General features: G+C 45.3%; 1 protein-coding gene and 1 long non-coding RNA gene across 3 annotated transcripts; one reads left to right on the top strand and one right to left on the bottom strand.

The window, feature by feature from the left end:
* Window positions 1-23968: 23968 nt before the first annotated feature.
* Window positions 23969-25366, bottom strand: LOC124665938. Of its 2 annotated transcripts, XR_006990755.1 has the most exons (4): window positions 25048-25366; window positions 24799-24848; window positions 24520-24660; window positions 23969-24220 (listed from the first exon to the last, which is right to left on the bottom strand). It is a non-coding gene; the product is annotated as an uncharacterized LOC124665938 (long non-coding RNA). The 2 variants fall into 2 exon arrangements; XR_006990754.1 differs by lacking the exon at window positions 23969-24220 and having other exon boundaries at window positions 24376-24660.
* Window positions 25367-29752: 4386 nt separating this feature from the next.
* LOC124665018 lies at window positions 29753-37942 on the top strand. Its single transcript, XM_047202417.1, has 8 exons — window positions 29753-29914; window positions 29997-30070; window positions 35356-35842; window positions 36497-36552; window positions 36652-36689; window positions 36956-37075; window positions 37425-37461; window positions 37596-37942. The coding sequence occupies exons 1-7, from the start codon at window positions 29753-29755 to the stop codon at window positions 37454-37456; spliced, it is 969 nt and encodes a 322-aa protein (XP_047058373.1). The 3' UTR covers window positions 37457-37461; window positions 37596-37942.
* The last annotated feature ends 34147 nt before the right edge of the window (window positions 37943-72089 follow it).

The raw sequence follows: 72089 nt of genomic DNA on the forward strand, positions 1-72089 counted from the left end.
CGGGACAGAGACTTCGTCCCCCGAATTGGAGTTTCGCGATGGTGGCGGCGCCCGGAGTCTTTCTCGGAGTTTCGTCAAGAGTTACGGTGTTTTTAGGTCGAAAGGGATTTTATAGGCGAAGAGGCGGCGCAGGGGGCACTCGGGGGCGCCACACCACAGGCCGGCGCGGGCCCGTGCCAGGGCCGCGCCGCCCTATGGTGTGGTGGCCCTCCGGCCCCTCTCCGACTCTTCTTCGGTGTTCTGGACGCTTCCGGGAAAAATAGGAGGTTTGGTCTTCGTTTCGTCGAATTCCGAGAATATTGCCCGAACAGCCTTTTCGGAACCAAAAACAGCAGAAACATGAACCGGCACTGTGGCATCTTGTTAATAGGTTAGTTCCGGAAAATGCATGAAATCATCATAAAGTGCAAGCAAAACATGTAAGTATTGCCATAAAACAAGCATGGAACGACAGAAATTATGGATACGTCGGGGACGTACGCATCCCCAAGCTTAGTTCTCGCTCGTCCCGAGCAGGTAAACGATAAAAAGAATAATTTCGTAGTGACATGCTACTTACATAACCTTGATCATACTATTACAAAGCATATGAAATGAATGAAGTGACTCAAGGCAATGATCTATAGTTGCTAACAAATAGATAACATATAGCAAAACTTTTCATGAAGAGTACTTTCAAGACAAGTATCAAAAGTCTTGCACAAGAGTTAACTCATAAAGCAATAAGTTCAAAGTAAAGGCATCGAAGCAACACAAAGGAAGATATAAGTTTCAGCGATTGCTTTCAACTTGTAACATGCATATCTCATGGGTAATTGTCAACACAAAGTAATATGATGAATGCAAATATGCAAGTATGTAAGAATCAATGCACAAGCTTGACACAAGTGTTTGCTTCTAAGATGGAAGGAAGTAGGTAAACCGACTCAACATAAAGTAAAAGAAAGGTCCTTCAAAGAGGAAAGCATCGATTGCTGTATTTGTGCTAGAGCTTTGGTTTTGAAAACATATAGAGAGCATAAAGATAAAGTTTTGAGAGGTGTTTGTTGTTGTCAACGAATGGTAGTGGGCACTCTAACCCCTTGCCAGACAAACCTTCAAGAGCGGCTCCCATGAGTTATTTTTATTTTTGGGTGGCACTCCTTCCAACCTTTCTTTCACAAACCATGGCTAACCGAATCCCCGTGCCCGCCAACAATCTCATACCATGAAGGAGTGCCTTTTTATTTTAGTTTCATCATGATGACACTCCTCCCAACCTTTGCTTACACAAGCCATGGCTAACCGAATCCTCGGTGCCGTCCAACAATCACATACCATGGAGGAGTGTCTATTTTTGTTAATTAATTTGGGACTCGGGAATCCCATTGCCAGCTCTTTTTGCAAAATTATTGGATAAGCGGATGAAGCCACTAGTCCATTGGTGAAAGTTGCCCAACAAGATTGAAAGATAAACACCACATACTTCCTCATGAGCTATAAAACATTGACACAAATCAGAGGTAATAAATTTTGAATTGTTTAAAGGTAGCACTCAAGCAATTTACTTTGGAATGGCAGGAAATACCACATAGTAGGTAGGTATGGTGGACACAAATGGCATAGTGGTTGGCTCAAGTATTTTGGATGCATGAGAAGTATTCCCTCTCGATACAAGGCTTAGGCTAGCAAGGCTATTTGAAGCAAACACAAGTATGAACCGGTACAACAAAACTTACATAAGAACATATTGCAAGCATTATAATACTCTATACTCGTCTTCCTTGTTGCTCAAACACTTTTACCAGTAAAATATCTAGACCTTAAGAGAGATCAATTATGCAAACCAATTTTAACAAGCTCTACCGTAGTTCTCCACTAATAGGTTTAAACTACATGAAAAAAACTTAATCATGATCTACTTGAGAGCTCAAAACAATTGCCAAGTGTCAAATTATCCAAGACATATGAGGCATTTTCTGTTTCCAACCAAATATAAATAAGTGCAATAGCTTCCAACTTTTATCATTGAACATTAAAAGTAAAACGAAGAACACAAGTGTTCATATGAAAAAGCGGAGCGTGTATCTCTCCCACACAAGGATTGCTAGGATCCGATCTTATTCAAACGAAAACAAAAATAAAAGCACACAGACGCTCCAAGTAAAACACATATGATGTGACCGAATAAAAATATAGTTTCAAGGGAGGAACCTCGATAAGTTGATGAAGAAGGGGATGCCTTGGGCATCCCCAAGCTTAGACGCTTGAGTCTTCTTGAAATATGCAGGGATGAACCACGGGGGCATCCCCAAGCTTAGACTTTTCACTCTTCTTGATCATATATCATCCTCCTCTCTTGACCCTTGAAAACTTCCTTCACACCAAACTTCTCATAAACTTCATTAGAGGGGTTAGTACTCAAAAAATTTGAATCCACCTTGGTCCTGTAGTGGCACATTGCAAGAACTCAATAAAACATTAGCTACAGCCCTCTACGTCTAGAAAACCTCGCTTAAAGTCCACAAGAGACAATGCAAAAAACAGAGACAGAATCTGCCAAAACAGAACAGCAAGTAAAGACGAATTTTAATAAAATACTTCCGTTGCTCAAATCAGAAAACTCAAAACTAATGAAAGTTGCGTACATATCTGAGGAACACGCACGTAAATTGGCATATTTTTCTGAGTTACCTACAGGGAAAACAGCCCAGATTCGTGACAGATATAAATCTGTTTCTGCGCAGAAATCCAAATCTAGTATCAACCTTCGATTAGAGGCTTCACTTGGCACAATAAAACACAAAACTAAGATAAGGAGAGGTTGCTACAGTAGTAAACAACTTCCAAGACACAAATATAAAACAAAGTACTGTAGCAAAATAACACATGGGTTATCTCCCAAGAAGTTGCTTTCTTTATAGCCATTAAGATGGGCTCAACAGCTTTAATGATGCACTCGCAAGAAATAGTATTCGAAGCAAAAGAGAGCATCAAGAGGCAAATTCAAAACACATTTAAGTCTAACACGCTTCCTATGCATAGGAATCTTGTACACAAATAAATTCATGAAGAACAAAGTGACAAGCATAAGAAGATAAAACAAGAATAACTTCAAAAATTTCAAGCATATAGAGAGGTGTATTAGTACCATGAAAATTTCTACAACCATATTTTCCTCTCTCATAATAATTTTCAGTAGCTTCATGAACAAACTCAACAATATAACTATCACATGCAGCATACTTTTCATGATTTCCAAACACATAATTTTTATCAAGTTCAAGAATAGTGGAATTAAAACTTTCAAACTTACTTTTATCAATAATATAACAAGGTAGTTGATCAATCTCAAGAGATATGGGACTCATAGAATAAGTCAAGAACTCTCCAATCCCATTTTCATTAGTAGTACAATTAATATTATCAAGTAACATAGGACCATCATCTAGAGCTTTATCATAGACATTTGCCAAACAAAATTCTTTAGTACCATGCATTTCGACATCAGGCACAAACAAAGCATTATCATAAGATTTATCAAAGTAGCATGGATTATCATAAAGAATAGTAGCATAATTATTCTCACAAGTATTACTCATAGGTACTATTTCAAGAGAATCCACAGGAACATAACATTCAACCTCTTCCGGTAAGCATGGAGGACAATCAAATAGTGTAAGAGATAAAGAGTTACTCTCATTAGAAGGTTGGCATGGGTAGCTAATCCATTCTTCCTCCTTTTGCTCGTCGCTCTCCTCTTCTTTTTCATCCAATGAGCATTCATGTTCATCAATTTCCTCCTCTTTTTCATCCAATGAGCTTTCAGGTTCATCAATTCCTTCTTCCACAGGTTCCTGCAAATTGTGAGTGCATTCTTGTGCATTAATGTGTCTCTCTTTATAATCAAGGATATAAGGATTCCTACTGTAGCATTCTATGCAAGAATTAAGGATAGTAGAGACATAATCTTTAAGGCCCTTACAAACAACACAAGTTTCATAATTCTCAACCATGAAGGATTCTATCTCGGAGGCTCCCATAAATAAGACAAATTGTTCTACCTCTTCGAACCCATAATGAATATAGCAATTCCGATTATAGTTCTTAATTAAAAATTCCTCACTAAAGCCACATTGAAATTTAAGATGTTTAGTATCCTGTTGAGAGCAACAGCTTTATATCATGGCATTCAAGCAAGATTTTAGCAATTGTATTCAATTTTTCTATCATAGCACTCATTATTTTACCAGTTCTTGATTCTCTATAACAATTATAACATTCTATAAGCTCCAAGTAGGTTGTTGGTTCTCCCATAACAGCAGTTTTTAATTTTTTGGTTTTTCAAATTTTTATGGATTTTTGGGTATATGAGGCAAATAAAACAAGACAAAAATAAACTAAGCAAAAGTAAACTAAGCAAACTAATACTAGACAGAAATAAACTAAGCACAAATAAACTAGACAAAAGTAAACTAAGCAAAACAAAACAAAATAAAACAGAGAGAGATGTAGAGTCTACACCCCAGGTGAACTTATGAGTAGAGCTATGCCTCCCCGGCAACGGCGCCAGAAAATAGTCTTGATGACCCACAAGTATAGGGGATCGCAACAGTCTTCGAGGGAAGTAAAACCCAAATTTATTGATTCGACACAAGGGGAGGTAAAGAATACTTATAAGCCTTAACAACCGAGTTGTCAATTCAGCTGCACCTGGAAAAGCACTAGCAACAGGGGTGATGTGAAAGTAGCAGTGATATGAGAGCAGTAGTAACAGTAACACAGCAGCAGTAATAGTAACACAAGAGCAATGGCACCAGAAAACAGTTGACATGTAGAACGAGTATATGATGATGAAAGATGGACCGGGGTTCCCAGCTATCTACACTAGTGGCAACTCTCCAATAACAAGTGTTGGGTGAACAAATTACAGTCGGGCAATTGATAGGATTGAAATAGCATTAAGACAGAATATCAAGATCATTAATCATGTAGGCATGTTTTCCAATTATAGTCGTACGTGCTCGCAATGAGAAACTTGCACAACATCTTTTGTCCTACCAGCCGGTGGCAGCCGGGCCTCAAGGGAAACTACTCGGATATTAAGGTACTCCTTTTAATAGAGCACCGGAGCAAAGCATTAACACTCCGTGAAAACATGTGTCCCTCACATCACCGCCATCCCCTCCGGTTGTCCCGATTTCTGTCACTTCGGGGCCTTTGGTTCCGGACAGTGACATGTGCATACAACTTGTAGATACAATCTAAGAAATAATTATAAAGCTCAAATCTAAGATCATGCCACTCGGGCCCTAGTGACAAGCATTAAGCATAACAAGATTGCAGCAACAATAACTTCATAAACTTTGTAGATAGACAATCATAACGTAACAATCCATCGGATCCCGACAAACACAACACCGATTACATCGGATGAATCTCAATCATGTAAGGCAGCTCATGAGATCATTGTATTGAAGTACATGGGGGAGAGAATACCAACTAGCTACAGCTAGAACCCGTAGTCCATGGGGAAACTACTCACGGAGCATGATGGAGGCGATGGCGTTGATGGAGATGGCTTCCGGGGCACTTCCCCGTCCCGGCAGGGTGCCGGGACAGAGACTTCGTCCCCCGAATTGGAGTTTCGCGATGGTGGCGGCGCCCACGGAGTCTTTCTGGAGTTTCGTCAAGAGTTACGGTGTTTTTAGGTCGAAAGGGATTTTATAGGCGAAGAGGCGGCGCAGGGGGGCACCTGGGGGCGCCACGCCACAGGCCGGCGCGGGCCCAGGCCAGGCCGCGCCGCCCTATGGTGTGGTGGCCTGATGGCGTGTATTTCACACGTTCGTTGGGCAACCCCAAGAGGAAGGTATGATGCGCACAGCAGCAAGTTTTCCCTCAGAAAGAAACCAAGGTTTATCGAACCAGGAGGAGCCAAGAAGCACGTTGAAGGTTGATGGCGGCGGGATGTAGTGCGGCGCAACACCGGAGATTCCGGCGCCAACGTGGAACCCGCACAACACAACCAAAGTACTTTGCCCCAACGAAACGAGTGAGGTTGTCAATCTCACCGGCTTGCTGTAACAAAGGATTAACCGTATTGTGTGGAAGATGATTGTTTGCAGAGAAAACAGTAAAAACAAGTATTGCAGTAGATTGTATTTCAAGTAAAGAGAATTGGACCGGGGTCCACAGCTCACTAGAGGTGTCTCTCCCATAAGACGAACAAGCATGTTGGGTGAACAAATTACAGCTTGGGCAATTGACAAATAAAGAGAGCATGACAATGCACATACATATCATGATGAGTATAGTGAGATTTAATTGGGCATTACGACAAAGTACATAGACCGCCATCCAACCGCATCTATGCCTAAAAAGTCCACCTTCGAAGTTATCATCCGAACCCCTCCAAGCATTAAGTTGCAAAGCAACAGACAATTGCATTAAGTATGGTGCGTAATGTAACTAGTGACTACATCCTTGAACATAGCACTAATGTTTTATCCCTAGTGGCAACAAAGACAACACAACCTTAGAACTTTCTCGTCACCGTCCCGTGTGTCAATGCAGCATGAACCCACTATCGAGCATAAGTACTCCCTCTTGGAGTTAAAAGCATCTACTTGGCCGTAGCATCTACTAGTAACGGAGAGCATGCAAGATCATAAATAACACATAAGCATAACTTTGATAATCAACATAACAAGTATTCTCTATTCATCGGATCCCAACAAACGCAACATATAGAATTACATATAGATGATCTTGATCATGATAGGCAGCTCACAAGATCCGACAATGATAGCACAATGGGGAGAAGACAACCATCTAGCTACTGCTATGGACCCATAGTCCAGGGGTAGACTACTCACTCATCACTCCGGAGGCGACCATGGCGGTGTAGAGTCCTCCGGGAGATGATTCCCCTCTCCGGCAGGGTGCCGGAGGCGATCTCCTGGATCCCCCGAGATGGGATCGGCGGCGACGGCGTCTCGCAAGGTTTTCCGTATCGTGGCTCTCGGTACTGGGGGTTTCGTCACGGAGGCTTTAAGTAGGCGGAAGGGCAAGTCGAGAGGCGGCACGGGGGGCCCACACCACAGGCCGGCGCGGCCAGGGGTGGGGCCGCGCCGCCCTAGGGTTTGGCCACCCCGTGGCCCCTCTTCGTCTCGTCTTCGGTCTTCCGGAAGCTTCGTGAGAAAATAGGCCTCCGGGCTTTTATTTCGTCCAATTCCGAGAATATTTCTTTACTAGGATTTCGAAACCAAAAACAGCAGTAAAACAAGAATCGGCACTTCGGCATCTTGTTAATAGGTTAGTTCCGGAAAATGCACGAATATGACATAAAGTGTGCATAAAACATGTAGATAACATCAATAATGTGGCATGGAACACAAGAAATTATCGATACGTTGGAGACGTATCAGCATCCCCAAGCTTAGTTCTCGCTCGTCCCGAGCAGGTAAAACGATAACAAAGATAATTTCCGGAGTGACATGCCATCATAATCTTGATCATACTATTTGTAAAGCATATGTAGTGAATGCAGCGATCAAAACAATGTGTATGACATGAGTAAACAAGTGAATCATAAAGCAAAGACTTTTCATGAATAGCACTTCAAGACAAGCATCAATAAGTCTTGCATAAGAGTTAACTCATAAAGCAATAATTCAAAGTAAAGGTATTGAAGCAACACAAAAGAAGATTAAGTTTCAGCGGTTGCTTTCAACTTGTAACATGTATATCTCATGGATATTGTCAACATAGAGTAATATAATAAGTGCAATAAGCAAGTATGTAGGAATCAATGCACAGTTCACACAAGTGTTTGCTTCTTGAGGTGGAGAGAAATAGGTGAACTGACTCAACATTGAAAGTAAAAGAATGGTCCTCATAGAGGAAAAGCATCGATTGCTATATTTGTGCTAGAGCTTTGATTTTGAAAACATGAAACAATTTTGTCAACGGTAGTAATAAAGCATATGCATCATGTAAATTATATCTTATAAGTTGCAAGCCTCATGCATAGTGTACTAATAGTGCCCGCACCTTGTCCTAATTAGCTTGGACTACCTGGATTATCACCGCAATACATATGCTTTAACCAAGTTTCACAAAGGGGTACCTCTATGCCGCCTCGTACAAAGGTCTAAGGAGAAAGCTCGCATTTGGATTTCTCGCTTTTGATTATTCTCAACTTAGACATCCATACCGGGACAACATAGACAACAGATAATGGACTCCTCTTTTAATGCTTTAAGCATTTGACAACAATTAATTCTTTTCTCATTAGAGATTTGAGGATATTTGTCCAAAACTGAAACTTCCACCATGAATCATGGCTTTAGTTAGCGGCCCAATGTTCTTCTCTCACAATATGCATGCTCAAACCATTCAACTCAGTGTAGATCGCCCTTACTTCATACAAGACGAACATGCATAGCAACTCACATGAAATTCAACAATGAGTTGATGGCGTTCCCCAGTAAACATGGTTATCGCACAACAAGCAACTTAATAAGAGATAAAGTGCATAATTACATATTCAATACCACAATAGTTTTTAAGCTATTTGTCCCATGAGCTATATATTGCAAAGGTGAATGATGGAATTTTAAAGGTAGCACTCAAGCAATTTACTTTGGAATGGCGGGAAAATACCATGTAGTATAGGTAGGTATGGTGGACACAAATGGCATAGTGGTTGGCTCAAGTATTTTGGATGCATGAGAAGTATTCCCTCTCGATACAAGGTTTAGGCTAGCAAGGTTATTTGAAACAAACACAAGGATGAACCGGTGCAGCAAAACTCACATAAAAGACATATTGTAAACATTATAAGACTCTACACCGTCTTCCTTGTTGTTCAAACTCAATACTAGAAATTATCTAGACCTTAGAGAAACCAAATATGCAAACCAAATTTTAGCATGCTCTATGTATTTCTTCATTAATAGGTGCAAAGCATATGATGCAAGAGCTTAAACATGAGCACAACAATTGCCAAGTATCACATTACCCAAGACATTTATAGCAATTACTACATGTATCATTTTCCAATTCCAACCATATAACAATTTAACGAAGGAGAAACTTCGCCATGAATACTATGAGTAGAAACCAAGGACATATTTGTCCATATGCTACAGCGGAGCGTGTATCTCTCCCATAAAGTGAATGCTAGGATCCATTTTATTCAAACAAAACAAAAACAAAAACAAACCGACGCTCCAAGAAAAAGCACATAAGATGTGGCCGAATAAAAATATAGTTTCAGGGGAGGAACCCGATAATTTGTCGATGAAGAAGGGGATGCCTTGGGCATCCCCAAGCTTAGACGCTTGAGTCTTCTTGATATATGCAGGGGTGAACCACCGGGTGCATCCCCAAGCTTAGAGCTTTCACTCTCCTTGATCATGTTGCATCATACTCCTCTCTTGATCCTTGAAAACTTCCTCCACACCAAACTCGAAACAACTCATTAGAGGGTTAGTGCACAATATAAATTGACATATTCAGAGGTGACACAATCATTCTTAACACTTCTGGACATTGCATAATGCTACTGGACATTAGTGGATCAAAGAAATTCATCCAACATAGCGAAAGAGGCAATGCGAAATAAAAGGCAGAATCTGTCAAAACAGAACAGTTCGTATTGACGAATTTTAAAATGGCACCAGACTTGCTCAAACGAAAATGCTCAAATTGAATGAAAGTTGCGTACATATCTGAGGATCATGCTCGTAAATTGGCGTAATTTTCTGAGCTACCTACAGGGAGGTGGACCCAGATTCGTGACAGCAAAGAAATCTGGAACTGCGCAGTAATCCAAATCTAGTACTTACTTTTCTATCAACGGCTTAACTTGGCACAACAAAACTCAAAACTAAGATAAGGAGAGGTTGCTACAGTAGTAAACAACTTCCAAGACACAAAATAAAAACAAAGTACTGTAGGTAAAAACATGGGTTGTCTCCCATAAGCGCTTTCTTTAACGCCTTTCAGCCTAGGCGCGTAAAGTGTGTATCAAGTATTATCGAGAGATGAAGCATCAACATCATAATTTGTTCTAATAATAGAATCATAAGGTACCTTTATTCTCTTTCTAGGGAAGTGTTCCATACCTTTCTTGAGAGGAAATTGATATTTTATATTACCTTCCCTCATATCAATAATAGCACCAACAGTTCGAAGAAAAGGTCTTCCCAATATAATGGGACAAGATGCATTGCATTCAATATCCAAGACAACAAAATCAACGGGAACAAGATTATTGTTAACGGTAATGCGAACATTATCAACTTTACCCAAAGGTTTCTTTGTAGAATGATCAGCAAGATTAACATCCAAATAACAATTTTTCAACGGTGGCAAGTCAAGCATATTATAAATTTTCTTAGGCATAACGTAAATACTTGCACCAAGATCACATAAAGCATTACAATCAAAATCTTTAACCTTCATCTTAATGATGGGCTCCCAACCATCTTCTAGCTTTTTAGGAATAGAGGCTTCGCGCTCTAGTTTCTCTTCTCTAGCTTTTATGAGAGCATTTGTAATATGATGCGTGAAAGCCAAATTTATAGCACTAGCATTAGGACTTTTAGCAAGTTTTTGCAAGAACTTTATAACTTCAGAGATGTGGCAATCATCAAAATTCAAACCATTATAATCTAAAGCAATGGGATCATCATCCCCAATGTTGGAAAAAATTTCAGCAGCTTTATCACAAGCGGCTTCAAGCAGCTTTAGCAGCTTCGAGCAGCTTTTCGCGCTTTGCATTAGAAGTGGAAACATTGCTAACACCAATTCTTTTATTAGTATGAGTAGGAGGTGCAGCAACATGTGTAGCATTAGCATTACTAGTGGTGGTAATAGTCCAAACTTTAGCTATATTCTTCTCTTTAGCTAGTTTTTCATTTTCTTCTCTATCCCACCTAGCACGCAGTTCAGCCATTAATCTTATATTCTCATTAATTCTAACTTGAATGGCATTTTCTGTAGTAACAATTTTATTTTCAATATCCCTATTAGGCATAACTTTTGATTTCAAAAGATCAACATCGAAGCAAGACTATCAACTCTAGAAACAAGAATATCAATTTTATTGAGTTTTTCCTCAACAGATTTGTTAAAGGCAGCTTTGTGTACTAATAAATTCTTTAAGCATGGCTTCAAGTCCAGGGGGTGAATTCCTATTATTGTTGTAAGAATTTCCATAAGAATTACCATAGCCGTTGCCATTATTATAAGGATATGGCCTATAGTTGTTACTAGAATTGTTCCGGTAAGCATTGTTGTTGAAATTATTATTTTTAATGAAGTTTACATCAACATGTTCTTCTTGTGCAACCAATGAAGCTAATGGAACATTATTAGGATCAATATTAGTCCTATCATTCACAAGCATAGACATAATAGCATCAACTTTATCATTCAAGGAAGAGGATTCCTCAACAGAATTTACCTTCTTACCTTGTGGAGCTCTTTCCGTGTGCCATTCAGAGTAGTTGATCATCATATTATCAAGAAGCTTTGTTGCTTCACCAAGAGTGATGGACATAAAGGTACCTCCAGCAGCTGAATCCAATAAATTCCGCGAAGAAAAATTTAGTCCCGCATAGAAGGTTTGGATGATCATCCAAGTAGTCAGTCCATGGGTTGGGCAATTTTTAACCGGAGATTTCATTCTTTCCCAAGCTTGAGCAACATGTTCAGTATCTAATTGTTTAAAATTCATTATGCTACTCCTCAAAGATATAATTTTAGCAGGGGGATAATATCTACCAATAAAAGCATCCTTGCATTTAGTCCATGAATCAATACTATTCTTAGGCAGAGATAGCAACCAATCTTTAGCTCTTCCTCTTAATGAGAAAGGGAACAATTTTAGTTTAATAATATCACCATCTACATCTTTATATTTTTGCATTTCACATAGTTCAACAAAATTATTAAGATGGGCAGCAGCATCATCGAACTAATTCCGTAAAATTGATCTTTCATAACAAGATTCAAGTAAAGCAGGTTTAATTTCAAAGAATTCTGCTGTAGTAGCAGGTGGAGCAATAGGTGTGCATAAGAAATCATTATTATTTGTGGTTGTGAAGTCACACAACTTAGTATTTTCAGCGTTGGCCATTTTAGCAATAGTAAATAAAGCAAACTAGATAAAGTAAATGCAAGTAAACTAATTTTTTTGTGTTTTCAATATAGCAAACAAGACAGCAAATAAAGTAAAACTAGCAACTAATTTTTTTTGTATTTTGATATAAGTGCAGCAAACAAAGTAGTAAATAAAACTAAGCAAGACAAAAACAAAGTAAAGAGATTGAGAAGTGGAGACTCCCCTTGCAGCGTGTCTTGATCTCCCCGGCAACGGCGCCGTAAAAAGATGCTTGATGGCGTGTATTTCACACGTTCGTTGGGCAACCCCAAGAGGAAGGTATGATGCGCACAGCAGCAAGTTTTCCCTCGTAAAGAAACCAAGGTTTATCGAACCAGGAGGAGCCAAGAAGCACGTTGAAGGTTGATGGCGGCGGGATGTAGTGCGGCGCAACACCGGAGATTCCGGCGCCAACGTGGAACCCGCACAACACAACCAAAGTACTTTGCCCCAACGAAACAGTGAGGTTGTCAATCTCACCGGCTTGCCGTAACAAAGGATTAACCGTATTGTGTGGAAGATGATTGTTTGCAGAGAAAACAGTAAAAACAAGTATTGCAAGTAGATTGTATTTCAAGTAAAGAGAATTGGACCGGGGTCCACAGCTCACTAGAGGTGTCTCTCCCATAAGACGAACAGCATGTTGGGTGAACAAATTACAGCTTGGGCAATTGACAAATAAAGAGAGCATGACAATGCACATACATATCATGATGAGTATAGTGAGATTTAATTGGGCATTACGACAAAGTACATAGACCGCCATCCAACCGCATCTATGCCTAAAAAGTCCACCTTCGAGTTATCATCCGAACCCCTCCAGTATTAAGTTGCAAAGCAACATGACAATTGCATTAAGTATGGTGCGTAATGTAACTAGTGACTACATCCTTGAACATAGCACTAATGTTTTATCCCTAGTGGCAACAAGCACAACACAACCTTAGAACTTTCGTCACTCGTCCTGGTGTCAATGCGAGCATGAACCCACTATCGAGCATAAGTACTCCCTCTTGGAGTTAAAAGCATCTACTTGGCCGGAGCATCTACTAGTAACGGAGAGCATGCAAGATCATAAATAACACATAAGCATAACTTCGATAATCAACATAACAAGTATTCTCTATTCATCGGATCCCAACAAACGCAACATATAGAATTACATATAGATGATCTTGATCATGATAGGCAGCTCACAAGATCCGACAATGATAGCACAATGGGGAGAAGACAACCATCTAGCTACTGCTATGGACCCATAGTCCAGGGGTAGACTACTCACTCATCACTCCGGAGGCGACCATGGCGGTGTAGAGTCCTCCGGGAGATGATTCCCCTCTCCGGCAGGGTGCCGGAGGCGATCTCTCGGATCCCCCGAGATGGGATCGGCGGCGACGGCGTCTCGGCAAGGTTTTCCGTATCGTGGCTCTCGGTACCGGGGGTTTCGTCACGGAGGCTTTAAGTAGGCGGAAGGGCAAGTCGAGAGGCGGCACGGGGGGCCCACACCATAGGCCGGCGCGGCCAGGGGTGGGGCCGCGCCGCCCTAGGGTTTGGCCACCCCGTGGCCCCTCTTCGTCTCGTCTTCGGTCTTCTGGAAGCTTCGTGAGAAAATAGGCCTATGGGCCTTTATTTCGTCCAATTCCGAGAATATTTCTTTACTAGGATTTCTGAAACCAAAAACAGCAGAAAACAAGAATCGGCACTTCGGCATCTTGTTAATAGGTTAGTTCCGTAAAATGCACGAATATGACATAAAGTGTGCATAAAACATGTAGATAACATCAATAATGTGGCATGGAACACAAGAAATTATCGATACGTTGGAGACGTATCATGGCCCTCTGGCCCCTCTCCGACTCTTCTTCGGTGTTCTGGACGCTTCCGGGAAAAATAGGAGGTTTGGTCTTCGTTTCGTCGAATTCCGAGAATATTGCCCGAACAGCCTTTCTGGAACCAAAAACAGCAGAAAACAGGAACTGGCACTGTGGCATCTTGTCAATAGGTTAGTTCCGGAAAATGCATGAAATCATCATAAAGTGCAAGCAAAACATGTAATTATTGTCATAAAACAAACATGGAACGACAAAAATTATGGATACGTCGGGGACGTATCAGACGCCAAAATGAAAGCTTGTGTCGCCATATATCCAGCTTCTGGTGTTTTTGGAATGATATTCCCCCTCGTATCTATCGACATAAAAGACATGTCGAGGTTTTGAACTAGGTTCTCCCTCTCAGCCTCAGGTATATGTTGCAGTCGAGACCTTGCTCTATTCCGAGCTGCTATGTGACTGTCCCCTCCCGAAGTACCCGATTGTCGACTCAACTCCGCTCTTCGCCTGCTTGACGCGGAAGCCGCAGCTTGCCTCCTATCCAGCTCAACTTTCTGTTTTTCGAGCTCTCGCCTAGCACGGGCGAGTCTATATTGATATGCTTGCAACTCTTCCGCTGTCGCAGTTACAGTCATTGGTTATGTGCCATCAATAGCTCTTGCAACTCTATCCCAAACTGCCTGCGGAAATTGTACCATCTGTCGTTTCAAGGTCCGACATATTTGGTTCCCAAACCTCGCGTAAGATCAGCGGGATCGACGTATGAATTTCCCGCGTTATCGAAGTCCTCTGATGTCTCCTCCTGTGGTCGGCTTGTATCTCCGATTGCATAGATTTGATTCATATTTTGAATTTTGACCTTTGTCGGAATTGGTGACACCGTCGTATAGATCGGCGAAGACCTCTCCGCGGAAGTGGATTTGTCGATAAAGCTAAAGCTGTCGACGCTGTCTGAGTCACTGCTTATATTGGAGTCCGCAGACGACTCGAAGGACATGTTTCCGAAGATCTTGGCGAGATTTTTGCTTGCCGTAGCTTTGATGAAGCGTGGCGGCGAAATCTCCTCATCGCCTGTCTCGAACGATGACGATGAATCCAAAAAATCGGAACCGACCGCCGACGGTTCCGACGAAATCGGAACCTCGAGATGATACGATCCTTCTTTCTCGACGCGGAAGTGGAACCTTCCGAACGTCATCTCAATAGGCTCCTCCAGATACGCATATGCATCCAAACGGGAGGGCGGGTGAGGAACAAAATCGACTAGATCAGTTTCGATCTGTTTACCTCTATCCATCGCGTTGCTTGCTACCGAAGAAGTCGACGATCTTGAACGTGCCATCGAGATCAGCTCCTTGTCGCCTCTAATTCCCACAGACGGTGCGACAAGGGATTAACTTGTCAATGCCTACGGATTGTAGACTAGGGTTTAGTTGGAAGTAGAGGGCAAGTAGATCTCGAAGGTTCAGCCGGAAAAGTACTCGACTACTAAAAAACTAGGGTTGCGTTGACAATATAATCGATGCTTTCTTTGTCCCTCGACCCCCCTTATGTAGGAGGCGGAGCCGAGGGTTTCGTGATACACACGTTACAGAGTTCGGGAGACTATTTGAGTCCGTCCCGAAATAGTTACAAGTCAATATTCCTAATACAATTCTATCTTTCCAAACTATCTCCTTCCTGGGCTTCCGGGCTTCATAATCTTCGGGTCGTGGGCCTTTAGTAAAACCCCGGGTACCATCTCCGGCAGGCCCATTGGGATGCCTATGTCAGCCGGCCCCCAAAAAGCTATCGAGGCCACTATCGAGAACACCGGTTGAGATGCTCTAAAGCCAAGTAGCCAACGCCTTTCATTTTCCAAACCCTACCTTTTTCTCAATGGAAAATTTGACACGCCCATCCCATGCCATGGAGAGATGAGATTAGCTACTAGTATCAAGTCAATGAGGGTATAGGAAGCTGCTGCTCCCCTTCTCTTATGAGCTAATTACACTTATAGTTCTACAACTTGCACACCATGTGAAGATTTAGTCCTACAACTTGTAACTAGTGAAGTAAGGGTTCAACATCTTGTATCTTAGGAGAAAATTAGTCATCGGTCAATTAGAAGCAGACATATGGAACTATATTTTTTGCAGAATGACCCCTAATATTCTTATCTCGCACATATGAGCTTGGTGTCGTTTCACGCGTGGGTCTGACCTGTCAGCGGCTCATGAAACAAATAATAAAATTCGGAGCGGGTGAAGGATCGAACTCACGACCTGTAGGTACAAAAAAAATAGTGCCACATGTTAGCTTCTAATTGATCGAGGACTAATTTGCTCCTAAGATACAAGATGTTGGTCCGTGACTTCACTAGTTACAAGTTGCAGGACTAAATCTTCACATGGTGTGCAAGTTGTAGGACTACAGTTGTAATTAGCTCTTTTCTTATCTAGTTATCTGCTCCACTTTAGCTTTATGGGCTATATTGTTTTGTGGAGTCCGATCGGCTGGAATCCGATCTTGTAAAAGTGTCATACTAGCTCGAGAAAGTAAAAGTGTCTTTCTATCACTTTGAAGTTTTCTTGGCTCCATGAGTTGCGTGGAGATTCTCATGTGGTGCTTCCGTCGGCGTTGTGCTCTTTTGAGACCATGGAGGTGGCCATGACACCCCCTCCACCGCAGTCGGAGCCATGCCAGTCCCTCGCCTCTTTGGACCGTGGAGCAGTGTTGGTTCATACCTCAGTTGCTCTTTTTGTAAAGGATCTTTGTGGTTTGCTCGCTAGTTTGAAGGTGGCTAGCCCTGGATATGGTAAGGAAATTGCCTGCATCTTGGCAGGTAAAGCTTCAGAGGATATGATCAAGAAGGTGGAGAAATCTCTTAGGAAGATATCTATCAGAAGGATAAGGAGGAGAGCCATAACATGATAAATTTGAGAAGATGTTTAAGTGATGGACTCATTTTGGGTTGTCATGTCCTTTTAGTAGGTCTTTTTTGCGATGTTGTGCTCATGGGTTGTTGGTTTTAGTTGGTTTAGAGGTTGCTTTCTTTTGGTGTTGGTTCTCTTGTGGGTGTGCTCTTGGTGTGGGCTTGGCTCTATCGTTGTAGGTTTTCGCTCGATTTTCTCCTAAAAGCTGAGCACCTTCTTTTTAATTAATAGATGAGGCAAAGTTTTTGCCTCCATTTAAAAAAAAGTTTGAACTAATGCGAAGCTCGAGCTTTTTTTCGAAATGGGGGAAATATCGCCCCAGCTTCTGCATCCAAAGGATGCACACGGCTTTTTTATTAGATTATTCACAAAACTTTACAAGAACAATACAAAAGATCAATCTCGAAGCAACCTTACTATACCTACAGTGGGATGAAGAGGGTGACAATACACTAACTCACAGCATCCAAAAACTAAATGCCTTCCCAAACCGTCCAATAGCAGGTGAGAAGCACATCCAGTCAAGCAGACTCTCAGCGCACACCAACGCACATGCCACAGGAGTTGCTCCCGCCATCTTCCTCGACTCCATCTTCAAGGGAGATCATCGCATTAATCTTGCAAGACCTGCCGTCGATGCCACCATGACGCCAGACGGCTCCACCATCCTGCACGTATACATCATCCCGCATTTGTCGTCGATACCCTGCAGCACCATGCCACTGAGACTCAGCGCCAACAATGTGGTAGATGAACACCACTCCACCGAAATCCGCCAACATCCAGCAGCTGCTCCAAAAACGATGCCCCAAGAGGTAGAACGACGCAGGACGCGCCGCCATCGTCCGATCCAGGAGACCCGGACCTAGGGTTTCTCCCGGAGCAGCACGAGTGAGAGACCGTAGACTGCGACGACGATGCCTTCAAGAAGGTAGCGGCGCGACACGTCTCCATCATCCGCCAACCCAGGTCGGAGCACGGTTTTCACCGACAGTCGCGCATCCCCAACTCGCCGAGTGTAGTGCCAAGATGGGCAAAGATGACGCCTTCGACAAGGTAACGACGTCGACCGACGCCGCCATCATCCGCCAAGACCGAGGTCGAGGCTCAGTTTTCACCGGCCGCCATGACACCCCGGACTAGATCACCATTGCCGGAAACCTGTGTGAGATCCCATGATCCTCCACATAGGACTACCAGCTTGGCCGACCACCTCCGACGAAGAAGATGACCACCACCACCATGCCCGGGGCTGCTGCCCCAGGTTTCCTCATGACGCGAGGGATGCCCACAAACGCCTCCCTGCCGAGGAGGCAGAGCCACGACAGGAAGATCGACGCCCGCCTCGGCACAACGGACCTAGATTGAACCCGATCCTCACCGTCGCCGCTCGCCGCCTGCAGATCAACGCCGTAGCCGTCGCCTCCCTGCGCCGCCGCATCAAGGAGAGGCCTGGCGGACGCCACCGCCGTGCCCTCCGGTCATGCGGGCGAGAGGATAGGCCGCCGCCACGTCGCAGGGCTTTGCCCGGCCGTGCTTCCGGTGACGGCGGCGGGGGAGGAGGGCGCCCTAGGGAGGGAGATGGCGGCAGGGGTGGCTGGGCCCCGGCGTGGCGTGGCGCCGCCGGCGGGGGGGGGGGGGGGAGAGGTTAGGTCGAGGGAGAGAGGTCGGGAGAGGTTAGGTTCCATGCGAAGCTCGAGCTGCAATGCTCTAAAAGGTGAGCACTAAAAAAAGTACAGGCTTGAGCTTAAATGTCAATGCCGTAGCCATGCTCACGCATGTGCCTAGCCTTGCCAAATGCAGCACGCCGTGTCATGCCTGACACACCACGTTTCTTTAACTGTACTAGTAAAGGTGCACGTGCCGATGCACATATTATATAATAAAAAAGATATTATAAATCTTATTTTTAGCGAGATGTTTTTATCAAGCCACTTAAAAGTCATCCAAAATCATCAAATGTTTACCAAACATTTTTGTGAAAGTCATACGGTATAGAAAATTTTCGCACAAAAACAAATAAATTTTACTTTTATGTATTTTTTACCATCTCACAACATGGCTATTTTGTCCCTCATCCCGACGTGAGCGCGCATACACCATTTTCTAGGTCGCATATTACAAAACATATATTACTGGAAACCAAAATGTGGTGTTCGATGGATGCAGATCAGGTGACATGCAAATGGCATGTCACACTGTGCCTCGCAGCCTTCAATCCACGCTCCGAACAGCATCCAACGGATAGCAACACTCCAAGGCAAAAACAACCAGACTTCATAGTTTTCAGCCCAGAAGTTGAACAAAACAAACATTCAACAGTACAAACAAGTGGTTTGAACAAAACACAATACAAAAATCAACATTTTAGTCCGGAAATAGTGCAAGCAACAGTGAAAATACTGTTTGCACTCAGATTCACAAGAAATTAAATTTTGGACAATACAATTCAGACATGCCATTCATCACTATTTGGATTCAATCAACCCACTTTATCACAAGTAATTCAGAAGTACATGATTTGAAGATTCAGTACCACTTTTCAGTGAATTCAGTGAGCTCTTAACAACCATTTAGTGCCATTTAATTTGTACACTTAGGCCCCAAAAGACTAGCAAAATACTATACTTAACTATGTCCAAAATACTTCTAGCCAGCTTGCACGCTAGAACAGATCATCCTCACCACAAGGCGTAGCCGTCAAGAGCAGGGTGAAACTCATGATAGCATTGCACTATTGGGGCTCCATATAAACTCCTTTGGTGTTGTCACATTTCTCCATTAGTACTTGAGGCTGCACACCATCCTTCTTTTTTTTTTGCACACCATCCTTCTTCTTTTTCTGCACACCATCCTTCTTCTTTTTTTGCAGCCAATGAAAAATATAGTAATTAGTTTACAAATGAAGAATACAAACATTTCAGCTCTAATATGCTTCGGCTTCGTGGTCTATTTGATTTTTCCTTCAAATGCCTTCCTTGGAACAAACAAATCTGCATAAAGTGATCGTTCCATCAATTCTGCTTTTGATGGCATTTCTTTTCAAAACCAATGTGACCGCCATATTCTACCCAGAATTCCCAAGGCTCATCCGAATCTCTAAACCACATACCAACTTCGGGTATCATCTTGCCAATCGATCCCATCGCACAACGCACAATTCTGCCAAATTCAAAAACAATGTATAGAAGTTACAGAATTATAGATGTATAACGTTGTGCTATAGTGAGCAGATAAGCGTCGCTCTGTTGGTTAGGTGGGCGAGAGTGCGCCCCGGCCACCCGGGTTCGAGTGCTGAGTTTAACCCGGGGCTCAGGAGTTTTCTTCTATAAAAAAATGCCAACGGGTGCTAGTGCCTGGGTTGGTCTCGTTTTAGAGAACAGAGCGTCGCTCTGTTGGTTAGGTGGGCGAGAGTGCGCCCCGGCCACCCGGGTTCGAGTGCTGAGTTTAACCCGGGGCTCAGGAGTTTTCTTCTATAAAAAAATGCCAACGGGTGCTAGTGCCTGGGTTGGTCTCGTTTTTGAGAACAGAGCGTCGCTCTGTTGGTTAGGTGGGCGAGAGTGCGCCCGGCCACCCGGGTTCGAGTGCTGAGTTTAACCCGGGGCTCAGGAGTTTTCTTCTATAAAAAAATGCCAACGGGTGCTAGTGCACAGGTTGGTCTCGTTTTTGAGAACGGAGCGTCGCTCCGTTGGTTAGGTGGGCGAGAGTGCGCCCGGCCACCCGGGTTCGAGTGCTGAGTTTAACCCGGGGCTCAGGAGTTTTCTTCTATAAAAAAATGCCAACGGGTGCTAGTGCCTGGGTTGGTCTCGTTTTGAGAACAGAGCGTCGCTCTGTTGGTTAGGTGGGCGAGAGTGCGCCCCGGCCACCCGGGTTCGAGTGCTGAGTTTAACCCGGGGCTCAGGAGTTTTCTTCTATAAAAAAATGCCAACGGGTGCTAGTGCCTGGGTTGGTCTCGTTTTTTGAATATGGCACGCAATTTGCGTGCTCTCAAAAAAAAAAAAAAAAAAAAAAAAGAAGTACAATACTCGCTGCAAGTCTCCATATTTATTCAGATATGTAGTGCTGACTCAAAATAGAAGTAGCTCCTATGTTCAAAACCACAAAGCTTAGCAGATATTTTCAGAAAGCTTATCGAGATGCAGTGCTGACTCAAAATAGATGTTGAAACCACAAAGCTTATCGAGATGCACAGAGTGTAGTGCTGATTGATAATTTCGTAGAGAGATTGGACCAGAGAAGAGGCGCTCGTCCCGGCTTGCGGCGGTGCTCGTCCCCGGCTCCCGGCTCGTCGCGGCGCTCGTCCCCGGCTCCAGAGCGTGCCCGTTTTGTCTGTATCTGGATGTTGTTTTTGCCTTGGGAAGCTATGGTGCGTTGGATCCTTGCTGGGCGGTGGATTGAAGGCTGCGAGGCACAGCGTGACATGCCATTTGCATGTCACCTGATCTGCGTCTGTGTTCGATGTGCATGGACCATATGACTACACAACTAAGGTCAACAAATCGGCTTATCATCCTGATCCGGACTTTTGGCTCTCGGGTGCAGACGCACCCTATATACTCCAAAAAATGTAGTAATTTTAAATAAAATCAAAAAAAATCAAATCCTTTTAGGAATCAAAGATAATCAAGTATTGTACTCGTATAAATTTGTTTGGCCAAAAAATGTTTCACATTGACTTCAGGCAAAAAAAAAACAAATCTATGACGAATATAGCGTGAATAGTACTTTAATATAGGACCTTCAAGTCTGTTTTTTTCACCCAGGAAACAAGAGAAGTTATTCCATGGCGAATCTTTCGTATACGAGTACAATAGATGATCATCTTTGATTCCCAAAAAGATTTGAATTTTTTTAACCTTTTTCTGAATTACTATTTTTTTTCCATATAGGGTGCGGTTGCTCCCAGGTTCACCCATGCAATTTTGCTTATCATCCGCCTATCAAGAATAAATTGGCTTATCATCCCCCTCATGTTCTGATGAGTAGTACATTCGGACATGCCGTTTTGGCTCATGGGACTAAATGCATCCATTATGAAAAATATATTTTAATTCATTTCAAATTGTTAGAAAATATGGAACAAATCCAGTATTTCGTACGATTTTTGTGGGAAAAGGACAATTTCTGTTGCATGCATAAAAAGACAAATAAAGTTCCCTGAAAAGCTATATTGGAGCACAAGAATCTGTCTTTTTTACATATGCCACAAAAAATGTCCTTTTCAGGGCAAAACTTTGTGTTGGAACCTAAGATGTCTAGAGGCACACCCAGAAATTTTTGTCAGAATTTTTATAAATATTGAAATATGTTTTTAAGCAATGGGTGTATCTACAGCTATGAGCCAACTTGTATTTCCCAGTATATCTAGTGCTTCATCCTCTCCTTTGAAAAATACAAAGAAATATGACTCATTTCATTCTCTTTGTTTCAAACTATAAGCATGCGGCAGTAAAACACCATCAGTTATATCTTTTCCCTGAAGGCAAGCAAACATTTCCAAAAATAACGTGAAGGAAAAAAATGACCTACTGTATCTTTATTTTCAGGAAAATGCATTTATAATTTAAGGTTTTCAAAAGGTAAACAATTTTAGCAGTAACATTGGTACTGCCAAGCTATTTTTGCATTTTCAGGCCATATAAAATATATCTGCTAATATATAACTGGTAGGCTAGGCTGCGATTCTCACATATCATATTTCGGAATGTATGTTTTTCAAGTTGTCGAAACCCCAAACTACATGTGCCCAGAAATACTTGCGGATATACCTTACGTTTACAAATCAGACAAATTGTCACTTGATGAATTCCAAATCTATTATTTCTTCTTAAGTTAACTCTAGTCTTGTGTGATAGGGAATGAGTGTATCAAACAGCTGCTCAAAACGCTTAATAGTCTTCTGCATTCAAAGCTACAGATGGTGCTTACACAACACAATAGTTTGATACAATGCTTCAGTTTCTCTCTATATAAACTGGCAACTCATGAAAATACTCTTTCTTATTTGTGAAGGACATGGAAACATTAGCCAAAGTAATAAACATATCTTCAGTATCTCCAATGCCTCCAATCCAAAACCTAGCGATTAATATTCAAGCACCTCAAATGGTGCCCTGGTCAACCCCAATGACGTTAGTCAACAAATGTATGGATAATCAGATCTCTCCTTCCTTTGGCCCAGAGGTATTTGGCAAAACAAAAAAAGATAAACCACAAATGTATGTCATTTCCATGAAACTGCAGGTATTTTGTTGTTGGCGCTCTCTCCTAGTTAGCTTTGCTCACTTCTGTTGTGCCTAAGCTAAGATCTGCAATTATTGCCACCAGGACCGAAGCAACATACATAGTTGAAAATATGAAAATATAAGAACGATAATGTTTTATAACCGTGTATAGAATTTTGAATCAACTTGGGTTAGAAGGTTATTTCCTGCATATAAATTTCAGCAGAAAGTTGAGCATGTAAAAAAGAATCAAAATTATTTTTACAAACCCTTAGTTGACATTTGATCTAAAATCTTGTTAATAGCAATGTTAGTAAAAAAAGGTGTGTGGATCATGAACACAAGGATTATTATGATCATAAGAAAATTGATTGATTTCGTACCCTATTGGACCCCCTTATATCTTTTCTGGAGAATACTTGTTTAACATTGCAGCCTTGGCATGACCAATGTGGATATACTCGGATCCACACTTTCTCAATTTTTGCACCTGGTAGATGTATTTTATGACCTGAGGTATTGTCCTTCAAACCAGACATATATTGTGCAGGAGATATGCCAATTCCTTGCTTTCCAACATAAGAAGTTGTAACTTCATCTAGTGCATATGCATAGTCTACAGCTATGTTGTTGAACCAGCAATCAAGTTTTGATTTTTTTACCTCCTTAGACTTTCCCATAGTGACCATTTTGTGAAGAAAAGAATCAGGGCCTACATGGTAAGACACGTAGAGGAAGAACACTAAACTTCACATGGACAAAAGAAGTCGGAAATTACCAGTGATATTTGACTACAACTACAATGTCAGTAAATGACATTCCATTCTATAAACATATCTTCAGTATCTCCAATGCCTCCAATCCAAAACCTAGCGATTAATATTCAAGCACCTCAAATGGTGCCCTGGTCAACCCCAATGACGTTAGTCAACAAATGTATGGATAATCAGATCTCTCCTTCCTTTGGCCCAGAGGTATTCGGCAAAAAAAAAAAGATAAACCACAAATGTATGTCATTTCCATGAAACTGCAGGTATTTTGTTGTTGGCGCTCTCTCCTAGTTAGCTTTGCTCACTTCTGTTGTGCCTAAGCTAAGATCTGCAATTATTGCCACCAGGACCGAAGCAACATACATAGTTGAAAATATGAAAATATAAGAACGATAATGTTTTATAACCGTGTATAGAATTTTGAATCAACTTGGGTTAGAAGGTTATTTCCTGCATATAAATTTCAGCAGAAAGTTGAGCATGTAAAAAAGAATCAAAATTATTTTTACAAACCCTTAGTTGACATTTGATCTAAAATCTTGTTAATAGCAATGTTAGTAAAAAAAGGTGTATGGATCATGAACACAAGGATTATTATGATCATAAGAAAATTGATTGATTTCGTACCCTATTGGACCCCCTTATATCTTTTCTGGAGAATACTTGTTCAACATTGCAGCCTTGGCATGACCAATGTGGATATACTCGTATCCACACTTTCTCAATTTTTGCACCTGGTAGATGTATTTTATGACCTGAGGTATTGTCCTTCAAACCAGACATATATTGTGCAGGAGATATGCCAATTCCTTGCTTTCCAACATAAGAAGTTGTAACTTCATCTAGTGCATATGCATAGTCTACAGCTATGTTCTTGAACCAGCAATCAAGTTTTGATTTTTTTACCTCCTTAGACTTTCCCATAGTGACCATTTTGTGCAGAAAAGAATCAGGGCCTACATGGTAAGACACGTAGAGGAAGAACAATAAACTTCACATGGACAAAAGAAGTCGGAAATTACCAGTGATATTTGACTACAACTACAATGTCAGTAAATGACATTCCATTGGTCAGTATACATGTGGATAACCATGGCAATGTACATCCAAACTATTAAGTATAGCATAATACTACTACACGACAGTGGTTATTACCTATACCGCAGCATCACATGTGTGCTTCCCAGTCAGACAGATGCACTCAGATAATGGATTATCATAAAAGGATTCCTCAGTCGTCAGTCGTGTTCTTCCCTTGCTCCCTGGCATGGAAGCATATCTCTTCCTTGGAGCGCCTTGTCAAGAAACAGAGATGGAAACTTAGTACAATAAAGAAACTGTAGAACAAAAGTAACATGCATGTGATTATGTGAAATTCTCGTATATCTAATCAAATCATATCATATTTATTTATGCATTTCAGTAATAAGACTAACACAAATCATAGTTAAAGATTTAGCTTACTGAGAGAATGTCCATTAGCTTTCCAAGGTCCTCAACTGGATCTGAGAGACGCAAAGCTTTATACAAACATCAACATCTTAGTTTCTAGATATCATTTGGAAAACCATTGTTTGCAAGCTGCAAATCAGGTTTCTGGATGTGAACTACCTGCAGAAGAAAATTTGAAGTTGATTAGGTGAAATAAAAGTAATGAGCTTCCAACTCTAGCTTCAGAGAAAAGTAATAATTCTAAAATTACTGAGACAGTTTTTCTATGTTTGTGTTGCTAAAAAAGAATATGTATCAAATTGAGTATTCCTGATAAAAATCCCATGTCAACGGATAATAAAGTTGGTAAGTGATGAAAAACATAAGAGCGACCTTTATCTATTAGATTCCTTGGAAACACTACGAACATGCATTATATAAAAATAATTTAAATGACTGATAACAGCGTCATAGTGGCATTATCAACTCCAAAGCCTGAAAGGAGTGGCACGTTCTCAGCCTGAATTTGTGGAGACCCTTTCAAACCTATAGTCCGAATTTGTGGAGACCCTTGGCAAGCCTACAGTGTGAATTTATGGAGGTCCTTTGCAAGTCTACAGTCAGCGCATGTCCCTTCCAATTAAACCAGGATTGCAGAACAAAAACATACAAGAAGCGAATGCCTGAAATATCAGAACCTGTGGTATCAGTTATGGAAGGATTTGAAGTATTCCAATTGAAGACAATTATCATTGGAAAAAAACATATGGGCGAGCTCTGCACTGACGGCCGCGTTGGCCGCGTCGTTGATGCGGAGCAACGGCTGCCTGGGATTTTGTCCCACCGCATGGGGCAACGGCGGAGGTGCTTGCATCATCAACGCAGAGAACAGAGGCAGGTGATTTTGAAACCATGGTGCGGGGAACAAAAACAGCGGAGGCGATGTTCCTCGCGTAATGGGCGATTTAGGGCAGTGCGGAGCCGGTGATGGTCAGTCGCGTGGTGGCCTGCAGTGCGGCGGTGTCGGCGATGGTCGCCCATGGGCGGCGTGCAGCACGGTGGCGGCATAGGGCAGGGCTAGGGGAGATTGCGGTTGTGGGATTGATTTTGTTCGAAAAAGAAAAAAATAGGGGGCAGCGTGAGTGGGTTAGTGGGCCAAACCGCGGCTTGTTGTCTGCGCGGACTGATGAGCCGTCAAACACGGACTAATTCTGAACCGCTGGATTTGGTGATTGTACGGTCAAAATGCTCCGGATCAGCCCCTCTCGTTTTTTTTATAGTAGTGGTGATGGTGATGATGATGGTGATGAAGTAGTGGTGATGGGCGAGTGCCTTGATTTTCTTACGTTAATTTAGTCGGAATCTGGGAATGTTTGTCTTAAGCATGTGTCCAGGATGATGCTGTCGTAACAGCCAGCAGGACAGCAAAGCTATGCCGTGGCATGACATTCAGGTGGTCTTGGCCGGTGCCTGGTGTCCCTTGTATGCACAAGAGAACAAGGCTCGCTCAAGTGCAGCGGAAATCTTTCATCATGCATGGGGACACTGACCCAGAAACCTAATCCCGAACCCATCCCTTCTGACTAACTAACCATGAACCCAAGCACATAATCTGAAGAATGCGTCAAGTGTCGTCTGAAGATGATTCTGAATTCAAAGTTGAAACGCAAAAGCGGATCTACCTATTCCACATCGATATAGGTAGCATCCCCATTTTCCAGCACTTCTTCGAGTGCAGTACGTCATTGGAGAATGGTGCCTCAATAGATTTATGTAACATTTTTTTTAAAAAAATGCGAGGATCCGAGGTAGTAAAAAAACTGAACATCTTTTAGCAATCTAAGACATTGTGAATACACATTTTACAAAAATTATACTGTGAGAAATAAAAGAAAAAATACATTTGAGTCATGCCTGTGTGGTTCTCCCGTTGTGTATCTCTTTATGTGATATGCCCCTATTTTTTTCGACAAAGAGTATATATTAATATCGCGGAGATACAAATTACACCCAGTCTCTACAACAACGTATTGCCCTAGCAACCTTACGGATGCACACAACCAAAAAAAAAAAAGAATCAAGCTAAGACATTGTGAATACACATTTTACAAAAATTATAATAAAAAAATACATTTGAGGCATGCATGTGTGATTGTCCCGTTGCGTATCTCTTTATGTGATATGCCCCTATTGCCCGGGTCAATTAGAAGGTCGACCATGGAGAGCTAAACGGAGGCCAAGCTACATTTAGCCGTTTATTTTGAAATATTTAGGAATTATATTTCGAATTTTCTAAAAAATCTGTAAACAATTGTAGACATAGCCAATGATGTGTGCTACAAACATGTAAAATATCAATATGAGCTACTTTATATTCTAGGCTACACAAAAAAATCTGATAAATTATACATTGTTGAAATATGCACTATTTATTATAAAATTTGTCAGATTCTGTTATTTTATCTGATTTAAAAAATACAAATTTGGAATGTTTGAAAATAAAACGATGGATGTCGCTCGGCCTCCATTTCGACTGTCTCGTCGACCATGAGGATAAGACACGAGGTGCTATGTAGGGCATCATGAGATAGTCCATCGGCCACCAAGGAAGGTCGTGGGTTCTATGTAGGGCATCACGAACTACTCAGAATGCTTTTTCCATGGAAGTGAGTGAAGAGAGGCTTTTCAATTGGAAAATAGAGGCATGCACTAGTACAAAACAGGGCATCCGTCCTTTTGTCTCGGCCCAGTCTGGAGCCAGGACAAATAGGTTGGTCACGTCGCCTCTAAATCATCGAGAAGCTACGGGACCTTTTGCCGCGGTTCTTCAGGGCCTTTTGTCCCGGTTGGAGGCTCCGACCGGGACAAAAGAGTCTGAGGTCTTTTAAGTTCTGTTGGCAGCCCTTATGTCCCGGTTGGAGACACGGGTCGAAAAGGGTCTGAGGTTCGACTCTCATAGATCCAAGTTCTACTGGGAAGGTGCGGGACCAAAGAGGAAGTATCACCTGGTCAATTGGCCAACGGTTTGTCGACCCAAAGAATTTGGGGGTATAGGGCTGCTCAATACAAAGAAAATGAACCTAGCACTGCTACTGAAATGGGTCTGGAGACTTTATCAAGAGGAAGACACTATCTGGGCTCGTATTATTCGTGCAAAGTATGCGGACGCCTTAGACCTATTTTTGGGATCAGACCAAGGGGGATCCCCATTTTGGAAAAGTCTGCATAAGATCAAGCATTTGTTTAAATTGGGAGCCAAGCACGAGGTGCGAGATGGAGTTAGAACCAACTTCTGGATGGACTGGTGGATTGGGAGGGGTCCCCTCATGGATTCCTTCCCTTTGTTGTTTTCCATCTGCGACAATAAAGATATTTCGATGGAAGATGCATTACAACAACACTCCCTGCAGGTTCGTTTTCGACGTTCGCTCGACCAGGATGGCATGCGGCAGTAGGGTGAGCTTGACGTGATGATGGCACATGTGCTTCTCAGAACAGGGAAAGACAAGGTGTCTTGGCACCTGGAACAATCTGGAAGTTACTTAGTCAAATCTATGTAAGCCAAACTCTCCCAAAACAGGACGATAGCTCATTGTAAGGATATGTGGGAAGCCAAAGTCCCGCTAAAAATCAAGATTTTCTCTTGGCAGCTCGCTCTCGACAAGTTTTCCTTGGGACAGTAGATCCTGACCAGGCATGGGCCTTCCAATGGCCTTTGTGCCCTTTGTGGTGCCCTGAAGGATGCCAGCCACATTTTATTTTCCTGCTCGTTGGCTTCGTTTACTTGGTCTGTTACGCGCCAGCTGCTAGCGTGCAACTGGTGACCCGCTAACTTTGCACAATTCCATGCTATTCTGTCAAGTTTCTCGGGGTACTCGCGGCGGCTGTTGTGGGTGTTGTTCTTGGCTCAATCCTGGGCCCTGTGGAATACGCACAACAAACTTGTTATTGAAAAGAAAACTATCTCTAACCCAGCTGATAGTATTTACAAAACTATCATATTTTTGCAGCTGTGGAGCCTAAAGTTCAAGTCAAGAGAAAATGAGGGGCTAAGCTGGATAGCACGCGAGCTAAGGGAGCTGTACGTGGTGCTGAAGCCGGCGGCATCGTCAAGAAGTAGGCCGTGCCTTGGTGTTGGGTCTGAGTGCGCGGAGAAGCCGTCATCCAATCTACCTATCTTTGCGTTTGGCTATGTTATTACCTTGCTTTGTTGAACTCTAACTCTCCTCCTAGTGTTTGGTAAATCTTTGTACACGGAAACAGAGAGAAGCAGAAACGATCGCCGGCCGAAATTTGCGTCGCTGCCGGCGCCATGGCCTGCGCCTTTTCACCTCCCTCTCCCATATATATATATTCCTTTGTTCTTCCTCAGATCTCCATAGCCATAAAACTGCACCATTAGCCCCGGCCGGCCCTCATGGAACCCGAAATGGTCAAGCTCGCGCGCGCCCTTGATTTCCCTCGATCTGAAATCTACTACGATGTCATGGAGAAGATGAATTTCAAGATCACGTACACCCTCCTTGCGAAGAGGGTGGAGAGGTGGATCCGCGTCATTAGGAGGGATTTCCTCGACGCCGCGGAAATCAAGGTTAATTTTCCATGGCTTAAAATTTAGAGATATCATGCATAAAGCATCCAAAATTCCAGTGGCATTTTTTCTGTGTTTGAAGGTCGTGGACTTGGACTGCGAGTTCACCAAAATTCCAGTATGCCGCTCTCGATGCTCGCCTCGGCTTCGAGCTGGGTAGGAGACATTTCCGGGCACTTGGTTACAATAGCCATATGGATCGCCTCGGACTTAATATTTATGTGTAGATGCATGGTGGTGTGGTCTGTGGTACCGTGTGTGCCTTCTATGTATGAACATATGAATCGTCGCGATTAATATATATTAAATCTTTCTATTATATTGTTATTTAAAATTATTCGATATTCAAATTCCTCATACTTTTCTAATAGTTATGCATATGTTATTTGTCCACTTGCGGTTTAAAGATTGAAAGATATTAATTATTTGGCAATATTATATGAATAATGCAAATATTATTTGATAATAATATTAATAAAGGAATACAAATAAAATTAATCGATATCCAAATTCCTCACACTTTTCTAATGGTTATGCATATGTTATTTGTCCACTTGCGGTTTAAAGATTGAAAGATATTAATTATTTGGCAATATTATATGAATAATGCAAATATTATTTGATAATAATATTAATAAAGGAATGAATATAAAATTATTCGATATCCAAATTCCTCACACTTTTCTAATAGTTATGCATATGTTATTTGTCCACTTGCGGTTTAAAGATTGAAACATATCAATTATTTGGCAATATTATATGAATAATGCAAATATTATTTATTAATATTATTAATAAATGAATAAAAATAAAATTATTCGATATTCAAATTCCTCACACTTTTCTAATAGTTATGCATATGTTATTTGTCCATTTGCGGTTTAAAGATAGAAAGATATTAATTATTTGACAATATTATATGAATAATGCAAATACTATTTGATAATAATATTAATAAAGGAATAAAAATAAAATTATTCGATATTCAAATTCCTCACACTTTTCTAATAGTTATGCATATGTTATTTGTCCACTTGCGGTTTAAAGATTGAAAGATATTCAAATTTCTCACATTGGAATGCTATATTATTATCGTATGGTAGTATTGACAAGAAGGTACAACCACATTCGCGGGAGTACGGCAGGAAAGAACTGAGAAGTTCAGTGTGCTGAGGGTGAAGTAGTGTGAGGATGGGTGATCGACCGGTAAGTGACCAAGTCTACAATTTGAGTATAGATTATGTGTAATTAGTGTTAACAATGGTCCAAGTGAGAGAGTAAAGAAAAAATAAAAAATAAAAAAATAAAAAGAAAAATGAAAAATGAAAAAGAAAAATGAAAAAGAAAAAAGAAAAAGAAAAATGAAAAAAAAGTAAAAAAATAATAATAATAAACCTTTTGTCCCGGTTTTATTTATGAGCCGGGACATAAGGTCCTCCAGCTCAAACACCTGCATCGCAGCCACGTGGTGAACTTTATGTCCCAGCTGGTAACCGGACCGGGACAAAAGGCTGGGCCTTTTATCCTGCATCCCATGTCTTGGGTGGCCGGCCGGGACAAAAGGCTCTAACGGTCCGCGATAACAGGCCTTTTCTCCAGTAGCGATGACTCGTGATTGTATATGGATTCTAGTCCTACGACTGAAAAACTGACATCAATAATTGGAGACGTTGATGTGCACCTGCGGGAGGCAACACCAACATATGAACATCCGTGATGGCGTTGAATTACCTTGAGGTTTGACGCGTTGTGCTCGTCCATCTTGCTTTTGCAAGCTGCTGAAGCACTTAACCCGTAGTACGTACATGTCCCTGTCTTTCCTTCCCCTTGATGGAGTAACAAAATTCGACAGGCAGCGACCCAATCCATCATCTGCATTCAGACGCCACCATCCTTCCGTGTGTTTGTGAGATGATCACCATAGCATCTCCAGCTGTGGACCGATTGAGGCAGCGTTTTGTTACCACTTCAGACCGAATCCATCTCCACCATTTCTTTGCCGCCATGATTATTCCACTTCAGCAGCTGCAGAAACTTTCATCGAGCAGAGACGACGGCCTTCGCTAGCTAGCTTGTGCCGGAGTAGGACAAGACGGATCACGTGACCGTTAAGGCTGGAGAGATGGCGATACCACATCGGTCGTTTGCTCCTGCATGGTCATTAGGGCATCTTCAGCGGCGCGACGCATTTTGGACGCCCAAAAATGGTCGCGAGCGTCCGTTTGCGTCGCCTCGCGGATATATTTTGTCCGCTCGTCCGTTTGCGTCTGGGTGTGCTCTCACCGGGGTGGCCCATTTTTTTGAATTGCAACATAGTACAAACATTGAAAGTAGTACATAAAAATGCATAAAAACTATACAAAGTAGATATATAGGCCTAGACTACTTGCTTCCTAACGGGTCGGCACCGTCGTTGCGTCGCTCCGTCGCCTGCTTCCCCGCCGCCTCCCGCGCAGCCGCTATGGCTCGGTGCGCCGCCGCGTCCTCTTGCATGCACTGCTCCAGCCTCGCATTGGCGGGCTCGTCCTTAAGCGTCTCGAAAGACTCGACGAGGGCCCGCTGCTCCGCCGCCTTCTCCTCCGGCGTCGGCGCATCAGGGTCATCGGAGGACCAAGATATCTCCGAGTCGGAGTCCTCGGCTGCAGCGGCGGCCGCCGGCCTGCGCTGTTCCGGCTCGGCGTCCAACGCGGCGTGGCCCGCCGGCTCCTCCTCTCGCTTCTGCGCCGCGAGTGCCGGGGCCGCGGCGTCCCCGGCCGGGTGGAGGAGATCGGTGCTATCTTCGGAGTCGAACTCCTTGGAGGAGCTCGACGCGGAGGAGGTGGAGTGGGAGGTGAAGGTGGAGGTGGAGGCGCGGCGGCCGGCCGCGTCCGGCGCCGCTCATGGTGGATGCTGCTGAGAGGAAGCGGCGCTACGGCGGCCGGCGGCTAGGGTTTGTGGGGAGGAGATGAGATGCTCGCGCCCCGTATATATAGCGCGGAGGCGGGCGACGGCCGCGCCACGCGTGGCATCGCCATTACTACGTGCACGGAGGTAGGCGACGGTCGCGCGCCACGCGAGGCATCGCCATTAACGCGGCCGCGGACCGCCGAGCGACGCCCGGTGCTAGTACTGGCGGAGAAGACGCATCGACGCTGCGCACGCTTGCGGAAGCCGAGGCACACCATTAACGCGGCCCTGCAAAGGCTGCAGCGCGCCGCCCGGAAGTAATGCCGCGGAAGATGAAGCAGTTGTGCCGCTGCCAGGCGGGCCCGTGCGAGGACCGAGCGGACATTTTTCACAACCGCCGAGCGTCCGCGGAGACGCAAACCTGGCGCATATTTGGGCCATCTTTGCGTCTCCGCGGACGGCCCGATCACTTTGCGTCGCCCTACTAGAGGTGGTGCCAGACGTATTTCCGATCACGACGGACACAAACAGTCGCTGCCGCTGGAGATGCCCTTATGCCAGCGCTGAAAGAAAAGAGAAACCTTCTTCTGCTTGGCGCCTCTCGCTGGGAGGTTTGAGCCCAACCCATATGGCTCCATGAGGTAAAACAGGCGAGTTGCCCGGATCGATGCGCGCGGTGGTGAAATACAGCACATGCACGGTGATCATGATCTCAGATGCACGCATAATCCGAGGTAAGAGGTCGTACGACAGGGGATGCAACCTACATACGTACTGGGGATGAGCTCCAAGCACGAGGCCTAGATCGCCTGCACGATCGGACGGATCGGGACCATTCCCGCCGGTCACTATCCACTTACGACATCTCCAGCGAGCCACGTATTTCGGACGTTCGAAATGTTCGTTTGCATCGACCCGCAGACGCGATGTGGCCCAGAGTGACCGTTTGCGTCTGGGTACCTCCAGCAGTGCGGACGCATTTTTTAACTGGGGACAGCGTCAAACTCGCTATGGCGTTTTACGTCCCTGTCGAGGACTGCCGCCGGCGATTAATTGTTCCCGAGGACGACGATCGTTCCCGCGCTTGCCCAATACATTGGCAAGTTTCGCCGGCGTTTCGCGCGCGCCAACGCTGTTTCCCGCCCCGCCGTGGCTATATATGGTGGACACCGGCGGGGCCGACGAGCACACCTCAAGCTACCATCCATCCATGGCCGACCACATGAATTGAAAGCACGTTGTTCGCATGTGCCGCCAGCTCCACCCGGAGGAGGAGGAGGAGGTAGCCGCCGCCGGCGTTGAGGCCCAGCAGCTGGACCTGGATGTGGCGACGGCGAAGGCGGAGGCGGAGGTGGAAGGGCGCCTCGCGACGACCAGGGCAGAGATCGCCAACGCCATGGCCGAGCTCGCCGACGCCAGGGCAGAGCTCGCGGAGCCGCGGGCGGCCATCGCGGCCCCTCCGGCCGACGCCATCATCCACGACATCGCGGACGACGACGTCCCCGTGCCCATGCGGTTCGAGTGCGCCGGTGACCAGCGGATTCTGCTCGCGTCCTTCGAGTCCGTGGCCGGGGACGCCCAGCGCCGTCAGGCTTGGGTGGCGGAGGAGGAAGCCCACCGCTATGCGATGGCCATGGCTCGGGGGTTAATGGGCTCCGACCTGCACTCGCTCCAGCGTAGGGGCCCTTCTCCCTCGCGGGTCGAGCAGGAAAACCGCGAGCTGGAGGCCGCCATCGCCGCCAGGGACGAAGCGGTGGCGACGGCGACTAGGGGTAGGGCCTGCTTCGTCGCCGACGTGGCGGCGATCCAGGCGGCGGCCCAGGCGAACGAGGACGCGGCGGCGGCGCTCCAGGCGGCGGCGGAGGAGGAGGAGGCCTAGGCAGCGGTGGAGGCGACGGCTGCCAAGGTGGCGGAGGCCCAGGCGGTGGCCCTGTGGGACAGCACCCTGGCCGAGGCCCTCGAACGGCGCAGGCGGCAGGACGAGATGTCCGTTCGCCGCACGCTCCCGCTTCGACAACGGCGCCGGCCCTTCCGGCGGCCAGTAGTAGGGCACGCGACCGCGAGTAATCGAGGCCGGTGTAGGCCGCGCGACGACGAGTAGGTACGGCCGTTGTAGTTTTAGGTTAACTCGACTAACCATCTCTGTAAAGATAGTCCTTTTGGCCAATCAATAGTAATGAAAAATCTTTTGCTTACCTACTCACTGCCGACCGGGCCCGGATGCACCCAAGGCGGACAGATTCCGCCACCGCCGAGCGTCCGCGGAGACGCAAACCTGGCGCATATTTGGGCCAGGTTTGCGTCCCCGCGGACGTCCCGGTCACTTTGCGTCGCCTCGCTGGAGCAGACCCCAGACGCATTTCCGGTCACGGTGGATGAAAACGATCGCTCAGCGTCCATTTGCGTCGCGCCACTGGAGATACCCTTACCCATCACGTACGGGGCCTTGCCGTATGTCGCCCGCTCACCCCCCATATATTTTTTTTTTGAAATGGGAATAAAACTCCGACTTCTGTATCGTGATAATGCACACAATTTCTACACTACTTAAAAAGAAGGAACTGGTTCCGTATTCTGCCTGCCCGCACTACGTCGAATCTTTTCGTCGTCCTCGTCGTAGTCCCGTTCCGCACGCGCTGGGCCGTGCCAACATGGGCCGCACCTTCGTTCCCCTTCGTCGTCGTGCCTCTCCCATCTGCACGCCTCCCCTCTCCCAGAGCTCGTTGGCCCAGATCGAGGCCCCTCCCAGGTCTGTGCGCCGCCAGCATCCCTCCCGTGTGCGTGCTCTACGCCCTCGCCGACCTCGAGATCTCATCGCTCACGAGACGACTCCAGGACCCCGTGTTCATCAGCGGGCTTGTGTTGAGGCGTCGCCGCTGGCGGGGCCTTCGGTCGTTCCCCTCTCTGGAGCTCCTCCCCTTCGCTAACCCTGTCTTAAACCCATCGGACGACGAAGATTCGTGGCGCGAGACGGCTCTGCCCGCGGCGGATGGCTCCAAGAGAAAGATGCCCCACGCCTCAGGCTCCTGCCTCCTACCGCATGTGAGTTCCTGACTACCTCTCTTCTCTGGATCCGATCGTCTGCTGCAAATTGGTTGTGCGCTTTGCCGTCTTGATCTATGTCTGCTCATGATTATAGCCTTATCATGTTCGATAAAATGCATACCCAATACAAGAAGACACAACTCGTGTTCTGTTTCATTGGTAGGAAATTGGTTGTGCGAGTCTGCCACAAGGAGGTCAAGAAGCTGCCTCCACCTCTCCTAGGTCAAAGTCAATCCTATCTACATAGTAGTACTGGCAGCCCATCAGGATCTTGCTTGCTCCCTCCCAGACGTTAAGAATTTATATCTGCAACTCATTGTCGTGAACCTTCTAGAAAGAAATTACATCTGACTCTTCCTTTCCACTGACCTATGGTGATTGGGTATTGTTTATGTCTCTATTTATGAAGTGAATAAGAGAAAGGCTTGGATTTATATTGGGTATAGGGTAACATGAGGGTCTATTGCTTGTGGGGATTAACCTGCTATATAAATTCAGAGCTTCAATACTAATCCTATTGTAAATTCAGACCTTCAATGAACGACACTGGAGTTTGAATTTGTTCATTACAACTATGCTCATTGAATTTGTATTGTCACTTCATTGGAGAAAATAAAGTTGAATCTCTTATTCTTACGGAACCAAATGAAGACGGTGAAACTAAGTACACAAAATAGGATGTCGAAGAGTTGGATGATGAGCACGAGGTGAGTCACACTCCCTAGATGCTTTGAACGTCTACTTCTTATTTATGGTGAGTAGTATGATTTTAGTAATGGAGTATTTCCTAATTTATACATATGCAGAAGAAGATTCAAAGAGTTACGCTTGGTCCTTCACAGAGGTATAAGAAAATCCTACAAGGATTTAGAAGCCTGTATTTCTAAATATAGATATTATCCTGTACATTTTGTCTCCTTTTTTTCTATGTATATAGTATTCCTTTTTAGTGCATTTGCAATACACCGCTAGCCTATTGTTGCCTTTGCAAAAAAAGCATAGTTAAATACAAGAATTTTCATTCAAAAAAATTATTGTTCTCATGGAAGAATTTAACTAAGTTAAATATGATATCTTTGTTATGTTTAACATATAGATGCCCATTGACAGCTGAGTCCTGTAAGCGGGGGCACTTGCCTGGTATGAGGGCTTCTTGGTCAGCGGCAGACAGGATGATTCCTCCACTATGCCAGCCTCTCTGTGGGTTCATTTGGAATATCATTTATAAAGGTTAGCTATCCCAAACATCCTTTATTTAACTGTTGGCATATGTGCAATTCTGTTGGCAGTGTTGAATTGAAATTTTCTTATTTATGAAATTTGGTGTCCCCTTTATTGCACTTGCATCGCAAGCCACATTGTTAATCCATTGAGAGAAGATAGAACCTAACATGGAGTTTTTATATAGAAGGGAACAAAAGAAACTCATGATCTGTCTCTTCTAATTACACATAGATTACAACAATAGGAGCCGATGGCCTATGGTTTGTGTTATTATTTGGAATGCGGTAGTTAGTTTCTAGAAAAAAAATTGCTTCAATGTTTCAATTTTACATCCATATTTTTTGATGAAATGCAGGTTTCACATGGAAAAACACTAACCAGAACTGATGATATGCGTTAGGAGGTGAATCAGAATGAGAAATACTTAATTATGGCCTTCACCATTAGACAAAAACTAAAGAAACCATAGGTAGAATGTCCTTTACTTGCTGGTAGAAAATATAAAACAATCATTACATTGACTTCTCCAGATATATGCATTTACAAGCTATAGGGCATTGCCCTTCGGCAGCTAGACAAGAAGGTTATGGAAGCTACTCTTAAGGCGTCCAAGTCCAACTCTCTCTGTTTAGCTTTCCAGCACCCTTTCTCAGATGCTTTCACTTCCAGCTTGGTTTAAAGTGTGTAAATTTTCATGCCTGAAAGAAATTTTCAATAAAGAATTTTGTGTGCGTGCAACATTCAATAAAGAATTTTGTGTGTGCGCCTTTAAGATTCACCAACATATATATAAGATAATTTCAATTTTATACCTCGATTTGTGTGCGCGCAACATTTTGTATTTACTTTTTTTGAAACATAGAATCATCCATATGCGATTCTATTTTTGTAACATAATCGTTATTTGGAGACATCGAAGGTTTTCTTTTTAAAGACATATTCTTTTTCTTTGACAGGAGAAGACATTTCATAAATGGATAATAGCAAACTGCAGAAGAAAGGACGGTGATAGACTGGTCAAACTTTTTAATATAAGGTTCGTAACCATATGGCCAGTATGCATTAGGAAGCACAAGGACATAGAGGCACATGTTCTGTTTTCTCCACTGCAAAGACTTCTACGGACATATTTTGTTTTCTTCATTCTTTCCAAATCCAAGGTCATCATGAGGCAATGTCTTTGGAGGTATCAATGAAAAATTTCTTTTGGTTAGATGATTTATTTCCATCAGTTGCTGACATGTAGTTTGGATGTAACTTGTGAGCTTAACACCTCTAGGATGAACTGATCAGAACTATGTAGTTGATAACCAAATAGTGGTGCCAATGATCCCCTTTGTGTTGTTCTTTTTTAGTTTAGACCCAGCATTATCACCAACTTGTGGGGATTCTAACTATGAGAATTAGTGTAACTGCTGGGACTGTTCAAGCAGATGAATTGGTGCAGCAGGAGTCTAGCATTGCTAGAGAAGATCACCATAGGTATAAGAGGGCATGTAGAAAATGATAAAATATTCACTATAATTAGCATACCTTTGGATTTTGACGGAGGCATATCTTCTGTGGAAGGCGGGGATTACAATGGAACTTCATCATTTCCATTTGAGTGAGTTTTCACCGTCTTCAGATCCAACCTGAATTCAAAGTAGACATGTGAAGATAATAGCAATGGTAATTATTGTTAGTAGTAGCACCTGTTATATGTCCTTCTATCATGGGATGCTTAGTTTTGAATAGAGATTATAGCAATTAGTGTGGAAACTATAACAAATTAAATACCTTGCTGGCTGGTGCTGATGGTTGGCTGGAAGTACTACCTTTGATCTAGATATTTTTGTTTAAGCCCGAATAAAAATGGTCGAATTCAAACACATTTATATTTTGATGAACTGTTTGTCATGCCTTTAGCCTGGAAAGATAGGTTATCATAATTTTTACTGAGAGTAGATTGTGTGATAACTAATGTTATTTTTAGCTAGAACATTGTTTGAACTTCGTGCTGCAGTTCCCTTAAGAACTTCAATTTTCTACTATATTGAAATATCAATTGATTTAGTCTCTTGTGCTGTGTTGGTGGTGTTTGTGTTGCTGTTCCGATGATTAAACCACCGTAGCGGGACTTTTCTTTTTTCTGTAATTCTTCTTTTTTTTTGGCTGTGTGCATCCGTAATGCCGTTAGGGCAATGCGTTGTTGCAGAGGCTGGGTGTAATTGGTATCTTCGATATTAATATATGCTTTTTGTTGAAAAAACATAATGGTATCCTACTGCCTATGGGGAGGCTTTTTATAAAGAAATACAAGAAGGGTTACAAAATTCTAATATGATATAAATTCTGATCGCGCAAACATTTGCAAATATTCCTATATGATGTAAATTCTATAGATATTTGAGAACAGTAATACTTTTATAAGTGTTACAAAAATATCAAAATATTTGCAAGCAATATATGTGTGCACATTGTAGATTCATTACAGAATTTGGCTCAAGGGACCTGTTTTGGCTCCACATAATTTGGCAACAAATAACGACAACAATAGGCTTCTTTTGGCTCGACATTATGTCAAAATATTTTGCAAGTTTGATTTCTCACCTAGAATTTGAAACCTATAGCCGTTAAATGTTTGTTTTCCTTTTGCTGGCAAGATGGGATTACTCTAACATCTCAAACATGTGCATCAGCAAATTCCTAACACAATGACTAACCATAATGCTAATTATTAAGTAGCTTATATTCTGCTCGCAATTGGACTGTACCGGATTCAACTTGCAAGAGAAAACACACCTTCGTTCCTTGTACATACAATGTTAGTATAATATAAATTTTCCTTATGTGGACTGCAATTTGTGTCAACTCTATAATTGCCCTCCGATAGAAAGTTATAGCACAATCGGAAACAACCAGAATATATTAGCATATGATTCCACATCATATGATGGCCAGGAATTTATCTCTCATTAGCTTTATGATTCTTTCACTTGTATTTGACTCCTGCACAGCTCATTGATGGAGTAAAAGGGGATGGTTGCCGGGGAGAGGTGAAGGGGACGGACACACGTCACACACGCAGTGATGGTGAAGAGGAGCGCCGCGAGGCTTCCCGTGCGGGACATGAGGAGTGGGAAAAGCTTGTCATTGGCGAGGACACAGCGGCCTGTGGCGGTGAGGGGTGGGGGCGAGGAGATGTTGAGAAGAGGGGAGTGGGAGGAAGGGGAAATTAGGCGGCGGTGGGGGCCATTCGGTGTCGCTGGCAGTAGGAGACGGCGACCCGGAGGCGCTCCATAGGCGTGAGCGTTGAGACAAAGACAAAGAGAGCCAGTGAATCTCGTCGACCCTTTATTTATATCTCTCTGACTTCTTCAACTCATTGAGTACTACAATACAAGATTTTTCTACACCTACCAGCGAGGCAAGATGCATGCGGCATGCCTGTAATCGGTGGGACATGATCAAAAAAATTCTACAGCTGTTCAACACCATATTTTTATTTTATTCCATTCCACATATATTCTAAAGATCATTTTACTATTGCTTTGATAGACCGTGGTATTTCTTTGATCTTCTCAATCAAGTATAATATGTAGTCACCTCTTCTTTGTTGTTACTCGACCGTATGTACAAGATTTAAGTTGGATATTATTGCATCATTTTAGTTGTGTGATAAATAATCTGGAGTTCATTTTTTTATCCACACATTCTAGGGCTTTGCGCACGCATCCCTTGTGCTTCAATCTCATACACCATCTCATGTTTGCTGGATATAAGGACGCTGGGTTATCTAAGCCTCATCAAAGCCGTGGTTCCTCGATACACAATAATGTTGTCTTATTATTGAGTTTAGTATTATCATGTTGTAGTATATTATGATATCTATGATTTTTTTAAAAAAAATTATAGTAAGTTGTGAGTGATATATGTGTATTAAATAAAATTTGAAAACCCGTGGCAACGCACGGGCATTTGTACTAGTTTTATTAATAAGTCTTAAATTTAGTAGTTATTACAACTCAAGTATCACCAAGAATTAGTACAAATATCAACCGGCGAAAGAAACAAAACTCACCCCCATATGTGACCGTCTGAATTCAACTTTGATCATATAGAGTCCAATGCTCCAAGCAAGTCAAACTAGATCCAATTCATGACCTTCTCTTTTCTTTCCTCTCACTGCTACAGTTTCCTGAGAGCTCCTTGAAAGAGCAAAGTCTAAACCCCGGGTTTTGTGTGTTTGATGACAACATTTGAGTAATCTCACCGTGTGCCTTGAGTATCATTGTTAGATTTGCAAGTGCACGGTGACCTCGCTGGATACGTCAAGATCGGAAGACTGAATCGTAGCTTATAGGTTTCTGGTTTTGTGTGTGTATTGCGAGGTGACATGGCTGGAGAGAAAAAGGGGAGAAAACCAGTTTTTGCCAGACCGGTACTACCGGTACTAGTAGCGGTAGTACCGCTACCCCTACTAGTACCGCCCACGGTACGAGTTACGGCACCTCTGCGGTACCTGGAGCGGTAGTACCGCTTGCGAGCGGTAGTGCCGCCCACGGTACCGCCCAGGTACCGTAACTAGTTACGGCAGTATCGTTTCAGTACCGCTCCGGTACCACTTTGAGTCCAGTAAGGTTTGGACCCTATTGCGGTACCTCGAGCGGTAGTACTGCTCTGTGTCCACGTGGACCAGATCTGTGGGATTTCAAACTCAGAGCGGTAGTACTGCTTACCCAAAGCGGTAGTACCTCTTAGGCAAAAACTGGACATAACGGTTGGATTTGAAGGAGCCTATTTAAGGGGCCCTTCTTCCCCAACTCGTTTTTATCTCTCCTCTCTCTCTCTCCTCCATTGTTGCTGAGCTTAAACCTTGAGGATCTCCCCAACCATCCAACCAATCTTGCCCAAATTTTGAGGAGTGGTGGAGGAGATCCCGATCTATAGTTCTACCAAGAGAGATTTCACCAATACTTGCTACTCCTTAGTGGATCTTGGTGTTAGGGTTCCTATAGTGGGATCTTGGAGGAAGTGCACCTATGGAGGCTAGCTTGGTGTTGTGCTAGCCCCATAGGTTGTTGGGAGCCTCCTTGTGGTGTGGAGCTCGCCCCAACCTTGTGAAGGAATCACCGCCTCGACCGGTGTCTTAGTGGAGAAGGGGAGCCCCTTTGTGGAGCTCTCTTGAGGAAGAAGGTGAGGCCTTCCTTCGTGGTGTGGCCGCCTAGTCTCTTGTGTGAGGCTAGCACCTCCTCAACGCAGATGTACTCTCTTTTGTGAGAGGAACTGCGGGAAACAAACCTCGCCTCGTCTCCGCGCCATCCGGTTGTCCCGCTCTTTACTCTTACTATCTTGCTTGTTCCTTTGCTTGTTGCATTTGTTCTAGGATCATTGTAGGAACACCAACACCACTAAAGCAATCACCTTTACCTTCTGCACCGCTAAAATTGAAAAAGACTAAAACTTGACGTAGCAACCATTCACCCCCCTCTTGTTCGCTATGATCCATTCAAGTGGTATCATAGCGAGGTTTTCTTGCTCGGGCTTTACCGCCTAAGAAATGGCCGAACAAGATGCAGTTGGGAATGGGTCACCTTCCCTTGTGCCACCCGCTCCATCATCTCCCATCGTAGCACAACGGCTACGTTGGATGACCTCAAAAATTGGAGTCATCCATCGTTAACCAAATGAAGGCGATGATGATGGAGTTGGTTGCTCAAAAATCAACCCCTATCGTAGATCCTAAAGCAAGTGCCGAGGATCCCCCACCAAAAGCTAACCCATTTCCTCTTGTTGATTTTGTCGCGCAAACGACAAAAGATCCACAAAAGGAAGGGCCTGGGAAGATCGGCACTTCAACAAAGGGGAAGGATGAGACACCGGTTGCGGAACGTCTAGGGGGTAATCATGAGGTGCCACCACCAAGTGATTACACCATAAACGTTCCAATACCTATACCCCATATATTGTCGCATGGTTCACCACCGTTACTTGAATCAAATAGCTTTGAAAATTGGCAATTCTTAATGCGTTCTCATGTGCGCAGCGCATCTACCGAGCTTTGGCGCATTATCGAGGAGGGCTACTCACCTAGAGACCCAAAGAGCTTGACAAGAAGAGAAGTGGTGGATGACCAACTCAACGCCACCGCCATCAACATGATTCACATGGCCGTCACGCCCAAGGACCGCGCTCATATCCGCTCGCTCAAGACCGCCAAGGAAGCATGGGATAAACTCGACAAGCTCTTCCTCGGAAATGAGAGCATCCAAAGCTCTCGTTTTGATGAAGTGAACAACATGGCCGACAACTTCGTCATGAATGAAGGAGAGACCCCGAAGAAATGTATCGGCGCCTCATCGCTCTTGCCGTACAAATGCAAGATCTTGGAGCAATGTTTGTCGATGATCATTGGATCAAGCGCAAGTTCTACAATACTCTCCTCCCTTATGAGGAAGTGAAGTTGACGGCCATCCGCCAAAACGCCTCCTTCCGTGCTATGACATCCGATGAAGTTCTTAGCGAAGTCATCGCTTTGGACATCTGCAAGAAAAATGCGGAGGATCTTGTTGCTCGCGCCCACAACACCCGCAAGCCCAACCTTGCATTGAAGATGAAGGTACATGAGGCTAGTGAAAGTGATGAGGATCCCATTGAGTGGGGACCGGATGATCTCAAGACCAACTATCATGAGCACATGGCTCTCGCCGCCAAGAAATTTTGGGAGGGAAACAAGTCCCGAAGCACAAGACCAAGAAGATCACGTGATTCTCCAAGAGCCCAAGGGAGGGGCAAAGGGGAAGAACATGCTACAATTGCGGCAACAAGAATCATTTTGTTGCGGATTGTATGTTTGAGAGAAGAGAGGATAATGGTGGAAGGCTTGTCCGCAAAGAAAAGTTCAAGTCTCTCTCCAAAGGATTCTCCAAGTTCTCCCCCAAGCCCGATGACGACAAGGTCCCCTTCACCAAGAAGCCTAGAGCCTTCATCATTCGAGAAGAGTACTCCTTCAATGAGGATGAAGAAAATGAGGACAAGAGCTCCAACAAGGAAGGAGAGGGAGTGGCCGCCATCGCCATTACCACTCCCTCTATCTCCCTCTTCGACTCTCCTAATGAGAACCTCATCACCCACAACGCTCATTGCCATATGGCAAAGGTATCCTCGGAGGTAGAACCCCCTTCCAAACTCTCATCTTCAACTAATGCGTTATATATTGATGATGCCACTAGTCTCACCATTAAGCGTGAGGTTATGGGTTTGGATTCTTTTCTCACTAACATGCAAGGGGATACCAAGACTCATGTTGGGGCTCTCTTGGCCCAACTTGGTGCGGCACAAGATCTTATAGAGGAGAAGGAGAGGCTTGAAAGAGAGGCGGCAAATGAGATTGCCTCTCTCAATCAAGCGCTTGAAGAAGAACAAAACTTGCGCATGTCTCTTGAAGCTAGTGTGATCATCCTTGAAGACTCCAACAAGGCTATTATCTCCCAACTCACCAAGGACCGAGACCATGCTCTTGGTTTGATGGGGGAGCTCAAAAAGAAGACGATCACTCTCGAGGAAGCCAACAAGGAAAAAGATGAGGAAGACCCCAACTCTTGCCATGACGAGCTTGTTGATCAAGTTGCTTCCTTGAGGAAGCACAATGATCTTCTCTTGGAGGTCAATGCTCTTCAAGAAGAAGCTTTGGATGAGTATTATCGCTTGTGCAAGGAGAAGACCTCATGTTGCAATCATGAAGAAGAAATTGCCACTCTTGAGACCACCAAGGCCAAGCTTTTGAGTTTTAGTAGCATGCAAGAAGAGTCTTTGGTGGAATGCCTCCGCATGAGCAAAGAGAAGGTCACTTGTTGCGATCATGAGGAATAAATAGTCGCCTTGAAGAGGAGCGAAGCCAAACTCATGGAGGTCAATTCCATGCAAGAGGAAGCATTGAAGAAGTATTTTCCTTTGAGCAAGGACCGTGCGTGTTGCACCCATGAATGTGACATTGCCAAGTTGGAGAGTGACAAGCGTATACTCATGAAGATGAACTCTCTCCAAGAAAAAGCTTTGATGGAACACTTCCGGGTGAACAAGGCAAAGGAAGTCCAAGTGTTTGATATTTGTCATCCTCACCCGGAGCATGAAGATGAAGTCAATCGTTTGAAGGCCAAAATTGATAGACTCCAAGTTCAAACCAAGTACTTGGAAGGAATCATTGGAGCCAAAGATGGAGCCAAAGAGGGCTCTTGCAACGAAGGAGGAGTGGCTACCAAGCCAAAGAGGAAGAGGAATAAGAGGACCAAGAAGAAGAAGAACAAGCAGAACATGGAGATCAACCATGAGGAGAGCGATGCTAGCTCAAGAAGGGATGGAATACCCAACTCCGCCTCGAAGGGTTTCGCTGGCTCTAACAACCCTTCTCATGTTCTTTTTGTTGATTACTATGGACATATTCGTTCTCGCTTTATTGGTCCTCAAGAGGACAATGTTGATTGGACTATTTGGGTTCCCAAACCCCTTGTTACTAACATGCTAGGACCCATTGAAAAATGGGTACCTAAATCGAAGACTTGATTCCTTGTAGGACTATGCTTCCGGTGGCGCTAAGTGGGTGGTTGATAGTGGAGCCACAAGTCATATGACCGGAAGCAAGAATATTGTTGTCGACCTCGAGCCTTCTCACTCTACCGTATCATATGGCGACAACACGTGCTCTAAGGTATTGGGTCTTGGCAAGGTGGTGGTAACACCTGACATTTCACTTATGAATGTCCTCCTTGTCGAGACCCTTGGTAACAATTTACTCTCCGTTCATCAAATTGCTCGTATGGGTCTATGTACTTTCTTTGATGAACATATGGTGGTCCTCTTGTGGAGCAAGACACTCCGTGTAGCTTTTGTTGGGTATGTAGAGAACGGTTTGTATGTTGTTGATTTCTCCGGAAAGACAACATCTTCCGCTCTTTGCCTATTCGCCAAAGGTGACAAGGGTTGGTTATGGCATCGCCGACTAGCCCATGTCAACTTGAGGACTTTGCAAAGTCTCCACGAGGGTGGCCACATTCTCGGACTAAAAGAAGATGTCTCCTTTTGTAAAGATCGTGTTTGTAGGGTGATGTCTACGCACGCTTCTATTCATGTAGACAGTGTTGGGCCTCCAAGAGCAGAGGTTTGTAGAACAGCAGCAAGTTTCCCTTAAGTGAATCACCCAAGGTTTATCGAACTCAGGGAGGTAGAGGTCAAAGATATCCCTCTCAAGCAACCCTGCAATTACGATACAAGAAGTCTCTTGTGTCCCCAACACACCTAATACACTTGTCAGATGTATAGGTGCACTAGTTCGGCGAAGAGATAGTAAGATGCAAGTGATATCGATGAATATGAGTGGTAATAACAATCTGACATAAATATGGCAGCAAGTAAACATGCAGTAGAACAGTAAATAAACGGTGATTCGATATTTGGAAACAAGGCCTAGGGATCATACTTTCCCTAGTGGACACTCTCGACAATGATCACATAAATAAATAAGTTCTCTTCTCTTATGCTACTTTCAAAGACTCTATTGTTGGATAACAAACCCCATTCATTGTGTAGGGCTACGAGAGCACCCTCAAGCCGGAGTAAACAAGCTCCACAACATTCGGAGTTCATATTTAAGTAACCTCTAGAGTGCATAATAGACCGTTGCAATTTAGACCGAGTACTTGTTGACGTCAGAAACCCCCCTGGCGGGCAGAGATGGTCAACACGGTAGAGCCGGGAACAACTAGGGCTGCGGCTGGCCCCAGTCCCTCAGAGCGACGGCCCACAAAGCCTCCTGGTCGCACGTACGATGTTTATCACAAGGGCGTGCCACCTGACCTATACCTGGTCAGGAAGGTGTGGATGATGCCTCGCTTAGTTTCCTGCAGGGCACACACGTAAACGTTAAATACGAGCCTCGATCGGCTCTCAGGTTATCCTGTGAATCGGCTCAAAGAGCCGATCCACCCATGATTCAGACACGGTGTCCGAATATATGGTGGTCCTGCTTGATCAGAATAAAGCTGATTAGATCTACGACGATTTAGGGTTTTCACCGCATAATCGGATCATCCTACTCACGATTGGGCCTCGCGCTCGCGCACGGCGACCGTAAGCCGATCCTAGACAGGGCCTAAAAACCAACACGAGGTTGATCCCCGGAACATCCTTTCTAGGGCTAGCAAACGCCACCCTACACGCCGCTGGATCCTCCAACCCTTTGTAAGGCCTAACTATTGCGGATATTAAACTAATCCTTGATGAACAAGGAGCAACCGTAACGGATCAGATCTACTAAACTATGATCAAGCGGGGTGCCGCCCCTACACCTAAGATAGGTGTAAGGGCGGCTAGACATGCAAGGGTTGCACTACGAAAGCATGTAATTCGAAGAACAATGCTAACCCTAACATGTCTAAGATAACTACGTTGCTCGCCATCAAAAAGGCTTCAGTACGAGCAACGCATGAACAACGTGGGCAGGCTTGTGCTGCCTAGATCGCAAGATGCGATCTAGGCAGCATGGTGCTTACCGGTAGAAACCCTCGAGACGAAGGAGTTTGCGATGCGCCGAGATTTGTTTGTGGTTGAACGTTGGTTGTTGTTTATTCCATAAACCCTAGATACATATTTATAGTCCAGCGGACTTTCTAATGTGGGCGTGCACCAAACCGTGCACGAGTAAGATTCTAACTTCTAAACTAAAATGCGATCTAATATATTACAGATACACGGGCAATTAAGCCCAACTTGGTATAAAGGCCGATTCACGTATTTCTTCCATGTATATTCTTCAAGTCCATCTTGATCGCGGCCCACCTCTGACTTGGTCAAATTCTGGTGATAACACATGCCCCCCTGGTTTTGGAAATGACATTTCCAAAATCATTATGCTCTTCTTTCGTCGGGTCATGTCGTGGCAGAGAGCGAACTGCCGCAGAATCTCCCATCTTTACGCCTCGCCTCCTGGGCTTCTCTGTATGAATTGACAATTTCAGCATCACACCCTCGAGAACCGTCATGGCATTAAATCTCCACTTCACTCTCTTTATTTATCTTTGCCAAACGGTTCACCGCTTCATCCCCTTGCTCTGCTCTGTTCACCAGACCCAAAAAACCCTTCTCCCCTGCAGCCATGTCTTCCTCTTCCTCCTCCGCTTCAGGCCTCTCTCTCCAACCGTCGCCGAAGAACAAGGAAGAGGACGATCCCCGCTCCGGGGTGAACCCCATCTCCTCTGACAAGGAGAAGAAAGGAGGAGAAGCGGAGAGGACCAAGGCCCCCCCCTCCGCCAAGCTTCCGCCGAAGAAGCGCTCCCGCATGTGGGCGGACAGCGAGGACGACGATGACGACGAGGAAGAAGAAGACGAGGAGGAGGAAGATGATTCCTCCTCCTCCGATGGGTATCCTCCAACGAAGCGCTTCCGCAGCTGGGCGGATAGCGAGGATGATGACGATGACGAGGAGGAGGAGGAAGCTCCAGCCGACGGCTGGGGCAGTAGCGGCGAGGAGCTTCCTGGGAGCAGCGCCGATGACCTCGACGACGGCGATGATGAGGACAGCGACGACTAGTAGGGTAGGACTAGCAGTAGTGGTGCACTAGGCACCAGATCCCTCTTTTGAGAGCCATCGGCTCTTCTTGTAGAGCCGCCCCTTTGAATTAATGAGAATTGTTCTTCCAATTTCTCCTTTCATTAATCCAATTTCCATCCTCCCGCTTGCCATACCAAGACCGATGGTAACGAATCGGACTATTATTGTTTCTCTTGACCGTGGCGTTTTGCAGTCCCGCAGCCGATGACTGTTCATCGGCTAATTCGAAAAACCAGTCTTTTCCTTTTCTTGCAGCACCAGCACGGTCCAAACTTCGTACCAGACGACGGCTTTTCCTTCCCAGTTCCTCCCTGAGAAGATCATGATGCAGTGACAGCCGAGGTAACTCCAATCGGCTCTCAAAAATAGAGCACCTCCCAAGTTAGTGGCCCTCCGAGCCTTAGTCAAGGCGAGAAAGGTAGCAAAATAGCCAGTCAGGTCGCCATTGACCTCACGCCACAATGCAGAGCCAGCCGATTCCAACAAAATCGGCTCCCCAGAGCAGAGAACCTTCAGGGTGAGCTGCCCCCCGAGCTTTCAGTCTACTCCTTGCGCCTTGTTGATTAGATCGGCTCCCTTCCTTCGGTGGATCTGAGGCAATCCATCCTTGACCTGATCTGCACGTCCAGGCTGCTCTTGGCATGGCTCTTGAAGAGAGGATCCGAGCCCTTAAGTCGATGTCTGCTGCATCGGCTGTGCTCAAATTTTTTTCGAATTTTATGAATTTTATACCACCTGGGTGCCCCCCGGAGCCGATTTTGTCAAGAGAATTGATGGTATCGGCTCTGTTGGCTAACATGTTGAACCCAGGCAGAATGGTTGGTGAGGATAATTTTTTGGCCGATTGCTGGAATCGGCCTCCACGTTGCTTGCTCGGTGAAGGTTTTGTGATGTCCCTTCATACATTTTTTGGGGCCGATCACAAGGATCAGCCTCGCCACGTTGGGTTTTTTTTTACTGGCCGATTTAAAATCGGCCTCCATACCTTACTGCCCATCATCCCACATGCTTGGGAAATACTTCTTGAGGTGTTGACCATTGACGGCTATCGGGAACTTACGCCGTCTAACTCTTCTAACATGTATGCATTACCCTTCAAGGCCCGGACGACCTTGTACGGTCCGTGCCAATTAGGAGACCACTTGCCATATGCCTTGTCCCTGGTTCCTAACGGCAACACAGACTTCCCATACTAGATCGCCAACTTGAAACTCCTTTGGTCTAACCTTTTTATTGTAGGCACGCGCTACCCTGGCTTTGTTCTCCTTAATCTTCTCCAATGACCAAAGCCTCAATTCTGTTGCGTCCTCAATAGTGTCACTCATCAAAGCTGCGTATTCTTCCGCTGTCAGATCATTCTGGAACGTGACACGTCTTGATCCAGTCGTAATTTCCCAAGGTAATACGGCTTCCTGTCCATAGACAAGCTGGTATGGCGAAGTCTTTATAGCTCCATGGAACGACATGCGGTAGGCCCATAATGCTTCTGATAACTTCTCATGCCAATCCCTAGGGTTCTCGTCAATCTTCCTCTTGATCAGCTTGATTAAGCTCTGATTGGACGCTTCAGCTTGCCCATTAGCCTCGAGCATAGTACGGAGATGATCGGATCGGTTTAATCCCCATGTCATCGCAGAATTTCCTGAATTCTTTAGAAACAAAGACCGAACCTCCATCGGTCGTGATAGTTTGGGGAATTCCGAACCTATGAATCACGTGTTCTTTCACAAACTTGATCACATCTTCCGATTTCACCTTCTTCATAGGGACGGCTTCCACCCACTTGGTGAAGTAATCTGTGATGGCCAAAATCCATTCATGTTTTTTACTCGACGCCGGATGGATTTTGCCGATCATGTCCATGCCCCACCCTCGGAACGGCCAAGGCTTGATGATAGGGTTCATCGCTGATGCTGGTACCATCTGAATCTTCCCAAACATCTGGCATGCTTGGCACCCCTTGTAGTAATTGAAGCGAGTCTTCAAGCATGGTGGGCCAATAAAACCCCGAGCGCTCGATTAGCCACTTCATCTTGTGAGCCGACTGATGAGTTCCACAGGCGCCTTCGTGCACCTCATGCAAGAGCCGATTAGACTCAGTTGGTCCCAGGCACTTGAGTAGTAACCCTTCCAACGTCCTGTAGAACATGTCGTCTCCTATGAGGACATACTTCATGGCTTTGTATCTTATTCGTTTAGGTGCCCCCCGAGCCGAATCTTTTAAGTAATTGAAGATTTCGGCCCTCCAATCATCCTGTTCCAGGAATTGCACCTGAACTTCCGACCCTTCAGGTATATCTATGTAGCCTGACGCCATCTGCGCGAGATTGTTGGCCTCGGTGTTTTGGGATCTGGGGACCCAATTAAAGTTGATGTACCGAAACTCGTGTCATCAACTCACGGCATTCCATCCAATATGGGAAAAGCGATTCACTCTCGCACTTATATTCATCCGTGAGTCTGGTTAATCACCAACTTGGAGTCTCCAAAAAGCTCTCTCGCCTCGCCCCGGCTTCCGGTAGCAACTCCATCCCCTTACGGACCGCCTCGTGATTCGCTACGTTGTTGGTGCAGGGGGTAGACAATCTGATGGAGAAGGAGTACTCGCCCCCGAGGCGACACGAGCGAATACCGATGCCACAACCATCGTCGCAAGCCGATCCATCGAAGAACATAGCCCATGCACGTATGGATAGTGCTGCTATATTGGTACTGATTCGCTCGGCTATGAGATCGGCCAACGCTTGCCCTTTGATCGCTTTCGCAGGCCGAGTACCGGAGATCGAATTCTGACAACGCAAACATCCACTTACCCAGTCGGCCTTTCAACACAGGGGCCGACAGCATGTGCTTGACGACATCCGACTTGCATATGACGAAGATCTCTGCCGTCAAAAGGATGTGATGCAGCTTGGTGCAGGTAAAGAACAGGCAGAGGCACAGTTTCGCGACCTCAGGATACCTTGTCTCTGCGTCCAGCATCCTTCTGCTGAGGTAGAAAACGACCCTTTCGACGCCCTCGTGGAGTTGCACCACCACCGAGGCGATGGACGTGTCAGCCACTGATAGGTAGATGTAGAACGGCTTGTCTTGCCGGGGCGGAACTAGCACGGGCGGCGTCGTCGGATACCTTTTAATTTCGTCGAACGCTCGCTCGCTGTTACTGCCCCCGGTGGAATTCGTCGTCGGACTTGGTCTTCACCGGCGCCATAAATGGCTCGATTCGTCCCGACAGATTGGAGATGAATCGTCGGACAAAATTGATCTTGCCAATGAGACGCTGGAGCTCCTTCTTCGTGGTGGGCGGCTGCATGGTGCGCACCGCCTCTTGACTCTTCAGACCGATCTCGATTCCCCGTTCATGAACCAGGAAACCTAGGAACTGACCAGCCGTCACACCGAAGGCACACTTCTTCGGGTTCATTCTCAGTCCGAACTTCCGAGTTCGGTCTAGGACGCGCCGTAAATCATCCAAGTGTCCCTCCATGGAAACAGATTTGACTACGACGTCGTCGATATAGATTTCCACCAACTTACCGATCAAATCGTGAAATATATAGTTCATAGCTCGTTGGTACGTTGCACCGGCATTCTTCAATCCAAAGGTCATTACTACATATTCAAACAAGCCTACCGCCCCGGTACTCTGAATACGGTCTTGTGTATGTCTTCTGGAGCCATGAAGATTTGATTGTAGCCGGCGTTGCCATCCATGAAGCTCAACACCTTGTGGCCGGCAGCTGCATTGATCAGTGTCTCTGCCACAGGCATTGGATATTCGTCCTTGGGGGTGGCTCCGTTGAGATCTCTGAAATCGATGGCCACACGCCATCGGCCATCCTTCTTCTCTACAGGCACGATACTGGAGATCCACTCAGCATACCTGCACGGCCTGATGAACCCGGCGGCCAACATTTTCTCGATTTCTTTCTTGACCTCCTCCAGAATTTCGGCTCTCATCTAACGAGCTCGTTGCTGGAACGGCCGAAATCCTTTCTTAAGAGGGAGCCGATGTTCGATGATGCTCCTGTCTAACCCAGGCATCTCTGTATAGTCCCATGCGAAGCAATCTGGGTATTCTTTCAGCAGAGCAATCATCTGACTCCTGAGCTGTGGATCCAACTTCTTGCTGATAAAAGTTGGTCGTGGCTTGTCCCCATGGCCGATGTCGACTTCCTCCAGCTCATCAGCCGAGGTGAACCCATACCCCAGCTTTCCGTCCCCCGTGAGGTCGACGCCAAATGCGGGAGAGCGGGCGGCGCGGATAATACGGTCCGATCGCTAGAATCGGCCTCCATCTTGATCATCACCAGGACTTGGTGGCAGCGTCGGAGCCGGTTGCGTGGGTCGGCTCCTTCTTCACTCTTGCTATGAGAGCAGCTGCCCTCATCACTACCCTTACCAGGGCGGTATCCAAGTTCTACCATGTTGATGCTGAACAAGTGTCCTGGTTGGCCCTGGGAGCGGGTTCTGTGGAAAGAGCCGATTAGTTCGGCTTCGAGGACTGCCTTGATTTCGTCATGTTTCTTCTTGAGCTCATCGAGCGGATCCTCGTACTTGACCGGAGTGCCTTCCGCCATCTCGGATGCGGACGGCGATGTGGTGGATGTCGAAGGTTGTCCCACCGGGCGTGCCGAAATGTGTTGACGTCGAAACCCCCTGGCGGGCAGAGATGGTCAACACGGTAGAGCCGGGAACAACTAGGGCTGCGGCTGGCCCCAGTCCCTCAGAGCGACGGCCCGCAAAGCCTCCTGGTCGCACGTCCGATGTTTATCACAAGGGCGTGCCACCTGACCTATACCTGGTCGGGAAGGTGTGGATGATGCCTCGCTTAGTTTCTGCCGGGGCACACACGTAAACGTTAAATACGAGCCTCGATCGGCTCTCGGGTTATCCCGTGAATCGGCTCAAAGAGCCGATCCACCCATGATTCAGACACGGTGTCCGAATATATGGTGGTCCTGCTTGATCAGAATAAAGCTGATTAGATCTACGACGATTTAGGGTTTTCACCGCATAATCGGATCATCCTACTCACGATTGGGCCTCGCGCTCGCGCACGGCGACCGTAAGCCGATCCTAGACAGGGCCTAAAAACCAACACGAGGTTGATCCCGGAACATCCTTTCTAGGGCTAGCAAACGCCACCCTACACGCCGCTGGATCCTCCAACCCTTTGTAAGGCCCTAACTATTGCGGATATTAAACTAATCCTTGATGAACAAGGAGCAACCGTAACGGATCAGATCTACTAAACTATGATCAAGCGGGGTGCCGCCCCTACACCTAAGATAGGTGTAAGGGCGGCTAGACATGCAAGGGTTGCACTACGAAAGCATGTAATTCGAAGAACAATGCTAACCCTAACATGTCTAAGATAACTACGTTGCTCGCCATCAAAAAGGCTTCAATACGAGCAACGCATGAACAACGTGGGCAGGCTTGTGCTTTGCCTAGATCGCAAGATGCGATCTAGGCGAGCATGGTGCTTACCGGTAGAAACCCTCGAGACGAAGGAGTTGGCGATGCGCCGAGATTTGTTTGTGGTTGAACGTTGGTTGTTGTTTATTCCATAAACCCTAGATACATATTTATAGTCCAGCGGACTTTCTAATGTGGGCGTGCACCAAACCGTGCACGAGTAAGATTCTAACTTCTAAACTAAAATGCGATCTAATATATTACAGATACACGGGCAATTAAGCCCAACTTGGTATAAAGGCCGATTCACGTATTTCTTCCATGTATATTCTTCAAGTCCATCTTGATCGCGGCCCACCTCTGACTTGGTCAAATTCTGGTGATAACAGTACTAACATAGCATACACACTGTCAACAATAGCTATGAAAGGGGGAATAGATCACATCAATACTATCATAGTAATAGTTAACTTCATAATCTACAAGAGATTACAATCATAACCTACGCCAAGTACTACATGATGCACACACTGTCAACATTACATCATGGAGGAGGAATAGAATACTTTAATAACATCACTAGAGTAGCACATAGTAATAGTGATACAAAGCTCATGATCACATAAAGATCACATGGGAGAGAGAGATGAACCACATAGCTACCGGTACAGCCCTTAGCCTCGAGGGACAACTACTCCCTCCTCATCATAGGAGACAGCAGCGGCGATGAAGATGGTGGTGGTGTCGATGGAGATGCCTTCCGGGGGCAATTCCCCATCCCGGCAGGGTGCCGGAACAGAGACTTCTGTCCCCCGAATCTTGGCTTCATGATGGCGGCGGCTGCGTAACTTTTCTTGTATCGTGGCTTATGTTTTTAGGGTTTTCGAGGCGGAGAGAATATATAGGCGGAAGGGCAGCCTCGGAGGAGCCAGGGGGTGGCCCCCATAGGCTGGCGCCCCCCCTTGGCCGCGCCGCCATGTGGGGTGGGGCCCCCAGGGCTCCCCTCTGGTCCCTCTCTGGCTCTCTGGAAGCTTCCGTGAAATATAAGATCGTGGGCATTAATTTCGTCCAATTCCGAGAATATTTCCTGTGTAAGATTTCTGAAACCAAAAACAAGCAGCAAACGAGAGCTGGCACTTCGGCATCTTGTTAATAGGTTAGTTCCGGAAAATGCATCAAAACGATATAAAGTATGAATAAAACATGTAGGTATTGTCATAAAACTAGCATGGAACATAAGAAATTATAGATACGTTGGAGACGTATCAAGCATCCCCAAGCTTAGTTCCTACTCGCCCTCGAGTAGGTAAACGATAACAAGGATAATTTCTTAAGTGACATGCTACCAACATGATCTTGATCAATATTATTGTAAAGCATATGAAGTGAATGAAGTGATTCGAAGCAATGGTAAAGACAATGATTAAACAACTGAATCATATAGCAAAGACTTTTCATGAATAGTACTTTCAAGACAAGCATCAATAAGTCTTGCATAAGAGTTAACTCATAAAGCAATAGATTCTTAGTAGAAGGTTTTGAAGCAACACAAAGGAAGATATAAGTTTCAGCAGTTTGCTTTCAACTTCAACATGTATATCTCATGGATAATTGTCAACACAAAGTAATATAACAAGTGCAATAGGTAAACATGTAAGAATCAATGCACACAGCTTGACACAAGTGTTTGCTTCTAAGATAGAAAGAAGTAGGTAAACTGACTCAACATAAAGTAAAAGAATGGCCCTTCGCAGAGGGAAGTATGGATTACTATTTTTGTGCTAGAGCTTTTCATTTTGAAAACATAGAAACAATTTTGTCAACGGTAGTAATAAATCATATGTGTTATGCATAAGACATCTTATAAGTTGCAAGCCTCATGCATAGATTACCAATAGTGCTCGCACCTTGTCCTAATTAGCTTGGATTTACATGGATTATCATTGCATAACATATGTTTCAACCAAGTGTCACAAAGGGGTACCTCTATGTCACCTGTACAAAGGTCCAAGGAGATAGATCGCATTTGATTTCTCGTTTTTGATAGATCTCAACTTAGGACATCCATACCGGGACAACATAGACAACAGATAATGGACTCCTCTTTAATGCTTAAGCATTCAACAACAGATAATATTCTCATAAGAGATTTGAGGATTAATGTCCAAACTGAAACTTCCACCATGATTCATGGCTTTAGTTAGCGGCCCAATGTTCTTCTCTAACAATATGCATACTCAAACCATTTGATCATGATAAATCACCCTTACTTCAGACAAGACGAACATGCATAGCAACTCACATGATATTCAACAAAGGTGTAATAGTTGATGGCGTCCCCAGAAACATGGTTACCGCTCAACAAGCAACTTATAAGAAATAAGACACATAAGCTACATATTCAATACCACAATAGTTTTTAAGCTATTTTCCCATGAGCTATATATTGCAAAGACAAGGAATGAAATTTTTTAAAGGTAGCACTCAAGTAATTTACTTTGGAATGGTAGAGAAATACCATGTAGTAGGTAGGTATGGTGGACACAAATGGCATAGTTTTTGGCTCAAGGATTTGGATGCACGAGAAGTATTCCCTCTCAGTACAAGGCTTTGGCTAGCAAGGTTGTTTGAAGCAAACACAAGTATGAACCTGTACAGCAAAACTTACATAAGAACATATTGCAAGCATTATAAGACTCTACACTATCTCCTTGTTTTTCAAACACTTCACCAGAAAATATCTAGACTTTAGAGAGACCAATCATGCAAACCAAATTTCAACAAGCTCTATGGTAGTTCTTCATTAATAGGTACAAAGTACATGATGCAAGAGCTTAAACATGATCTATTTGAGCACAACAATTGCCAAGTATCAAATTATTCAAGACAATATACCAATTACCACATGAAGCATTTTCTGTTTCCAACCAAATAGCAATAAATGCAGCAGCTTTTAACTTTCGCCATGAACATTAAAAGTAAAGCTAAGAACACCAATGTTCATATGAACAAGCGGAGCGTGTCTCTCTCCCACATAAGCATGAATTTATTCAGAGAATGAAAATAACAAAATGAAAATAAAAACACACAGACGCTCCAAGTAAAGCACATAAGATGTGACGGAATAAAAATAAAGTTTCACTAGAGGTGACCTGATAAGTTGTCGATGAAGAAGGGGATGCCTTGGGCATCCCCAAGCTTAGATGCTTGAGTCTTCTTGAAATATGCAGGGATGATCCACGGGGGCATCCCCAAGCTTAGAATTTTCACTCTTCTTGATCATATTATATCATCCTCCTCTCTTGACCCTTGAAAACTTCCTCCACACCAAACTCAAAACAAACTCATTAGAGGGTTAGTGCATAATCAAAAATTCACATATTCAGAGGTGACACAATAATTCTTAACACTTCTGGACATTGCAAAAAGCTACTGAAAGTTAATGGAAAAAAGAAATCCATTCAACATAGCAAAACAGGCAATGCGAAATAAAAGGCAGAATCTGTTAAAACAGAACAGTCCGTAAAGACAAATTTTTCAGGGGCACTTAACTTGCTCATATGAAAAAGCTCAAATTGAATGAAAGTTGCGTACATATCTGAGTATCACGCACGTAAATTGGCAGATTTTTCTGAGTTACCTACAGACGGGGCTACTCAATTTCGTGACAGCAAGAAATCTGTTTCTGCGCAGTAATCCAAATCTAGTATTAACCTTACTATCAAAGACTTTACTTGGCACAAAAATGCAATAAAATAAAGATAATGAGAGGTTGCTACAGTAGTAACAACTTCCAAGACACAACAAAACAGTAGCAAAATAAAAACATGGGTTATCTCCCAAGAAGTGCTTTCTTTATAGCCATTAAGATGGGCTCACTAATTTTAATGATGCTCACATAAGGATGAGAGTTGAAGCAAAGAGGGCATCAAAAAGCAAGTATGAAACAAATTTAAGCCTAACCCACTTCCTATGAAAAGGAATCTTGTAAATAAACAAGTCATGTAAGCATAATGCGATAAGCATAGAAAGGCAACACAAGCGCAACTTCAAGATTCTCAACATAAAGAGGGGAAACTTAATATTATTAAGATGCATATAACCATGTTTCCATCTCTCATAGTAACTTTCAGTAGCATCATGAACAAACTCAACAATAAATCTATCACATAAAGCATTCTTATTCACATGCATAAAAGTATCATTACTCTCCACATAAGCATAATCAATTTTATTAGTAATAGTGGGAGTAAAACTATCACAACCATCATTGTAATCATCATAAATTGCAGGCATGGTATAATCATAATAAACTTTATCCTCCATAGTAGGTGACACCAAAATACCACTATCATTATAATCATCATAAATGGGACGCAAAGTATCATCAAAGAAAATTTTCTCCTCAAAACTTGGGGGACTAAAAATGTCACAACCAGCTTCCCCAAGCTTAAATTCTTCCATAGCATTAGTAATAATAGTGTTCAAAGAGTTCATGCTAATAACATTGCTACAACTATTTTGCAAACAAAGTTCCATGGGTTTTTTAATTCTCTCTTCAAACACATCATGTCCTAATTCAATATAAAGTTCATAAATATCTCTAATTTTTGTTGTTGTTTTCCATTATGCCTAACTAGTGAAAATAAAAACAAGAAACAAAAAGATGCAATTGCAGGATCTAAAGGAAATAGCTTCGAGCACTCACACACCGGCAACAGTGCTAGGAAATAGCTTAGTAGTCGGAGGATATGAATACCTTTTACCTTACCTCCCCGGCAACGGTGCCAGAAAATAGCTTGATGTCTACGCACGCTTCTATTCCTGTAGACAGTGTTGGGCCTCCAAGAGCAGAGGTTTGTAGAACAGCAACAAGTTTCCCTTAAGTGAATCACCCAAGATTTATCGAACTCAGGGAGGTAGAGGTCAAAGATATCCCTCTCAAGCAACCCTGCAATTACGATACAAGAAGTCTCTTGTGTCCCCAACACACCTAATACACTTGTCAGATGTATAAGTGCACTAGTTCGGCGAAGAGATAGTAAGATGCAAGTGATATGGATGAATATGAGTGGTAATAACAATCTGAAATAAATATGGCAGCAAGTAAACATGCAGTAGAACCGTAAATAAACGGTGATTCGATATTTGGAAACAAGGCCTAGGGATCATACTTTCACTAGTGGACACTCTCGACAATGATCACATAAATAAATAAGTTCTCTTCTCTTATGCTACTTTCAAAGACTCTATTGTTGGATAACAAACCCCATTCATTGTGTAGGGCTACGAGAGCACCCTCAAGCCGGAGTAAACAAGCTCCACAACATTCGGAGTTCATATTTAAGTAACCTCTAGAGTGCATAATAGACCGTTGCAATTTAGACCGAGTACTGACATAGCATACACACTGTCAACAATAGCTATGAAAGGGGGAATAGATCACATCAATACTATCATAGTAATAGTTAACTTCATAATCTACAAGAGATTACAATCATAACCTACGCCAAGTACTACATGATGCACACACTCGTCAACATTACATCATGGAGGAGGAATAGACTACTTTAATAACATCACTAGAGTAGCACATAGTAATAGTGATACAAAGCTCATGATCACATAAAGATCACATGGGAGAGAGAGATGAACCACATAGCTACCGGTACAGCCCTTAGCCTCGAGGGAGAACTACTCCATCCTCATCATAGGAGACAACAGCGGCGATGAAAATGGCGGTGGTGTCGATGGAGATGCCTTCCGGGGGCAATTCCCCGTCCCGACAGGGTGCCGGAACAGAGACTTCTGTCCCCCGAATCTTGGCTTCGCGATGGCGGCGGCTGCGTAACTTTTCTCGTATCGTGGCTTATGTTTTTAGGGTTTTCGAGGCGGAGAGAATATATAGGCGGAATGGTAGCCTCGGAGGAGCCAGGGGTGGCCCCCCATAGGCTGGCGCCCCCCCTAGGCCGCGCCGCCATGTGGGGTGGGGCCCCCAGGGCTCCCCTCTGGTCCCTCTCTGGCTCTCTGGAAGCTTCCGTGAAATATAAGATCGTGGGCATTAATTTCGTCCAATTCCGAGAATATTTCCCGTGTAAGATTTCTGAAACCAAAAACAGCAGAAAACAGGAACTAGCACTTCGGCATCTTGTTAATAGGTTAGTTCCGGAAAATGCATCAAAACGATATAAAGTATGAATAAAACATGTAGGTATTGTCATAAAACTAGCATGGAACATAAGAAATTATAGATACGTTGGAGACGTATCATAGGGCTTGCGTACAAGGAAAAATGCATGGAGCTCCTCACAAGGCCAAGACTATCATCTCTACCACAAGATGCTTGGACCTCCTACATGTTGATCTCTTTGGTCCACCGTCTCATGAAAGTCTTGGAGGAAAGAAGTATTGCCTCGTCATTGTTGATGACTATTCATGCTATTGTTGGGTATTCTTCTTAAAGTACAAGAGTGAGACTCAACGGACCATGATGGAGTTTGCCAATCAAGTTCAACGCAAGTACGACAACAAGATCCTCGCAATAAGGAGCAACAATGGAACGGAGTTCAAGAGCTATACTTTGGATGACTTCCTCGACGAAGAAGGAATCCAACACCAATACTCCATGCCATATACTCCCCAACAAAATGGGGTCGCTGAAAGGAAGAATCGAACCTTGATCGAAGCCGCACGAACCATGATGATGGAGTACAAGTCTAACTACATTTTTTGGGCGGAAGCTATCTCTACCTGTTATCACCAGAATTTGACCGAGTCAGAGGTGGGCCGCGATCAAGATGGACTTGAAGATATATACATGGAAGAAATACGTGAATCGGCCTTTTACACCAAGTTGGGCTTAATTGCCCGTGTATCTGTAACATATTAGATCGCATCTTAGTTTAGAAGTTAGAATCTTACTCGTGCACGGTTTAGTGCACGCCCACATTAGAAAGTCCCCCGGACTATAAATATGTATCTAGGGTTTATGGAATAAACAACAACCAACGTTCAACACAAACAAATCTCGGCGCATCGCCAACTCCTTCGTCTCGAGGGTTTCTCCGGTAAGCACCATGCTGCCTAGATCGCATCTTGCGATCTAGGCAGCACAAGCCTGCCCACGTTGTTCATGCGTTGCTCGTGCTGAAGCCTTTTTGATGGCGAGCAATGTAGTTATCTTAGATGTGTTAGGGTTAGCATTGTTCTTCGAATTACATGCTTTCCTTATGCGACCCTTGCACATCTAGCCGCCCTTACACCTATCTTAGGTGTAGGGGCGGCACCCCGCTTGATCATAGTTTAGTAGATCTGATCCGTTACGGTTGCTCCTTGTTCATCAAGGATTAGTTTAATATCCGCAATAGTTAGGCCTTACAAAGGGTTGGAGGATCCAGCGGCGTGTAGGGTGACGTTCGCTAGCCCTAGAAAGGATGTTCCGGGGATCAACCTCGTGTTGGTTTTTAGGCCCTATCTAGGATCGGCTTATGGTCACCGTGCGCGAGCGCGAGGCCCAATCGTGAGTAGGATGATCCGATTATGCGGTGAAAACCCTAAATCGTCGTAGATCTCATTAGCTTTATCTTGATCAAGCAGGACCACCATATATTCGGACACCTCGTTCGAATCATGGGTGGATCGGCTCTTTGAGCCGATTCACGAGATAACCCGAGAGCCGATCGAGGCTCGTATTTAATGTTTACGTGTATGCCATGCAGGAAACTAAGCGAGGCATCATCCACACCTTCCCGACTGGTATAGGTCAGGTGGCACGCCCTTGCGATAGCATCGGACGTGCGACCAGGAGGCTTTGCGGGCCGTCGCTCCGAGGGACTGGGGCCAGCCGCAGCCCTAGTTGTTCCCGGCTCTACTGTGTTGCCCGTCTCTGCCCGCCAGGGGGTTTCTGACGTCAACACATTCTGGCACGCCCGGTGGGACAGCCTTCGACATCCACGACATCGCCATCTACATCCGAGATGGCGGAAAGCACTCCGGTCAAGTACGAGGATCTGCCTGAGGAGCTCAAGAAGAAACATGACGAGATCAAGGCAACCCTCGAAGCCGAACTCATCGGCTCTTTCCACCGAACCCGCTCCCATGGCGTCAGGTGGAAGGGTTTCACACCTGAAGGCGCACTCGATGGAGTGGACCTGTCCGCCCGTCGGAAGAACGCACCGTGTCGCCGCCGCAGAGATCAACTACATGGTGGCTCATTCGCTGCACCGCCACTCGAGAGCCTGGTGAACACTTTGGAGCGTGTCGCTCTGCGCGTGGTCCAGGAAATCATGAGCCACCGATATTCTCCGTCGGGACCAGCTCTGGGGACTTTCAAGGGAGAGATGCCACTCCAGCCCCAGCCGTTCGCATAGGCAGCACCGGAACTGCCGAACTCATCGGCATACGTCGTCTACAAAATTGGTGGTGATCCTAATGACTACCAATTCCTACCTGAGGCACCCAAGGAGATCCCGCACGGATACGCGTGCGCATACGTACTGCATCGGCAGCACCCGGGCACTCTCGAACCAGGCTGCGACATCGAGGGCCTCTGGAACGGCAGGAGGAACGTCGGGAGCCGATCCCGAGAAGCAATCGTGGCTAGCTAAGTACGCCACTCCGACAAACCTCCGGAGCCCAGCTCCCGCAGTTGGCTCGGAACCGGAAAAGCAAGCATGGCTGGTTAAGTATGCCACCCCGGCGAATCTTCGGGGTTCGACACCTTCAGCCATCACAGCGGATCAGATTTGTGCAATCCCGAAAGATCGGTTTGGCATGATGCCGAAAAGGAAGACGTTCGGCTACACCAAGCCGTACCCCAACGACTACGAACCGATCCCGCTACCACCCAAATATCGGCTCCCGGACTTCACAAAGTTTAGTGGATCGGATGGTTCCAGCTCCATCGAGCATGTGAGCCGATATTTGGCACAGCTCGGGCACGATCTCAGCGATCGGACGAGTTGCGTGTGAGGTTCTTCGCACGGTCCCTCACAGGATCGGCTTTCGGGTGGTACACATCGCTGCCACCGAACTCCATCCGAACGTGGAAGCAGCTTGGAAGAGCAGCTCCATGAGCAGTATCACTCGAGGCTTCCGATGTTGGTATTGCCGATCTAGCGCAAGTACGACGAAGCGCGGGGAGACAGTGTCGAATACGTCCGGCGCTTCGGGACCATTAGGAACCGATGCTTTTCGGCTCATATAAGTGAAAAAGAAGCGATCGAGTTGGCGGTGGTGGGTCTCTCATCATCGATTAAGGACGTGGCCTCCCAAGCGGACTACCCTTCATTGGCGCACATGGTGCGTAAGCTGTCGGCATATGAGCAGCGCCACCCGGATGTTTACCAGGACAAATTCAAGCGTGCGGTGACCCCGGTTGAGGCAGACGAGGATGAAGGTGCTGCGGGAGATCGAGAGATAGCAAGTGGCTGAATGGACTCGAGCGACGGCCCCGTGACCCGCAAATGGGTGAAGCCATAAGGCCCTCCAAAAGGGTTCGACTTCGACGTGACCAAGACGGAGCAGATTTTTGATCTCTTACTCACGGAGAAGCATATAAAGGTACCCGAAGGCCACAAGATCCCCACGGTGCAAGAGCTGAACGGAAAGCCATACTGCAAGTGGCATAACACGTTCACCCACACCACCAACGACCGCGGGGTGTGGCGGCAGCAGATCCAAATGGCGATAGAAAACGGACGGTTAATTTTCAACCAAGCACGCCATGAAGGTCGACACACACCCCTTCCCCGCCGTAAACATGGTGGAGTATACTTACCATGGAGGGTGCCAGCCGGATTTCTCGTGCAATATCAACATGGTAGGACCTCGGACACCACTCGGTAAGGACGGAGATGAGGGTAGCTGCTCTCATAGCAAAGATACAGAGGAAGCCGCTCCGCGCGATCGGCTCCGCCAAGACCGGCAAGCGCTACGTCACGAGGGAGAGGTGAAAAACATAAGGTATCAACGACCTCTCTCTCGATCACCTCCTCAACAAGTATGTGAGTCAGTATGACCAACGCCGGTGATTCAACGACGATGATGAAGAAGATCGTCTAGCTAAGGACGACAGGAGACGTCGTCGGCATGATCGTGATGAGGAGGAGCACGTGCGCCGTGCCAAGGAAAAGTTGGGGGAGCGAGTCGACGAGGATAGGCACTCGGACCTGTCCCTTCTTCGTACACCGCTGGGATTCAGGAATGAGCCGATTGCCCACAATCGGCAACTGCCCAGAATGCAACCAGAAGAAGGAGACATCCAACGTGTCCGTGTTCAAGCGCCTAGGGCCTCTCCCGCCACAAAGTAAACGCGCTGAGTCCCCTCGGTTGAAAGATCTCGAAGATTCAGAAGACGAGGGAGAAGAAGAAGACAGGTATCACCGGCCAAGGTGGTGCCCTGATGGACTCAGCCGTTCCCAGAAACGCAGGGTTCAGCGATTGCGCGGCCTGGAGGAAGCCGAGAGGTTATACTTGCATACATTAAGGAAGGCAAGGCCTGATCTGGCTGCGAAGATTCAGCGAGCCCTGGATGAAGAGGGTCGTCCACGGAAAATGGAGTGGCGCCCCAAGCAAAGGAAAGCCGATGATAAAGCATCGGCTGGCACAAACATGGTGCTCGTTCTTCCGACGAAGCTTAGTGCTCCACGATTACACGATGCGCTCAAGGTGGACGACAGCAAGCGCACCAACATGATAAAGTCAGAGATTGGGCTGGTTTTATCTACCGGCCTGAACGACTAGCAAGAGCACGTCAATGAGCAAACGCGGCGAGGCTGATCCTTGTGATCGGCCCCAAAAAATTTATGAAGGGACATTACAAAACCTTCACCGAGCAAGCAACGTGGAGGCCGATTCCAGCAATCGGCCAAAATTATCCTCACCATCCATTCTGCATGGGTTCAACTGTAATCTGACAGAGCCGATACCATCAATTCTCTTGACAGAATCGGCTTGGGGGGGCACCCAGGTGGATAAAACACAAGGATATGCAGTGGAAGTGTCTCATTCTCTGGTGATGAGTATTAAAGTATGGGGGCCGATGCATAAATCGGCCGTAAAAAATTCGAAAAATTCGAAATTTTTTGAGCATAGACGATGCAGCAGACATCGACTTAAGGATATACAAGCCGATGCAGAGGTGTAACTGTAACTATCAGAGGATCAATGGAGCAGGAAGTGGACCACGAAGAGCGGCTGTGATGGGAGAACTCCTCAATGGAGTGGTTCAATGGTTCAATGGCTCGGATCCTCCAAAGAGCAGCTCAAGAGCAGATCAGGTCAAGGATGGATTGCATTAGATCCGCCAAAGGAAAGGAGCCGATCTAATCAACAAGGCGCGAGGAGTAGACTGAAAAGCTCGGGGGGCAGCTCACCCTGAAGGTTCTCTGCTCTGGGGAGCCGATTTTGTTGGAATCGGCTGGCTCTGCATTGTGGCGTGAGGTCAATGGCGACCTGATTGGCTATTTCGCTACCTTTCTCGCCTTGAGTAAGGCTCGGGGGGCAACAGACCTGGTAGATATTCTGTTAAGAGCCGATTGAGATGTCATCGGCTGATCTTCCGGTACAACCTTCTTCACAGACTGATGAGTGCTCACAGAAGAGGATCGCGGAATCTGGTGGGAGAAATTTAAGGGCTCTCTTGAGGACTTCACATTGTCCATCAGATCTTGAAATCATCGGTGGAGGAGTTGAAGGGTGGATTTGAAGTGGCCGATGCGTTGCTATCGGCTCATTACGCATTGGCAGAGGGGACAAATCGGCAAGATCAGTATGAGAGGAAATCGGCTAAAATAAGCTCAAAGGAAATCGGCAAAATCAGATTGGGGAAAGTTCTTCATTGATAGATTTCTTACATAAAGAGCTGATTGCTCTCAAAAGGAAGTACTAGGGGATACACGGCCCCATCTACTGCTACTGGTCTTATACTAGATGTCCTATCTACGGGTCGTCGCTGCCTTCGTCGCCGCTGTCGGCGCTGCTCCCGGCGGGCTCGTCGTCGCTCCAATGGCCGCCGGCCGGGCCCTCATTGTCCTCATCCTCTTCGTCGGCGTCGTCATCATCACTGTCGAAGTCGTTGAGGTTCCCCGGCCAAGGGCAGAACCGCTTGGCCGGAGGCTCGTCGGAGGAGGTGTCGTCGTCCTCCTCCTCCTCCTCCTCCTCGGGAGAGGTGAAGTCACAGGAGAAGTGATCGTCGTCGCTCTCCTCCTCTGTTTTCCCATCAGCAAGGAAGCGGAGGTCGCTTTCCCCGTCGGTCAGGGACTTGTCGTCCTCCGACCAGATGGAGAAGTCATGGCTAGACTCCTCCCCGGCCTCAATGGCGCGGCGGGTGTTGGCTGCGTGGACCTCCGCTGGGTTCGGCTCCGGCGTCGGCTCGCGAGACGAAGAGGACCGGGTGGAAAGATCCGATGAGGCGAGAGGAGGAAGAGGACATGGTGGCGCAGGAGGGCTTTCGGAGTGCTAATGCGAAGAAGATGCGGGAATAAACTGTGCGGAGCGGTTAAATAAAAGGGGATATAGTGGAAATTCAATGCCACAGCAGTTTCCGAGAAAGTGGTGCCCGGCAGAGAAGTTTCGCAGGCCGCGTGGAAGCGGAAGGAGCAAGGCATCATGATAACGGATACTGCAACAGTCCTGCCACGACATGACCCGATGAAAGAAAGGCGTAATGATTTTGGAAATGTCATTTCCAAAACCAGGGGGGCATGTGTTATCACCAGAATTTGACCGAGTCAGAGGTGGGCCGCGATCAAGATGGACTTGAAGATATATACATGGAAGAAATACGTGAATTGGCCTTTTACACCAAGTTGGGCTTAATTGCCCGTGTATCTGTAACATATTAGATCGCATCTTAGTTTAGAAGTTAGAATCTTACTCGTGCACGGTTTAGTGCACGCCCACATTAGAAAGTCCCTGGACTATAAATATGTATCTAGGGTTTATGGAATAAACAACAACCAACGTTCAACACAAACAAATCTCGGCGCATCGCCAACTCCTTCGTCTCGAGGGTTTCTCCGGTAAGCACCATGCTGCCTAGATCGCATCTTGCGATCTAGGCAGCACAAGCCTACCCACGTTGTTCATGCGTTGCTCGTGCTGAAGCCTTTTTGATGGCGAGCAATGTAGTTATCTTAGATGTGTTAGGGTTAGCATTGTTCTTCGAATTACATGCTTTCCTTATGCGACCCTTGCACATCTAGCCGCCCTTACACCTATCTTAGGTGTAGGGCGGCACCCGCTTGATCATAGTTTAGTAGATCTGATCCGTTACGGTTGCTCCTTGTTCATCAAGGATTAGTTTAATATCCGCAATAGTTAGGCCTTACAAAGGGTTGGAGGATCCAGCGGCGTGTAGGGTGACGTTCGCTAGCCCTAGAAAGGATGTTCCGGGGATCAACCTCGTGTTGGTTTTTAGGCCCTATCTAGGATCGGCTTACGGTCACCGTGCGCGAGCGCGAGGCCCAATCGTGAGTAGGATGATCCGATTATGCGGTGAAAACCCTAAATCGTCGTAGATCTCATTAGCTTTATCTTGATCAGGCAGGACCACCATATATTCGGACACCTCGTTCGAATCATGGGTGGATCGGCTCTTTGAGCCGATTCACGAGATAACTCGAGAGCCGATCGAGGCTCGTATTTAATGTTTACGTGTATGCCATGCGAGGAAACTAAGCGAGGCATCATCCACACCTTCCCGACCAGGTATAGGTCAGGTGGCACGCCCTTGCGATAGCATCGGACGTGCGACCAGGAGGCTTTGCGGGCCGTCGCTCTGGGACTGGGGCCAGCCGCAGCCCTAGTTGTTCCCGGCTCTACTGTGTTGCCCGTCTCTGCCCGCCAGGGGGTTTCTGACGTCAACACTACCGCATGCCATGCTACTAATCGTCTCTACTTTCGCAAAGGTCTAGAGAAGACACCATATGAGATTCTCACCGGCAACAAGCCCAATGTGTCATATTTCAAGGTCTTCGGATGCAAATGTTATGTGCTTGTCAAGGACACACGTCTATCCAAGTTTGATTCAAGAGCTCAAGAAAGAATTTTCGTTGGCTATGCTACGGATTCTCACGCCTATAGAGTCTTCAACAAGTCAAATGGGCGGGTTGTAGAATCTTGTGATGTGACATTCGATGAAGATGATAGATCTTTGGAGGAGCGAAGTGCTTCTTGTGAGAAAGGAGATGCAATTCCCCGGATGCCATAGGAAGGATGGGTGTTGGCATTCGCCGACCTCAAGAGCTACCTTCTATGAGTACCGAGGAAGGACCAAGTTCCACCCAAGTGGAGCCATCTACACCACAAGGCCAAGCTTCTTCCGTTGATCTTACAAGTGCAAGCCAACCTCTACAACAACCTCAAGTTCAACCTCAACAACTACAACAACAATCAAGTACAAGCTCAAGAACAACATCTACCGCAAGCTCATCTACCACAACAACCAACACCAAGTCACCAAGGCCAAGCTTCAAGTTCTTCTCCGAATGGCTCGGGGATGATCTTTATGGACAATCCCAATCCTAGTACCCCCGAGTCATCCGGCTCTCATGATGATGATGATGATGATGCCCACTTCAACAACAATGAAGGTCAAGGCGAGGACCTAAACCGTGATGAAAGCCATGAGGACCCACAAGAATCTACTCCTATAGCCGATACTCGCCGTGAAGATCCTACTACAAGACACTTGCGCCTCAAGTCCCATTCCTTGCGTAATGTCATTGGTGATCTAAAGAGCAAAGTAACCACCCGGAGGCAACTAGCAAACTTTTGTGAGCACCACGCCTTTGTCTCTATGGTGGAACCTCTCAAGGTTAATGATGCCCTTGAAGATCCCGATCAGGTGATTGCAATGCAAGAGGAACTCAACAACTTCAAGAGGAATGATGTATGGACTCTCATGAAGCGACCCGATCATTGCCGCAATGTTATCGACACCAAATGGGTCTTCAAGAACAAGCAAGATGAACATGGCATCGTCATCCGCAACAAAGCAAGATTGGTGGCACAAGGCTATTCTCAAGTTGAAGGCGTGGACTGTGGTGAAACCCTTTGCACCCGTTGCAAGGCTTGAGTCCATCCGTATCCTTTTGGCCTTTGCCTCTCATCATGGCTTCAAGTTGCAACAAATGGATGTTAAGAGTGCTTTTCTTAATGGTCCTCTACATGAGGAGGTGTATGTGAAGCAACCCCGGGATTCGAGGACCCCCATTTCCCGGACCATGTCTTCAAGCTCAAAAAGGCCCTATATGGACTCAAACAAGCTCCTAGAGCTTGGTATGAGCATCTAAAGGAGTTGCTTGAAGATCGTGGTTTCGAAGTGGGGAAAATCGATCCCACTCTTTTTACTAAGAAAGTCAATGGGGAGCTTTTCGTATGCCAACTCTATGTAGATGACATCATATTTGGCTCGACTAACTCAAAGTTTAATGATGAGTTTGCTAAGTTGATGACTAATAGGTTTGAGATGTCAATGATGGGTGAACTCAAGTACTTCCTTGGGTTTGAGATCAAGCAAATGGGACAAGGCACCTTCATCAATCAAGCAAAGTATCTTCAAGACATGCTCAAGCGCTTCGACATGAAGGACGCCAAGGGCATTGGAACTCCGATGCATCTCAAGTGTCAACTCTCTCTTGACGAGACCGGCAAGGCGGTGGATCCCAAACTCTACCGTTCGATGATAGGTTCGCTTCTTTACCTTTGTGCCTCTCGCCCGGATATAATGTTAAGCGTTGGTATGTGTGCATGGTTTCAAGAAAGCCCGAAGGAAAGCCACATTGTGGCGGTCAAAAGGATCTTTCGATATTTAGTTGATACCCCACACTTCGGAGTATGGTACCCAAGGGACACGGACTTTGCTTTGGTTGGCTTCACCGACTCCGATTGGGTGGGCGACAAGGTTGATAGGAAGTCTACATCCGGAGCTTGTCACTTTCTTGGAAGATCCTTGGTGTGTTGGTCCTCGAAGAAGAAAATTGTGTCTCCGTCTCCACCGCGGAAGCCGAGTATGTTGCCGCGGCAAGTAGTTGTGCTCAAATCTTGTGGATGAGGCAAACCTTGCGGGATTATGGACTCGAGTATAGCAAGGTGCCTCTTTTGTGTGACAATGAGAGCGCAATCTAGATCGCCTACAATCCGGTTCTTCATGGCAAGAAGAAGCACATTGAGATAAGGAACCACTTCATCCGGGATCACATTGCACGCGGAGATATTGTTCTATCCTTCATTGGCACCAAGGAGCAATTGGCGGACATCTTCACGAAGCCCTTGGACGAGAAGCGTTTCATTGAGTTGAGGCATGAGCTAAATATCATTGACCATCGAACTTTGCTTGACCGTCATGCGCACATACCACTCTCAAACTATATATCTAAGGCACGCATGAACATAGGGGGAGTGCGGTTTAAACTTATTGAGCTATCCCTCCCCCCATAATGCATAAAGAAATCCAAAACAGATGCTATTTGTCAAATAAGTGACTAATGAGCTTCATGTTGAGTTGTAGTCATGAGTCCTAGATACATCTACGCGACCTCACACTACTATACTCTTACACGGTGGCTTCGGCCACCAACCTCCTCCTTGAGGAGTTTTTCGGTTCTTTGTGTTTCTTTGTGCCTTTCTTTTTGTCCTTCCTTTTCCTTGTTATCTTTTTCTCCATGTTCTTGGAGAGTCTCACTCAAGCTTTGTTTTCCTTTGGTTTTTGCAAGCTTGGTTGTATGTTCTCTCTTACCATCCTTATAGTTTCCTTACCCTCCTTTTTGGTGTTCCGATGCCAAAGGGGGAGAAGTTCTTATTCGGATGGGTTTTTGCATGGAGACCTTTGTTGTTTGTAGCCCTTTTATTCTCATTGTTTATCTTTTCTTGTGGCTACATCAACTCTATGGAGGCATCTTACGGTGAGTTTTGGTATTCTCAAGGCAAAGGTATGATAACTTCACCCAAAACTCCTTGCATGATCTTGTGTTGTCTCCATATTGCGCATATGTTATTTGAACATGATCTTGTATCCTTGTTGCATATGTGATTGGTTTGTAAAATCTAGGGGGAGTTATGCCTCTAGGACGTGTGTATTTGTATTCAAATACATATTCAAAATATGCACATGTTTAGGGGCAGCCCGTCGAGCTTTTGCAAATCTAAGAATCTCATCATAATATCATATGCTTTTGAAAAGTCTTGTGTTGTCATCAAACACCAAAAAGGGGGAGATTGAAAGAGAAAAGTCTAAACCCCGGGTTTTGTGTGTTTGATGACAACACTTGAGTAATCTCACCGTGTGCCTTGAGTATCATTGTTAGATTTGCAAGTGCACGCTGACCTCGCTGGACACGTCAAGATCGGAAGACTGAAGCGTAGCTTATAGGTTTTCTGGTTTTGTGTGTGTATCGCGAGGTGACATGGCTGGAGAGAAAAAGGGGAGAAAACCAGTTTTTGCGAGACCGGTACTACCGGTACTAGTAGCGGTAGTACCGCTACCCCTACTAGTACCGCCCACGGCACCGCTCTGTAGTTCTGCGCTGGATTTGACCCACAGTACGAGTTACGGTACCTCTGTGGTACCTGGAGCGGTAGTACGGCTTGCGAGCGGTAGTGCCGCCCACGGTACCGCCCAGGTACCGTAACTAGTTACGGCAGTACCGCTTCAGTACCGCTCCGGTACCGCTTTGAGTCCAGTAAGGTTTGGACCCTATTGCGGTACCTCGAGCGGTACCGCGAGCGGTAGTACTGCTCTGTGTCCACGTGGACCAGATCTGTGGGATTTCAAACTCAGAGCGGTAGTACCGCTTACCCAAAGCGGTAGTACCGCTTAGGCAAAAACTAGACATAATGGTTGGATTTGAAGGAGCCTATTTAAGGGGCCCTTCTTCCCCAACTCGTTTTTATCTCTCCTCTCTCTCTCTCCTCCATTGTTGCTGAGCTTAAACCTTGAGGATCTCCCCAACCATCCAACCAATCTTGCCCAAATTTTGAGGAGTGGTGGAGGAGATCCCGATCTATAGT

Source organism: Lolium rigidum, chromosome 6 (assembly GCF_022539505.1).
Source record: "Lolium rigidum isolate FL_2022 chromosome 6, APGP_CSIRO_Lrig_0.1, whole genome shotgun sequence".
NCBI lineage: Eukaryota > Viridiplantae > Streptophyta > Magnoliopsida > Poales > Poaceae > Lolium > Lolium rigidum.

Excerpts from the sequence above, each read along its gene's own strand:
- LOC124665018 (XM_047202417.1), top strand. The coding sequence starts at position 29,753 with ATGGTCAAGCTCGCGCGCGCCCTTGATTTCCCTCGATCTGAAATCTAC. Across the intron at positions 36,553-36,651 it reads AGTTGGATGATGAGCACGAG|AAGAAGATTCAAAGAGTTAC; the intron begins GTGAGTCACACT and ends ATACATATGCAG. Across the intron at positions 37,076-37,424 it reads TTGGAATATCATTTATAAAG|GTTTCACATGGAAAAACACT; the intron begins GTTAGCTATCCC and ends GATGAAATGCAG.